Below are 72,089 nucleotides of genomic sequence, written 5' to 3' on the forward strand. Positions count from 1 at the left end.
CAACCCATCCACCCATCAAGTTCATGTTTATTAAGCATGACTCTGCATCAGGGCCTGAGCTAAGTTAAATTATAGGAGTAGAAAAACCTTTTGACTTGGGCCTCCAGCCTAATGTGGGCCACAGATTTACTTAGTTTGGGGTCTTTAAATTTCCTCCATGAGTTTAATATCAACTGTAACTTTGTATGAAAGCTAGATTTTTTTGGTGCATTACATAGATAAAGTACTTTTAGTGTCTTTTTTTGCTTTCATGTAGTTTTAAGTAATCAAATTATGACCAGAGATTTAAATGCTGAAGATGACCCTAGGTTTCTCTGACTTCCTTGAATACTTGAAATGAGGTTCTCAGGGAGAAATATCATTGAATTAGTGGGTAAAGGATAGAAAGATACTCTAGCCCTGTGCTCAGGAAGCTGCTGTCTCCTAGACGTGTGGGACAAAGAACAATAAGCCAATTATTAATCCTTGTGATTAGAGCACTGTAACCACAGACCAGGGACATTTTGAGGAGAGAGGGGTCTCCTCCTTTCGGGGGTGATGGAGATGTTTTCAGGAGGTTCTTGAGTTGCGGCGTGGGAATGGGTTTCACAAAGAAGGTGGTGAAGACAGCTTTGGAAGAGGGATGCTCCAAAGCTTTCAATCTTGGCTCAACAGTTATGACTGAGGTGTTAATGATTAGCCTCATCTGTAAAATGGGGATAGGGACACCAACCTCAAAGATTTTGTTTGCCAAGTGCTTATTAAGTTATATTAAGCAGGGAATCCTAGTAGAGGTGATGGTCTAGGGCAAAGAAGGAACAGAAGCAGGAGGAAGAAAAATATTTGGAGACTGGTGGTAAGGCCAGTTTGCCTAAAACTTGGGGTTCTTCTATAGAGAACAAGAGGCGGTAACTGCAAATTTGCCGTTTGTTTAGTGACCTTGAATTGGTGACTTAACTGTCTGGATTTTTAATTGCTTATCTCTAAAACGGGTCAAGAAACATGCTGCCCCCAGTGGTGGGAGGGAAGACGCAGAAATGTTGTCTGTGCAAGGAAGGCCTTTGTGTTTCTCTTCTGACTGATGTTCTCTATTCATCTGACTGTTTCTTACCAGTTGCTGCCCAGGGGTGAATTCCTGGTAAAGATAAACACTTCTTTGGCCATATGTCCTAAGTCAGCTACGTTGTTTCTCATAATGAACACACTTCTGATCCAGAAGATGGGTTCCAAATATCCTCATTGTTTATTATAAGCCAGTATAGCATTCTAATTTGTTGGTTTTTTTTTTTTTAAGAGCAACATTGAAACTATACCTTCAGCTAAATTGAAACTATTCCTTCAGTCAATCTCATCATTGACTCATTTGGTGGAAACAATTTTCTCATCCTAATTGGTGAGATCTGGGTTCTTATCAGACAATTTATTGCTGTGTTTTCCTACATTTTGGAGTGCTGGTTAGTTTTTCTTCTCTGGTCTCCTATGACTACATCTGCGATCCTACAAATGGCACACTGATTACAGAAGTCAAAGCAGGTAGAATGGTAGAGACTTCTTGTGAGAAACACAGAGAGCGAGGACAGCATCTTTCTCATTTCCCAGTTATTCATTCAACAATCACCAAGTACCTGCTAGGTGGCTGCTGCTGTGTAGGAGCCAAAAGAAAGCTCAGAGAGATATCATCTGTACCTTCAAGGGACTTGCCAGTTGTGGGGACGGTGGTTAATAACACCAATAGCCAATTTTTTAATGAAGAAGTTCAGTTGCTCCAGAAGCATTGGGGCGGAATGACCAATTCAGCCTGCTGGGAGAGCTGGGAAGGCCTCACAGAGGAGGTGATGTTAGACTGAACCACAAACACGAGAAAGAAAAGAGATGAAGGGCCTTCCAGGCAGATGAATTATTACTTCAGAGGAAGGTCAGGCCATAGAAAGGTATAAAGCTATAAGGGGTTCAGAGAAGGGAAACAGCATTTCATAAAGGGGACAAAAGAGACACTTCAAGGAAGAAGCGGTATTTAAAATGGGCCGTGACGTTTCAGAAGGCACGGAGGGGGCTACCGGGAGCATTTCCAGTAGCAGGAATAGCATGAACAATGGTGTGGAAGTGGGAAAGTTCACGGGGGCGTTTAGGGAACATGGAGAGCTCAAGTATGCTTAGAATGTAGGCTGGGTGTAGTTAAGACTGGAAAGGTCAGGTGCAGTTGGATGATGGAGAGCGCACAGTGGTTTGTTTTTTTTTTTTTTTTTTTCCCCAGTACTTGGGCCTCTCCCGTTGCGGAGCACAGGCTCCGGACGTGCAGGCTCAGCGGCCATGGCTCACGGGCCCAGCCGCTTCGCGGCATGTGGGATCTTCCCGGACCGGGGCACGAACCCGTGTCCCCTGCATCGGCAGGTGGACTCTCAACCGCTGTGCCACCAGGGAAGCCCGAGAGCTCCCAGTGTTGATGAGAGGGCTGGGGCCTAATTCTGTTATATGGTAGGAGTCACCAAAAGTTTGATTTGGGGAGATGAAAGCCCATTCAGTTTAATTCCACCAATATTTTCTGAGCTTTTGCTCTGAACCAGGTATTTTGATAGGACCTAAAGACACGACATGAATCAGGCATGTTTCCTGACCTCTTGAATCTCCCATTAAACTATATCTATATATGTCTATACCTGCTCTTACACCTGTGACTATATCTCCATCCATCTCAGTCTGCGTCTGTAACCAGATCTATAGCTATGGAGAGATTAACCCGATGGTGGTGTGTAGAATGGTTTGAAGCAGAGGAGGTGAGATGGGGGTGGTGAGTAAGCATCAGACATTCAAGTGAGAAGGCCCTGCATAGTCCGGATGGGAAGGCATGAACATGAGGGCCGTGCAGCGTAGCAAGAAGAGCTCTGTCTTTGGAGCCCAAGGAACTTGGAGTTGAATCCTGGCTCTATTGTGAACTCTCATTCAGAATTTCTCCAAGTAACTTCCTCAGCCTCATTCTTTTCATCTATAAAACAAGATCATGACATTTACCTTTGAGGAGGGATGAGAAGATTAAAGATGATGTAGTGAGCACGTGGCACCGGCTAGCATCAGGGGTTGGCAGTGATGGTATCTGTGGTAGAGAGGCTGCAGTGGCTTTGGAGCGTGACTTCTACTCAGAAAGAAGTGGATATGTTATCCCAGGAATAGAGGCAGATTTGGTGGCTCCCGGCAGGGAATAACGATGTGGCTTTGACTCAGCCCACCCTTGGACCTCTATGTTCACCTTCCCAGGTAAGGAGCACAGATACTCCTTGCTTGGCTGGCAGAGCCAGGCTTGGCTGGGGAGGCCCTTTCGCGGGCTGCTCTTCCCATGTCCCCAATGAACCCACTGACTCCAGAGCCTCTGTGAGGCTCTGGCAGTGAACGGGGCTGCAGGTCGCTCCATCTCCGGCAAACATTTACAGTGGCTCAGTGCCTCTTGCTTCTGCTCTGACACACAGGAAACTGAGAGCCGGGCCTGCGAGTGGTAGCCAAGAGCATGTGCTGCCAGCGTGGCAGGAAGGAGCTGCAGAGGCCCCGAGCAAGGGTGAGGGTTGCTTCTAGCTGCGGGGAGTCTCCTCCGCTGTCAGCCTCTCACCTGCAGCTGCAGCTTCTCCCGGGAGTTCAACTGAAGTCTTGAAGGAGCGGGACTGTCTCTCGGTTCCTGGCTGATGTCAGGTGGCTTCCGGGGTGACAGTGCCCCTGTGAACCAGGGGGAAGCTGCGACAGAGTGAGGAAACATGGTAGAATATTTCCAAAGTCAGATCCTCCTGGGGGTTCTTGTGTGTCCGGGACTGAGGCTCACCTCTGTGATCATTAGCATTTGTTAGCAGTTGGGTGCTAGTAGAGGTTGAACAGTCAGCTCTCTGGAGGTAGAAAGGAGAGAGGCAGGGAGGGAGGAAGGAAGGAAGGAAGGGGGAGAGGGGGCGAGAGAGAGGGAAGGAGGGAGGGAGGGAAGAAAAGGAAAGCTCTTTTCCAAGGTATAAAACCTTCCACCACAGGAAGTGTTAAGGTATCAACAGGATCCCGCTGAAGGTAAAGTTGAAAAAAGATGCTCGGTAGCTCATCATTATGTGGTATTTTCACCATTGATACATGAGATACAAATAACCTCAAAAGCAGAGAGAAATAGTAATCAGGAAGTGAGGAATTTTGAGTACTTACTATCTTTGTTCTTAATATAATTTATTTCCTTATAATTTTATATAATTTAATTTTTAATAATGGCTCAGTTTAACAACTGGCTCACAAAATTCCTGATTTTTTTTTTTTTTTAAAGAGCTTCTCTGTTCTACCTTCTCTGGGGAATAACTCTCCAGTCTCATGCTTTCATTTGAGAAGAAACATTGCCTGACTGATGGGTGTATTGTAGGGGATCTGGGTATCGCATTTTTTTTTTTTAATTTATTGAGGTAAAATCCACGTAACGTAAAATGAGCCATTTTAAAGTGAACGATTCAGTGACATTTAGTACGTTCACAAGGTTGCGCGACCACGACCTCTATCTAGTCCCAAAACATTTCAGTCACGCCAAAGTAAAACCCTCGGATTTGTTTCCTTGGGCTGCCGTCACAAAGTATCAGGAGTCTTAAACCACAAAAAGTTACTTTCTCAAGGTTCTGGAAGCTAGAAGTCTGAGATGAAGGTGTCAGCAGGCTTGGTTTCTGCTGAGGACTGTGAGGGAAGAGTCCGCTCCAGGCCTCTCTCCTTAGCTGTAAACGGCCGTGTTCTTCCTGTGTCTTCTCATATGCTCTTTCCCTCTGTCCGTATCTGTGTCCAAATTTCCTTTTCCCATAATGACACCTGGCATATCGGATTAGGGTCCGCCTTAATAACCTCATTTTAACTTAATTACCTCTTTATAGACCCTTTCTCCAAATACAGTTACATTCTGCCCTACTGGAGGCTCGGACTTCAATATATGAATTTGAGGGGGGGTCACAATTCACCCCGTAACAACTCTATGCCCATTATGCAGTTTCTGTCTGTACCATGCCCTGCCGCTCCCAACCCCCAGGCCCTGGCAACCAATAATCTGCATTCTGTCTCTCAAATTTAACGTATTCTGAATATTTCATATAAATGAAATCATATAATATGTGACCTTTTATGTCTGGCTTCTTTCACTCAGTGTAACGTTCTCATTTCCATGGGAGTGTGGGGCTCACAGGAACATCATTACTCATATGTATTCTGGTTTTAAAAAAATGAGAACCAGTGGTCTAAAAAGCTACCAAGAACAACTGCTCCAAAGTTCAGGGATTCTCTTGGCGTCCACAAAACTAACCGATATTTGGCAGATAATCTTGCCTCCTTTTTATGAAACTAGAGGCAAGAAGACTGGTCAAGAGATCACCGAAATAGCTGAGGCAAGACAGTTTGAAGGCATGGACTAGGGAAAGGACAGTGCGAACGAAGAGAAGATTGATCAAAGTGACCAGAAGATGCAAATCATTCCCCGAAGCTTAAGTATTACATATTTGAAGGTATAGGAAAGTATAAAGACAATTAAGTATCACTTGTGATGTTACAACTCAGTGATAAATACTGTAAACATTTTGACATACCTATGTTTTTTTTAACATACCTATGTTTTTATCAAAGAAAAACAAATACAAACAAAAGTGCACAAGTGATGTAATTTTAGAAAGTGAACATACTCATGTATCCACCATCCAAATCGTGATGTGTAACATTGCCAGTACCCTAGAACCCTCTCCCATGCCTCTCCTACCAAAGGTAATAATTACTAGGTGTGGCCTATTTTTGAGCTTTCTATAAAGAGAATCATTTTATGTTGTTTTTCCTTTTTTGGCATTTTTTCCTTACATTCCGTGAAGTTGATCTATGTAGTTATGTGAAATACTTGTGCTTTCATTTTCCTCCTGTTGTATAAATACACCACAGATCAATTAACCGATCTTATGATTGATGGGCATTTGGGATATTATAGGATTCTTGCCAGAAACATTCTTGTTTTTGTCTTTTGTGCTCGTGTGTACACCACATACTGACACATCTGTACCTGGTAGGATAAGTCCACCTGAGTTTTTCTCCTTGTGTTGAGTACACATCTAGGGGTGGCATTGCTGGTCATAAAGTTTGTATGTTCAGGGTTGGGAAATCCCTGTCAAAGAGTTTTCCACAGCCGTTGTACCACTTTACACTCTTACCGACAGTATATGAGGGTTCAGGTTATTCTACATCCTCACTAATAGTTGGTAATGTCAGTTAACTTCACCATGCTGGTTGATCAGTGGTACAGAATTGGACTTTTAGTTTCCATTTCCCTTATGATTTATGATGGTGAGTTTTTCATATGCTTTTTCACCATTTGAGATCTTCTTTTGAGAAGTTCCTGATTGTCTTTTTATTTTTAAATAGGGTCCTTTCTTATTTGGTAAAAATTCTTTATATATTCTAGATATGAGTCCTTTATCATAGGTATATGACAAGATTTACATATCATATATATTGAGATTGATGTAAATATGTTTCCCATTCTGAAACTTATCTTTTCATGAGCAGAAGTTACAAATTGTACTATAGTCCAATTTATCAATTTTTTCTTTTATGTGTCCAGTTTTAAAAATTTACCTATCCCATGAAAATAGTCTACATTATTGTCTAAAAGGTTTATTGCTTCAGCTTTCATATTAAGCCTGTGATCTGTCTAGAATTGATCATTATGGTACAAGGTGGAAGTCAAGTTTCGTTATCCTTATGAATGTCCAGTTGATCCAGCACCATTTATGGAGCAGACCGTATTTTTTCCTTGACTGTGGTACCTTTGTGTCATAGATCAAGAGACTGTATATGTGTGATACTGTTTCTAAACTTTTTACTCTATTCCCTTCATCTATCTTTCTACCCTTAATACTAATAATATATTGTCTTATAGCTCTATAAAGAAGTCTTGATATCTAGTAGAATAAATCCTTTAAAGTTTTTCTTCAAGATTATTTTTGCTAGTCCCAGCTATCTCCATTTCCAATGAAACTTTAGACTGATTTTGTCAATTTCTTCAAGACTTGCTGGGACTTCACTAAAAACTAGTTTGTTTTTGTTTTTTTTTCTTTAAAACTCATGAGCACGTTTTGAATTTTAGCAAATGTTTCTTATGCATTATATTGAGATAATGATATGGTTATTATCCTGACAGTGAACTGTACATATTGGTGTTTGAAAATTATACCGGGGGCTTCCCTGGTGGCGCAGTGGTTGAGAGTCCGCCTGCCGATGCAGGGAACACGCGTTCATGCCCCGGTCCGGGAAGATCCCACATGCCTCGGAGTGGCTGGGCCCGTGAGCCGTGGCCGCTGAGCCTGCGCGTCCGGAGCCTGTGCTCCGCAAGGGGAGAGGCCACAACAGTAAGAGGCCCGCATAACACACACAAAAAAAAAAGAAAAAAAAGAAAATTATACTGACCTTCCATTACTGAAACAAACCCAGTTTGATCATGATGCACTAGTCTTTATATATAAATTTGCTAATCTTTTGTTCGGTGTTTTTGCATATATGCTCATAAGAGAAATAGGCCTGTAATTTTACTTTCTTAAAGTGTTTTTATCAGATTTTGTGTCAGAATTATGCTGGACTCATAATGACTTGGAAGTATTTCCTCTATTTTCTAGTCTCTGAATTTTTAAAATATAAGATTGTGTTCTTCCTTAAATATTTGTAAAAATACACAAATGAAGTCACTTGGGTCTGGAGAAGTCCCTATAGGAAGGACTTTTTTACACATTCAATTTTTTAATAGACGTATAGGCTATTCAGTTTTTTAAAAAATTGTATCGGAATATAGTTGATTTACAATGTTGTGTTAGTTTCAGGTGTACGGCAAAGTGAATCAGCTATACATATACATATATCCACTCTCTTTTTTTTTTTTAGATACATTTCCCATATAGGCCATTAAAAGGTTTTGAGTAGAGTTCCCTGTGCTATACAGCAGGTTCTTATTAGTTACCTATTTTACATATAGCAGTGTGTATATGTCAATCCCAATCTCCCAATTTATCTCCTCCCTCTCCCCAACTGGTTAAAAAACACTTTTCTTTATGCATATCCAATGGTTTTAGTTGGAATTGATTTCCCTGCCCATGTTGAAGAGTTTTCTCTTGCTAAGGAAATTATCCCATTTACAGTTATATTCATAATTGTCCTGTTTTGTCTTACTTCTGTTATCTTGATTTATATTTTATATTCTAATAATTTTTTTCTATACTATGCATATATGTAGAATATCTTTTACTCTATTTTTATCTAATAATTTAGAAGTTTTAGAGCAAAATTCACATGACACTTCTGAAATTTCTGTCTGGGATTGGGCCATTCTGGGTTATGTTCGCAGATTGCTGGGGTGTAAGTTCACTTCTCTAATGTTAGGGATACTTACATAGAAACACTTGAACATCTGTGTCCATTTTTAAAAATTACTTTTGATGACTGAAGCTATATTATCTAATTTTCAAAGTCAAAAATAAAATAGTATTTCTTAAATTTCTACTCTCTCAAATAAGGAAATTAACACACTTTAACTTCTCCCTCCCCCCTGCCATATTTTTTCAGTTTAATTGATATAACCTAGAATTTTGGACCCAGATTATTATTCTAATTCAGATATGATTTTTAACAATTATTCAAAGTTTCTAATTCTTATTTACTATGCAAACACTTTATGGTACCTTTATGTTTCAAGTTAGACAATACAGATAAACATCCTTAATTTCTATTTTTTAAAAATATAAAGAAGGGGTAATAATTTTGTCATACTGGTGTGAGATAGGAATCAAGTTTAAATGTTTTCCCATTCAGTTAGTTTATAGAACATTGATCAATTTGGGCCATCACCTTTATCATGTATATTTTATATGTGCTTTCCTTTGCCTAAATATTATATTGCACTATATCACAGTAAAGTTAACTAAATAATACTAAATTATACTAAAACTAGGTTCCTGTGAGCCTCTGGTCACAACATTTTCATCAGCTGATCAATACATAACCTTGCTTTATGTGTATTTCTGTTTAAAGGCATACACACACACACTTTTCACACACACACACACACACACACACACACACACACACACACACTTACCTTGTGCTGGGGAACACCAGACAGCACCTCAACACTACACTTGGGGGCCATTTTAAACAGTGAACTCACCAACAAAAAGCACACAGAAAAATGAAAATGTGGCACTAAATGTACTGCAAAAGGACACGTTTACAGTATGAGAACTGAAAAAAGAAGGCAGAGCGTTGCCTTGTTTGACCTCAGCTGGGGACATGCAAGTCAGACGACTCAAATTTTTTGCCACCCTCTGAGTGACTGTGAAAAGCACTGTGAGTATTAATTTGGGGGTTACTAATAATTTTAGTGAGCAGGGGAATTTGTAGATAGAGGATCTGCAAATAATGAGGGTTGACTGTGTGTGTCTGTATATATATGATATATATATATACACACATACATAAACTATTGGTAGGCTTGTCATGCTAAAATAATTCTTGGCTATTTTTGAGGGTTTATTTACAGAAATATTCTTCTCTGACTCATCTCAGTTTTTTTACTCAGCGTTTGTTTTTTTTTTATGTTTCTCTTCTTTCACTTTACATGTACACTCAGACTAATCATCTCACTTTGGTTTGTGTCCATCTCTTCCCTAGGGTATATGTTTACTTTTCCCAGCTATTAGGAATCTTTGGCATGGATGGGTCTAGAGATCAGGAATAATGGCTTGCCTTTGGTTCCCCTTCTGCCTTTTTGTATGGGTACAGTCCTTCCCCATGTATCACTGGTGGGCAAGTTGATGGGCATGATTCCCTATCTGTTTCTCAGTTATTAACAGTTTTTCACCTATTGCAATGATTCCCAACTATAGCCATTAGACCAATGCACACTTGAGATGAAGTGTTCACTGGCCTACTGTGAATGGAGAAAAATGCCAGCATTGTATTGAGAATAAATTTACTTAAGGGACAATTCTTTATTTGAAATTATTTTTCCATGCTTTGGGAATTAAACTCCTTTTGTTCTTATTTTTTTAATGTTTTTACTTATAAAATAAAGCAAATTGCAACCCAATATGATTCAAAAAATTTTATTTGAAATTTTATTAATGTATGAAATCCAGAAGTCCAAACACAGTACACTCTGTTCTAGCAGTGTTATCTTTTCCTTCCCCAACCATCTTCCTCCTTGCAAAGATAGATGGATTGGTAGATATAATAGGTCCTGGCATATTATTATTGTTACTATCTAAACACTTGATGTATATGAACTTATTTAATCTAAGTAATACCTCTGCTAAGTAGGTAGGTACTATTATTATCCCCATTTTACAGATGGAAGAATTAAGGCACAGAGGGACTCAGTTTGTGGCGGATTCAGGATTTGAACATGGGTGGTTTAGTTTGAGGCCACTCTCCTAAGCACCACACTGAGTTCCCTCTCTACCTGCTTCACACCTAGACCATGGTTCCCACCTGCATTGTTGGGCTCTTCCTGTTCCCACTTCTGACTTTAGTGCTTTACTTGTAGGGATTGCATTTCCCGGCACGCAGTGTTGCTATCACTCCTGCCCACCTCTCCTTTCCTGCCCTGTTCCTGCCACATTCCTGCTTCCTTGGATGAACAGAGATGGCCAAGACTGGAGGTTGAAGGAACACAGAGGAAGAAATATAACGTGCCTGATTCTTAGTACAGAGGAAAGAGAAGCTATTTCCTGTTTTGCTGGAGATTCTGACTTTCTCATTCCAGATAAGACTATTTGGAGACACAAAGTATCTTCCTACTTTTAGACTTTTTTTTCCTTTTTTTTGCTAAAAGCAATCTGGTCTGTGCCATACACTTAAACCTGGATATGTTTTCCTTACTCCATCTCTTTGTGTCTTACACATTCAATATCTTTCGTATTTTGAGACATTATTCCTCAGCTTCAGCTTTTAAGGCTGTTTGGAGTTTCGTTTTTTGTCTTTACGAGTATATTGGCAGAAGCTATGTTAGTCACCATTTTAAATTCCAAGCAGGTTCTCCCTAACTAACTTTTTTTCTGTTTGCTTTAGTAATGTTTTTCCAAAAGTAAGTTCTTCTGAAGCTTGACTGGTATGTTTTCCTCCTTTTATTTTGCAGCATCTTTTCACTGCTTTCATTTTGGTTCTCTCTCTGTTCAGTCAAGTAGAAAGAGGACACATTGTACACAAGACTTATGTTTTCTCATAAACAGGATGGGTGGGTCCTTCCTGATTTTCCCTCATCTATTTTTCCCTTCATCGCTTGACTTTTCGAAACCCTGTCTCAGATCCTTGACTAGAGGGCTGGCTATTTTTCTAGTTCTCTGTATGGCTTCCTGAGCAGGGGAGGTGGGGATGTTGGCCTGGGCCGCCCCTTAGGGGACTCGTCTCTGTGTTTGATGCTTCTTCCACACCCACGACTCAATGTTTGTCTCCCTCTTTCCCTCTCTTAGCCGTTACAGAGGCACATGTGCTGGTCCTGCCTCCTGCTTTGTGCCATTGCGCATGACCATGAGGAAGCCTCACTATCTTACTGTTCTCCTTGGTAGCACCTCTGCAAACCCACTGTGGAATGCAGTCAGTCTGCAGCTGTAGACGGGGCTCCTGGTGCAGTGTTTCCTCGCTATGCTATCGCCTGACTGTGCCCTCAAGCCTCCTCCCTCTAATCCAGAGAGCTTCGGCCAGAGTTTCCCATTGAGCCTTGGAACTTCCCTTGCTCTGGCCCAGCTCTACTCTTCCTATGAGAAATCCCTCGAAGGTTGAGGAATATAGCCAATAACGTCACTAAGTTCTCCGTGCCAGTGCAGAATTGTTGGTATTTTTATATTCCTTTGGTCATGTCAATTGGATTTGGAAAGGGCCTTTCAGAGACCTGTGCCCAAATCACCATCTTCCATTGACATCTTTAATATTTATTTTCTGGGGGGCGGGATTGTGCCAGGTACTTTCTCACTTACGTGGTCTTATTTAGTCCACCAGATATCCCTTTAAGGTGTTTTATCATCAACCCCATTTTGCAGACAATTAAAGTGAGGTTCAGAAGGGCATGTTAATCTGTTTGTACAGCTATTTAGAACTGAACCCAGTAGGAAGTAGAGCCCACTTTGTCTGATACAGTGGGATGCTTTATTACCACCCTGCTTTGCCTCCAGTTAATTACCATGCTTAGGAGAGGCACGCAGAGGCACAAGTACAGTCTTTGACCGCATGTGGTCTTGTTACTTTCTTGCTGTGTGACCTTGGGCCAGTTATTCAAGTTTCTGCTTCAGTAAAATGGGAATAATAACATATGCCCTTTTAGAATTTGGAGAGACAGTGCATGTTAGGGCCTTCAAACTCAGATGCCTTTATGAACATGGCAGGTGGCATAAATATGTGAGGTGGCCTCATGTAAGATGATCAGGATTGATGCGGGACTGTGAACCCTGAAGAGGGCCTATTCTGAAGACATCAGAGTCTATTTGTTAAAAGTCATTAGGCTGACTGTATGGCCACCAGAGAGGTTAAAATGAAAGAGAGAAAAATGTCAAAGATGGGGGGAAATTGAAATTCTCATAGATGGCTGGTGGGAATGTAAATTGTATAAACTCTTTGGAAAACCACTTTGGAAAACACACGCATTCTTTGACCCAGCATTTCAACTCGTTGAGTGCACACACAAACCAAATGAGTACAGATGCCCACCAAAATTCTCTATGTTCCAGAATGTGCAAAATAGCTCTATTAATAATAGCCCCAAAGTGGAAACTACTGTCACTATGACAGTGGATCAATACATTCTGGAATGTTAGCACAATGGAATAATACAGAGCAATGAGAATGAAGAAACTACAACTATAGGCGACAGTACGGACACATCTTATGATCATAAGGTTAAGCAACAGAAGCTACACAAGGAAGAATACATATTGTATGATTTCAAAGTTTGAAAAGTAGGAAAAATGAATCCATGCTGTCGGAACCAGGATAGTATTTAGTGACTGGAAAGGAGGTTTTTGTTTATTTGTTTTGCAGTACGCGGGCCTCTCACTGTTGTGGCCTCTCCCGTTGCGGAGCACAGGCTCTGGACGCACAGGCTCAGCGGCCATGGTTCACGGGCCCAGACGCTCCGCGGCATGTGGGATCTTCCCAGACTGGGGCACGAACCCATGTCCCCTGCATCGGCAGACGGACTCTCAACGACTGCGCCACCAGGGAAGCCCTGGAAAGGAGTTTGAGAGGGGTTTCTGGGGTACTTCTGCTGTTCTGCTTCCTGATCTTTTTACTGCTGTTCATCTTATGAAAATCACTGAGCTCCACTCTCTGGATCTATTGTTTGTGTGAAAATATATATATTCTTTAAGCCACTTCTATTCCGAAAGAAGCTTTACTGATATAAGATCTATTGAAGGGTTTCAATCAAAAGGTGAATATGACCAGGCTAAGGTATAAAGTGTGTTTTGAGTGTGAGAGTGAGAGGCAGGGGACAGGGAGACCAGTAAGGAAGCTTGTAAGAATCAGAGTGAAAGTAACAGAGAGCTGAACCCACACACTGAAAACCTACTAAACCAGTGATCTGAAAGCATCAGTTATTCTCATATCATCTGTAACATTTTTACTCAATACTATTTTCTTTAAATAGCTTCCTTTTCAAATAAAGGGGATTGTCCATCAGAATTTTTAGGTGCTAGTTATTTTTTCAAATACACATTAAATAAGTAAGAGATTGTCTCCATTTTAGATTATGACAAACTAGCTTTTATGGACTGATTCTCCCGTTGAAAATAACTAGTAACCTGGATAAAAATATTTCAAATCAGCCCTTGAAGGTCCAGGATCCTAAAGAAAAGAGGAACATGGAGACATTCTCTGATGATTTTCCCCTTGAGGGACATACCAATCCACAGGTGGCAGGTGTGAGAGTGAGAAGCCGATCAGAACTTTCCACAGTCTCTCAGGCTGAGGAGACAGACAGTGTAAGTTTGGGGCCTCACAAACAATGTGGATTTTCAGCTGGGACTGCTGAAGGGCTAGAGGCATAAGAGTAAACCAGAAATAAATCCACCCTCTCAATGACTGAAACCATCAAATCAGCTTAATGTCTGATTGCAGTAAAGTGCATTCCCCGTAGCCTACCTAATATTAGTTTAGACACTTATTATTCCTTTTCCTGGATCCCTGCAGCTCTGCTTTCTCCAGAGGCAGAAGTGTGGTGAGAAAAATAACCACAGTGATACCTACCGTTTATTAAGCATTTGCTATGTATCATTCTTACTCCTACACTGTGAAAGAGGGAACATTATAATCCCAATTATCTATTAAGAAAACTGAGTCTCAGAGTTAAGTAACTTGCCCAAGGTCACAGAACTAGTAAATGATAGAAATCAGATGTGACTCATTTGTGTCTGTAGAGCCTGTGTGCATTCATTGTGCCCGCAATCCTTTGGTAGTTTCTAGCTGGCCTTATGTATACCACGGGCAGTGCTGCCTTAGTGACAGTGCAGTGGTACCTGGGTCTCATGGACATTGCATGTGCCCAGCTGGCAGGTCCAAGAGGTTCCTCTTTTAGGCAACAAAAGTCAAACGTAAGTTCCTGGGACTGGGTCACAATTCCAAGCTCCCCCACCCTCCGACTATTGGTCCAGGTTCTTTATGAAGTTTCTTGGTACCTGGAGCTTTACCTCATCCCACTTCCATCAGTTGTTTCCTCCTACTGTGGGGCTATGTTGCCAGCAATCTTTACATACAACCTGACCTTTCCCTGCTTTTCAATAGACTGCTATCTTTCCTGAGTCCGTCCTGTTAATTTTTATGACATTTATTTCAATAAAATGTAGTTCATCTGATTCCATTATTCAGACTAAGCTCTAGGCCAATGATAGCAAACTGTTTTTACTTCTGATGTTCTCTCCAGTCAGTTGATAGCGGCTGCCTGGAGCACGATGGCAGCAGGACTGTGGGGCACACTCACATGGAGAGGTAGAGCGTGCCTGGCTTGATGAATGATGTCTGCTGTGAGCACTGGTTGTGAGGGAGGGAGAGTGTTCGCTTTACACCACGTGTTGGTCTCTATTACTGTATGCTCTGGCCACTGTTCACCTTCCCAATGACCCCGATTTTGTTTCTAGAAGAATGAGCTGAGTTTTTATTTTGAAATTCCCTTCTAGTGCAGTTCCATAAGGAAGGATGCCCCACTGGTCACGTTGAGTTCCTTTTAAACTCATTTCAGGTGATGTGTATAAAGGTTCAGCTGCTTGCTAGGAAATATCAGAGCAGAGACATAAACCTAGGCTCCTAGGAGCAAATTCTCCAATCTTTCTGCTGTCCTCAGATGTCTCTCCATAGGCCTTTCTACAGCTGATTATGGTTTATGAACCAAGAATTTATACACTCGAGCTGATAAGATTTTTTTTTTCTGAGCTGTGACTATTTTTACATGAGAAGCCTAGCAAGGTTATAAAAAAGAAATCACATTTAGTTACACATTTAATGAATCACCTTCTTTATTGAAAAGAATCAGGTTACATGGAATCAGGATGGTCCCTAAACACCAAGACCATATCTTTTGCATAAAAAAGAAATGTGTGAAAGAGGAGAACTGACTTACGTCACTCACTGGGCAGTGGTTGTGGGCACCTTGGAGCAGGTTTTTCTTCTTTTTTACCTTCGAGGTGCTTCTATACCTGTCTCCCTTTTTGCCTTTAAGTCCCTCTCTAACAAATTCCCCCATCCCTTTGGTTTTACTTTCTCTGCAACATCTATTATTTGCTGTCTCTCAGTGAACAGTTTCAGTCAAATTAACCAGTTCTAGTCCCAGAATTTCCAGAAGAGTAGCTTCGTGTCTATAAACTGATTTCTACCTTTGAGCCAGGAAAATGTAGCTGTTCACTTACCTATATACTACGTGGTTTTATATATGTTAATCCATGGGAAAATGAAGAGGTTTGTGCACAGAGGGTATTATAAGCCAGCTGAAAATGCTGAAACCTTGGAAAGATGGAACTTGAAAGGAAGCAGAGAGGTCATGTAACCTACCCACTCACTTTATTTTTTATTTATTTATTTTTTTACATCTTTATTGGAGTATAATTGCTTTACAATGCTGTGTTAGTTTCTGCTTTATAACAAAGTGAATCAGTTATACATATGTTCCCATATCTCTTCTCTCTTGCATCTCCCTCCCTCCCACCCTCCCTATCCCACTCCTCTAGGTGGTCACAAAGGAACGAGCTGATCTCCCTGTGCTATGCGGCTGCTTTCCACTAGCTATCTATTTTACGTTTGGTAGTGTATATATGTCCATGCCTCTCTCTCGCTTTGTCACAGATTACCCTTCCCCCTCCCCATTTCCTCAAGTCCATTCTCTACTAGGTCTATGTCTTTATTCTTGTCTTACCCCTAGGTTATTCATGACATTTTTTTTCTTAAATTCCATATATATGTGTTAGCGTACGGAATTTGTCTTTCTCTTTCTGACATACTTCACTCTGTATGACAGACTCTAGGTCCATCCACCTCATTACAAATAGCTCAATTTCGTTTCTTTTTATGTCTGAGTAATACTCCATTGTATATATGTGCCACATCTTCTTTATCCATTCATCCGATGATGGACACTTAGATTGTTTCCATGTCCTGGCTATTGTAAATAGAGCTCCAATGAATATTTTGGTACATGACTCGTTTTGAATTATGGTTTTCTCAGGGTATATGCCCAGTAGTGGGATTGCTGGGTTATATGGTAGTTCTATTTGTAGGTTTTTAAGGAACCTCCATATTGTTCTCCATAGTGGCTGTTCCAATTCACATTCCCACCAGCAGTGCAAGAGTGTTCCCTTTTCTCCACACCCTCTCCAGCATTTATTGTTTCTAGATTTTTTGATGATGGCCATTCTAACAGGTGTGAGATGATGTCTCATTGCAGTTTTGATTTGCATTTCTTTAATGATTAATGATGTTGAACACTCTTTCATGTGTTTGTTGGCAGTCTGTGTATCTTCTTTGGAGAAATGTTTGTTTATGTCTTCTGCCCATTTTCGGATTGGGTTGTTTGTTTTTTTGATATTGAGCTGCATGATCTGCTTGTAAATTTTGGAATTAATCCTTTGTCAGTTTCTTCATTTGCAAATATTTTCTCCCATTCTGAGGGTTGTCTTTTAGTCTTGTTTATGGTTTCCTTTGCTGTGCAAAAGCTTTGAAGTTTCACTAGGTCCCATTTGTTTATTTTTGTTTTTATTTCCATTTCTCTAGGAGGTGGGTCAAAAATGATCTTGCTGTGATTTATGTCATAGAGTGTTCTGTGTATGTTATCCTCTAAGAGTTTGATAGTTTCTGACCTTACATTTAGGTCTTTAATCCATTTTGAGCTTATTTTTGTGTATGGTATTAGGGAGTGTTCTAATCTTATACTTTTACATGTAGCTGTCCAGTTTTCCCAGCACCACTTATTGAAGAGGCTGTCCTTTCTCCACTGTACATTCCTGACTCCTTTATCAAAGATAAGGTGACAATATGTGTGTGGGTTTATCTCTGGGCTTTCTATCCTGTTCCATTGATCTATATTTCTGTTTTTGTGCCAGTACGATACTGTCTTGATTATTGTAGCTTTGTAGTATAGTCTGAAGTCAGGGAGCCTGATTCCTCCAGCTCCATTTTTCGTTCTCAAGATTGCTTTGGCTATTCGGGGTCTTTTGTGTTTCCATACAAATTGTGAAATTTTTTGTTCTAGTTCAGTGAAAAATGCCAGTGGTAGTTTGATAGGGATTTCATTGAATCTGTAGATTGCTTTGGGTAGTAGAGTCATTTTCACCATGTTGATTCTTCCAATCCAAGAACATGGTATATCTCTCCATCTATTTGTATCATCTTTAATTTCATTCATCAGTGTCTTATAATTTTCTGCATAAAGGTCTTTTGTCTCCTTAGTAGGTTTATTCCTAGATATTTTATTCTTTTTGTTGCAGTGGTAAATGGGAGTGTTTTCTTGATTTCACTTTCAGATTTTTCATCATTAATGTGTAGGAATGCAGGAGATTTCTGTGCATTAATTTTGTATCCTGCTACTTAACCAAATTCATTGATTAACTCTAGTAGTTTTCTGGTAGCATCTTTAGGATTCTCTATGTATAGTATCATGTCATCTGGAAACAGTGACTGCTTGACTTCTTCTTCTCCGATTTGGATTCCTTTATTTCCTTTTCTTCTCTGATTGTTGTGGCTAAAACATCCAAAACTGTGTTGAATAAGAGTGGTGAGAGTGGGCAACCTTGTCTTGTTCCTGATCTTAGTGGAAATGGTTTCAGTTTCTCCATTGAGGACGATGTTGGCTTGGGTTTGTCATATATGGCCTTTATTATGTTGAGGAAAGTTACCTCTATGCCTCCTTTCTGCAGGGCTTTTATCATAAATGGGTGTTGAATTTTGTCAAAAGCTTTCTCTGCATCTATTGAGATGATCATATGGTTTTTCTCCTTCAATTTGTTAATATGGTGTGTCATACTGATTGATTTGCGTATATTGAAGAATCATTGCATTCCTAGAATAAACCCCACTTGATCACAGTGTATGATCCTTTTAATGTGCTGTTGGATTCTGTGTGCTAGTATTTTGTTGAGGATTTTTGCATTTATGTTCATCAGTGATATTGGCCTGTAGTTTTCTTTCTTTGTGACATCCTTGTCTGGTTTTGGTATCAGGGTGATGGTGGCCTCGTAGAGTGAGTTTGGGAATGTTCCTCCCTCTGCTATATTTTGGAAGAGTCTGAGAAGGATACGTGTTAGCTCTTCTCTAAATGTTTGATAGAATTCGCCTGTGCAGCCATCTGGTTCTGGGCTTTTGTTTGTTGGAAGATTTTTAATCACAGTTTCAATTTCAGTGGTTGTGATTGGTCTGTTCATATTTTCTATTTCTTCCCGATTCAGTCTTTGCAGGTTGTGCGTTTCTATGAATTTGTCCATTTCTTCCAGGTTGTCCATTTTATTGGCATAGAGTTGCTTGTAGTAATCTCTCATGATCTTTTGTATTTCTGCAGTGTCAGTTGTTACTTCTCCTTTTTCTTTTCTAATTCTGTTGATTTGAGTCTTCTCCCTTATTTTCTTGATGAGTCGGGCTAATGGTTTATCAATTATGTTTATCTTCTCAAAGAACCAGCTTTTAGTTTTATTGACCTTTGCTATTGTTTCCTTCATTTCTTTTTCATTTATTTCTGATCTGATTTTTATGATTTCTTTCCTTCTGCTAACTTTGGGGGTTTTTTGTTCTTCTTTCTCTAATTTCTTTAGGTGCAAGGTTAGGTTGTTTATTCGAGATGTTTCCTGTTTCTTAAGGTAGGATTTTATTGCTATAAACTTCCCTCTTAGAACTGCTTTTGCTGCATCCCATAGGTCTTGAGTCATCGTGTCTCCATTGTCATTTGTTTCTAGGTATTTTTTGATTTCCTCTTTGATTTCTTCAGTGATCACTTCGTTATTAAGTAGTGTATTGTTTAGCCTCCATGTGTTTGTATTTTTTACAGATCTTTTCCTGTAATTGATATCGAGTCTCATAGCATTGTGGTTGGAAAAGATACTTGATACAATTTCAATTTTCTGAAATTTACCAAGTCTTGATTTGTGACCCAAGATATGATCTATCCTGGAGAATGTTCCATGAGCACTTGAGAAAAATGTGTATTCTGTTGTTTTTAGATGGAATGTCCTATAAATATCAATTAAGTCCCTCTTGTTTAATGTATCATTTAAAGCTTGTGTTTCCTTTTTTATTTTCATTTTGGATGATCTGTCCATTGGTGAAAGTGGGGTGTTAAAGTCCCCTACTATGAATGTGTGACTGTTGATTTCCCCTTTTATGGCTGTTAGTATTTGCCTTATGTATTGAGGTGCTCCTATGTTGGGTGCATAAATATTTACAATTGTTATATCCTCTTCTTGAATCGATCCTTTGATCATTATGTAGTGTCCTTCTTTGTCTCTTCTAATAGTCCTTATTTTAAAGTCTATTTTGTCTGATATGAGAATTGCTACTCCAGCTTTCTTTTGGTTTCCATTTGCATGGAATATCTTTTTCCATCCCCTTACTTTCAGTCTGTATGTGTCTCTAGGTCTGAAGTGGGTCTCTTGTAGACAGCATATATATGGGTCTTGTTTTTGCATCCATTTAGCCAATCTGTGCCTTTTGGGGGGAGCATTTAGTCCATTTACATTTAAGGTAATTATCGATATGTATGTTCCTATTCCCATTTTCTTAATTGTTTTGGGTTCGTTATTGTATGTCTTCTCCTTCTCTTGTGTTTCTTGCCTAGAGAATTTCCTTTAGCATTTGTTGTAAAGCTGGTTTTGTGGTGCTGAACTCCCTCAGCTTTTGCTTGTCTGTAAAGATTTTAATTTCTCCATCAAATCTGAATGAGATCCTTGCTGGGCAGAGTAATCTTGGTTGCAGGTTTTTCTCCTTCATCACTTTTAATATGTCCTGCCAGTCCCTTCTGGCTTGCAGATTCTGCTGAAAGACCAGCTGTTACCCTTATGGGGATTCCCTTGTGTGTTATTTGTTGTTTTTCCCTTGCTGCTTTTAATATGTTTTCTTTGTATTTAATTTTTGCCAGTTTGATTAATAGGTGTCTTGGCATGTTTCTCCTTGGATTTATCCTGTATGGGACTCTCTGTGCTTCCTGGACTTGATTAACTATTTCCTTTCCCTATTAGGGAAGTTTTCACCTATAATCTCTTCAAATATTTTCTCAGTCCCTTTCTTTTTCTCTTCTTCTTCTGGAACCCCTATAATTCGAATGTTGGTGTGTTTAATGTTTTCCCAGAGGTCTCTGAGACTGTCCTCAATTCTTTTCATTCTTTTTTCTTTATTCTGCTCTGCAGTAGTTATTTCCACTATTTTATCTTCCAGGTCACTTATCCGTTCTTCTGCCTCAGTTATCCTATTAATCCCATCTAGAGTATTTTAATTTCATTTATTGTGTTGTTCATCGTTGCTTGTTTGCTCTTTAGTTCTTCTAGGTCCTTGTTAAATGTTTCTTGCATTTTCTCTATTGTATTTCCAAGATTTTGGATCATCTTTACTATCATTATTCTGAATTCTTTTTCAGGTAGACTGCCTATTTCATCTTCATTTGTTACGTCTGGTGGGTTTTTATCTTGCTCCTTCATCTGCTGTGTGTTTTTGTGTCTTCTCATTTTGCTTATCTTACTGTGTTTGGGGTCACCTTTTTGCAGGCTGCATGTTCGTAGTTCCCGTTGTTTTTGGTGTCTGTCCCCAGTGACTAATGTTGGTTCAGTGGCTTGTGTTGGCTTCCTGGTGGAGGGGACTAGTGCCTGTGTTCTGGTGGATGAGACTGGATCTTGTTTTTCTTGTGGGCAGGTCCACGTCTGGTGGTGTGTTCTGGGGCGTCTGTGGACTTACTATGATTTTAGGCAGCCTCTCTGCTACTGGGTGGGGTTGTGTTCCTGTCTTGCTAGGTGTTTGGCATAGGATGTCCAGCACTGTAGCTTGCTGGTCATTGAGTGAAGCTGGGTGCTGGTGTTGAGATGGAGATCTCTGGGAGATTTTCGCCATTTGATATTATGTGGAGCTGGGAGGTCTCTTGTGGACCAGTGTCCTGAAGTTGGCTCTCGCACCTCAGAGGCACAGCACTGACTCCTGGCTGCAGCATCAAGAGCCTTTCATCCACATGGCACAGAATAAAAGGGAGAAAAAATAGAAAGAAGGAAAGAAAGAAAGAATGAATGAAAGAAAGGAGGGAGGGGGTAGGGAGGGAGTGGGGAGGGAGGGAGGGAGGAAGGAAGGAAAGAAGATAAAATAAAATAAGATAAAATAAAGTTATTAAAATAAAAAATAATTATTAAGAAAAAAATTTTTTCAAAAGAAAAAATAATACAGACGGATGGAACCCTAGGACAAATGGTGAAAGCAAAGCTATACAGACAAAATCTAATACAGAAGCATACACATACACACTCACAAAAAGAGGAAAAGGAGAAAAAATGATAAATCTTGCTCTCAAAGTCCACCTTCTCAATTTGGGATGATTCGTTGTCTATTCAGGTATTCCACAGGTGCAGGGTACATCAAGTTGATTGTGGAGCTTCAATCCACTGCTTCTGATGCTGCTGGGAGGGATTTCCCTTTCTCTTCTTTGTTCGCACAGCTCCCGGGTCTCAGCCTTGGATTTGGCCCCGCCTCAGCATGTAGGTCGCCAGAGGGCATCTGTTCTTCGCTCAGACAGGACGGGGTTAAAGGAGCAGCTGATTTGGGGAGTCTGGCTCACTCAGGCCAGGGGGAGGGAGGGGCACGGAGTGCCAGGCGAACCTGCGGCAGCAGAGGCCGGCGTGACGTTGCACCAGCCTGAGGCGCGCCGTGCGTTCTCCCGGGGAAGTTGTCCCTGGATCCTGGGACCCTGGCAGTGGCGGGCTGCACAGGCTCCCGGGAGGGGAGGTGGGGTTAGTGACCTGTGCTCGCACACAGGCTTCTTGGCGCGGCAGCAGCAGGCTCAGCATCTCCTACCCGTCTCTGGGGTCCGTGTTTTTAGCCGCGGCTCGCGCCCGTCTCTGGAGCTCCTTTAAGCAGTGCTCTTAATCCCCTCTTCTCGCGCACCAGGAAACAAAGAGGGAAGAAAAAGTCTCTTGCCTCTTCGGCAGCTCCAGACTTTTCCCCGGACTCCCTCCCGGCTAGCTGTGGTGCGCTAGCCCCCTTCAGTCTGTGTTCACACCGCCAACCCCAGTCCTCTCCCTGTGCTCCGACCGAAGTCTGAGCCTCAGCTCCCAGCCCCACCCGTCCTGGCGGGTGAGCAGACAAGCCTCTCGGGCTGATGAGTGCCGGTCGGCACGGATCATCCGTGTGGGAATCTCCCCGCTTTGCCCTCCGCACCCCTGTTGCTGTGCTCTCCTCCGAAGCTTCCCCCCTCCACCACCCGCAGTCTCCACCCGCGAAGGGGCTTCCTAGTGTGTGGAAACCTTTCCTCCCTCACAGCTCCCTCCCACTGGTGCAGGTCCCGTCCCTATCCTTTTGTCTCTGTTTATTCTTTTTTCTTTTGCCCTACCCAGGTTCGTGGGGAGTTTCTTGCCTTTTGGGAGGTCTGAGGTCTTCTGCCAGCGTTCAGTAGGTGTTCTGTAGGAGTTGTTCCACATGTAGATGTATTTCTGGTGTATCTGGCACAAGTTGGCCATCCCTGGTTTCACATCAACATGATCTCAGGCACAAACCTCCTTGTTTTAACATTTTGTCTTTTAGTTACTTGTTGAAACAACTGGCCCGCCATCCGCACGACTGTCGTGGCTTGGGCTGCCGGCGCCCCTCCAGAGCCGGCAGCCTCAGTGAGGCCGCCCTCCCCTCAGGCTCTGGGGCAGTTCCGTGAAGGCGGAGGGAAGAGACCCCGAGGCGGGCTACCCACTCACTTTAAATGAGCGCACAGAGGGACCCAGAGAGCTGGGCTGAATGTTCGATCCCCCAGTGTTATGGGCTGAATAGTGTCCTCCCACAATTCATGTGTTCACGAACTAAGAGCAAGACCTTACCTCCAGACACAGCCAGAATATGGTTATATTTGGAGATAAGGTCTTTCAAGAGGTAATTAAGTTAAAATGCAGTCTTGAGGATGGGCCCTAATCCAATCTGACTGGTGGTCCTTTCGAAGGAAAGACCATGTGAGGACACTGCAAGAAGAGAGGCTTCAGGAGAAACCAAACTTGTTGACATCTTGACTTCGGACTCTCTAGCCTCCAGAACTGTGGGAAAATAAATTTCTGTTGTGTGTCACCTAGTCTGTGGTATTTTGTTATGGCAGCCCTAGCAAATGAATACACCCATTTAGTAAGTGGCAGGAACGGGATTCAAACCCAGGTCCCTGAATCAAATTCTAGGTCTTTTCCCTGTCTATTCTGTCTGTAATGAACTCTAGCACTGTTCATGACAGAATATAAAACACAAATCTGTCTTTCCTATTAGATTTATGGATTGAAGACTGCTATGTCAGGATTAGATTGAACTATGAGTAACATAAAACAAGGAGAGGGAGAAGAACACAAAATGTTCATTACTTGAAAATGATATTCTCATCTTTAGAAAATACAAGGAATCTACATATAAATTTTTAGAACTAATAAAAGATTTAGCAAATGTATCTGGATAAAAGATCAACATAAAAAAATCTCATTCTGATCCACCAGAAATAATCAAATATAAAAAATAATATAAAATAGCAATTAGGTATCAAGGAAACATTTATATTGCTGAATTCTAATTACTAATACTTTCTAAAGATTTTTACATCTACATTCAGGAGGGATATTGGTCTGTAGTTTTCTTTTTTGGTATGATTGCTGTCTGATTTTTGTCTCAGGGTAATACTAGCTTCATAAAATGCATTGGGAAGTATTCCTTCTACTTTCTGGAAGAGATTGTGTAGAACTCATAATTCTTCTCTAAAACTTTGGTAGAATTCCCCAGTGAAACCAACTATCAAATTTTTTGATAGCTACTGAGCTATTCAAATTATTTATTTCCTATTGAGTGAGTTGTGGTAGTTTATGTATTTTGAGGAATTGGTCCATTTCATCTCAGATGTCAAATGTATAAATGTAGCTTTTTCCTGGTAGTCCCTTATTCTTGGATAGGTGCAGGGCCTATAGTGATGTACACTGTTTCATTTCCTATATTGGTAATTTGTGTCTTCTTTTTTCCTTTGTTTAATCTTGCTAGAGGTTTGTCGATTTTATTGATCTTTTTTAAAAAAAATCAGCTATTTGTTTCACTGTTTTTTCTATTTTTCTGTTTTTGTTTTCATTCATATCTGCTCTTACCTTTATTATTCCCTTCCTTCTGCTTGCTCTGTGTTTATTTTGTTCTTCTTTTCCTTGGTTATTGAAGTAGGAGCTTAAATAATTGGTTTAAGACATTTTTTTCTTTCCTAATGTAAGTGTTTAGTGCTATAAATTTTCCTCTCAGCACTGCTTTATCTGTGTTACATAAATTTTAATATGTCATAGTTTCATTTTCATGCAGTTCAATGTATTTTATTTTCCTTGAGACTTCCTCTTTGACCCATGGGTTATTTAGAAGTGTGTTGTTTAGTTTTCAAGTGCTTGGATATTTTCTCTTAAGTTTCTATTGATTTCTTATTTGATTCCAATGTATTCAGGGAACACACTCTGTATAATTTCAATTCTTTAAAATTTGTTGGGGTTTGTTTTATGCCCCAGGACATGGGATATCTTGGTGAATGGTCCATGTGTGCTTGAAGAAAATATGGTCTGTACTGTTGTCAGTTGAATGTTTTATGTATGTCAGTTAGACCCTGTTGTTGATGTGTTGTTCAGTTCTATATCCTTGCTGATTTACTGTTAGTTCTATCAACTTCTGAGAGTGGAGTTGAAGTCCCCAACTTTAACTGAGGATTTGTTCTTTGGCTCCATCAGTTTTTGCTTCACGTATTTGAGGCTCAGTTGCTTGACGTGCACAGGTTTAGGATTGTTTTCTTCCTAGTGAACTGACTCTTTTATCACGATGTAATGTCCCTATTTGTCTCTAGCAATGTTATTGTTCTGAAGTGTACTCTGATGTTAATATGGCACTTCATGTGTTTTTTAAAATTAATGTTTGCATGATATAATGTTTTCTACCCTTCTATTTTCATTCAACTTATGTCATTGTATTTGAAGTGAGTTTCTTTTAGAAACCACATGGTTGGATCATGGTTCTTTTTCTTTTTTTTGGTTTGTTTTAATTTACTGCACCAATTTTGGTATTTTAATTTGTGTATTTAGACCATTTATATTTAAGGTAACTATTGGTATATTAGGGCTTAAGTATGCCATTTTATTGTGTATTTTCTGTTTGTTTCTTCTTTCTGTTTCCCTTGTTTCTGTGGGTTACTTAAACATTTTTTTATGATTCTATCTTGATTTATTCGTATAATTTGAATATATCATTTTGTAACATTTTCTCATGCAGGTATTGGAATTGGAATTTACATAAGTTATCAAAAACTGCTGGTATCATTTTATCACTTTGAAGTGTAGAAAACTTATTTCCATTTGTAATACTTTTTATACATTAAGGATATTAGTTGCTAAATAGATGGGATTTATTTTTCTTATTTGTGAGTTTGAACTTGAGGTGTTATATACAGAAAAAAAATTTAAGTTCTTTGGTATCACTTCTCTTCCTTTATAGTTTTTCTGGTTGTTTAATGATCAAAATGTCCCCTTATAACTTTCTCTCTGTTAAATATTTCCCTAAGTTTAGAATTTTCTTGTCAATCTTGATATAACACACACACACACACACACATATACATTTACACTCATCATCTTTGGGATTTTGAGAAGGATGGTATTAACCTTATAACTTAATGTGCAAGAATTAAAATCTTAACAGTATTGGGAAACACGTACCCTCTTCCCTGGATAGATAGATAGTTAGGTAGATGATATTGATATAGATACTATCTCTTGGTAATATTTTGTCATTTTTCATTATGGAGACCCTACAAATTCCTCCTTAAGATAACTTCTAAGCATTTTATATTTTATGATGTTCTTATGCATATCATCTTTTTATCTCTTATAACTTTTCATTGGCTGTCAGGAAAAAAAGCTGTTGATTTTGAATAATTATCTTGATTCTAAACTCTTTTTCACTTAGTGTTTCAGGATATATTCTTGAGGTTTCTAGATTTATAATTTGATACATTCTTAATAGTATGGAAATAGTTTAAATATAACTAGTTTATGAATTCGATGCTTTCAAAGAGAAGCAGCATATAAACGAAAAAACATACATTTTTTTTTTCTTTTTTTTTTTTCTGTGCAGGGAGCCCAGGGAAGGGAGGCTCGCCTGGGGGGGTGGAGGGCTGGGGTGCTCGGCCAGCGCCTGGGCTCGGAGGAGGTGGGGTTGCATATTTGGCTTGAAAGAGTGCAGGGAGCCTTGGGGGTGTAGCTTGTAAACAGGGTAGGAGGAAATCGGCTGTATACGAAGGGTTGGAGGGGAAGGGAGGACGCGCTTAGTTCGGGGGTAGAGGAGGACACGCGGTCCGTCAGGGGCGGGAGGAGGAGTGGAAGGCGCTCGGAGCAGGGAGGAGAAATGAGAGACGGGAGCACTGAGGGTGCGGCGGGAAGAGAAAAGGGCTTGCCTGCTCGACGTGGGGTGTGCCCCCAGGGCGAGGGAGGGGGTGGTGCCTACCCGGGGCGGGGGAGGGGTGGCGGGAAGGAGGAATGCCCGCCGAGGGGATGACCGCCGGCCACCTGCAGGTTGTGGGGCGCGGCGTGCTGCGAGTGGCTACATTTTTCAATTCATGCAGATCTTGATCTGAATTGCTTTTCTGCCGTGGACTGTCTTTATGGCACTTCTCTGAACTTCTCAGTGTCCTTAGCTGTTGAAAATAGTTTACATCATAGGGTAGTAGTTGTGACAATTAAATAAGGTAATGAATGTAAAGTACCTAACATAGTATTGATAAAGAGTGAATATGCAATAAACTTTTATTATTTCTCTATTATTCAACGTTTACCTTCATACCTTTTGCGTGCGCTCTATTATAAAGAATTCTGGAATTGAAAGGTAGGAACATTGTGTATTTGTCCCTTTTCCTGGACCATAGGCTCCTAGAAGGTGGGATTATGTCAGGAACGGCAAATAATATCACCTGACACAACAACGCTGACCAATTTTAATTTTCTGCTTAGGGATCAAGGTTGAGAAGGATGAGGACTGATTAGTGTTGTCTGCCACTAGTGTGTATTGGGAAGGTGATAGGACATGTACCATATACATCATGGCTCTAGGCTTTGTCTGATTCACCTCTAGCAAATGAAAAGCACAGAGACAGTCCCTAAGAATGAATGAATGAATCTTCTACACTTTGTCATGAAACAAATAATAAAAATAAACTCATATGATCAGTGTTAAAATGAGAGGCTAACCTTCAAATTTATCAAAGACTATTTTCACATATGGACTTTATGAAAAACAGTGTATTAAAAAGAATGTGAATTCTGATATCAAAGAAGTTTGGGTTCAAACTTCACTGCTTTCTAGCTGTGTTTCCTTCATAAAAAATAACTCTTTGAACTTTAGTTTCTTCTTATTAAGAGAATAACGTTCAAATTCCCTTAGTTTTCCTTTATCTGAGAATGTGTTGATTTCTCTTCATTCCTGGAAGATACTTTCTTTAGGTATAGGATCCTGGATTGAAAGTCCCTATCTCTCAGTCCACGTACCATTTCCTCTGGCCACCATGATTTCTGATCATAAATCTGCCCTTATGCAATTTTTTTTTTTTTTACTTAAAGTTAAGGCGCTATTTTTCTCTTGTTGCTTGAAAGATTTTTTTCTTCGACTTTAGTTTTCAGAAATTTGATGATGGTGATGAATGTTGGGATGCATTTCTTTGGTTTTATCTTGTTTGGGGCTCACTCGTCTTGCAACTATAGATTTTTGACAGACATTTAAAGCTCTCTCTCTTTAATCCTTTTCTCCCTTCTGCTACTCTCTACTTTTCCAGCTTCTTGATTGTCCCGTCTGCTAGTTCAAGGCCAAAGTAAGCCCGAAGAGTTTATTCTAGTCCCTTCCTGTTCCTTCCACTTCCCTTCTGGTTAGTTCTTGAGATTGATGAGCTACTGTTTGAGAAGCTACAACCGCTATTTTTAGATTTTTGAAATTGTGTTTATGGTTACCACCCATATAGAGACACAGAGACCTGAGTGGATCTGTGCTAGTAGTGTAGAGGCTCTAGAAAACTCTTAGCTTATCCAGAAAGTCTTTGGCGAGCTGACATGCATGACGTGTAGAATCCATCACATCCTGTGGTTGCTGTGCTTCTAAAGAGCTTGCACAGACCTTCTTCTCTACAGAAATCTGGTATTTCTGGCTGCTGCAGTGCAGTGCAGTTGGACTGTTGAATACCAAGCTCCAAGGCTGCATCAAGGACTGAGAATCAAAGAAGGAAGGGTTTTCTACCAGGATTGCCACACATCCATGCCACTTGGCTTGCCAATCAGTGCAGAAATCATCTCCGTATTCTACACTTATGAGACGTTCCAGGAACCTCTATATCTAACCCAACCATCTCTTTTCACAAGCAGGATAATGAGTCTCAAACGAGGGGAAAGGACATACTTCAGGTCACCTGATATGAAAATGGAAGGGGGACAGCACCCTGGGCTCCAAACTCCACCTCTGGAACTCTTCCATTGCACCATGACATGTACCTAACACCCTCACCCTGATGAGTTCTTATCCCCGAAATGTGAAACATATATGGCAAAGCTAAGACGCCCCAAGAAGGAGGTTGGCAGATCTGGTCAGTGCTAGCTAAGACCAGCCAGCACAGAACTGGTGCCTACTTCACGTGTATGAGCCATATCACAGCCACCCTGGCCAACGAATGGGGATCAACACATCCCTTAGGCACCATACAGTGGAGAGGACATAGGCAAGTTCCATCCATTCGGTCACATGCTTGACAGCGTGTGATGATAACATCTATGCATGGTCCTGTTGCACCAGGAGTTGGAATCTGCCCAGGACTGAGGCTCAAGAGTCCTGAGTCCTCATCTCAACTCTGCTACTTACATGCTTTGAGGCCTCAGGCAATACACTTCTCTTTTCGGGTTCTCAGAGTCTCCATCTGACGTAGGCAGAATAATGCCCACTGCCCGCTCCCCGCCCCTCCCCCCCCGCAAGGTGTCCACATCCTAATCACCAGAATCTGTGAATAGTTACCTGATCCAACAAAAGGAATTTTGCAGATGTGATTAAGTGATTGGAGATATACAGCTGGACCTGATATAAGCATATTGACCCTTGAAAACGGAAAACCTTCAGAATGACCATCATCAAAATGTCTACAAATAATAAATGCTGGAGAGGGTGTGGAGGAAAGGGAACCCACATACACTGTTGCTGGGAATGTCAATTGGTGCAGCCACTATGAAAAGCAGTATGGAGTTTCCTTAAACTAAAAATAGAGGTACCGTATTATCCTGCAATCCCACTCCTGGGCATATATCCTGAAAAGATGAAAACTCTAAGTCAAAAAGATATATGCACCCCAATGTTCATAGCAGCACTATTTACAATAGCCAAGACATGGAAACAACCCAAGTGCCCATTAACAGATAATTGGCTTAAGAAGATGTGGTGTATATATGATGGAATATTACTCAGCCATAAAAATGAATGAAATAATGCCATTTGCAGCAACATGGATGAACCTAGAGAATATCATACTAAGTGAAGTAAGTCAGAGAAAGACAAATATCATATGATATCACTTACATGTGGAACCTAAAAAATGACACAAATGAATCTATATACAAAACAGAAATAGACTCAAAGACATAGAAAACAAACTTATAGTTACCAAAGGGGAAAGTGGGGAAGGGATAAATTAGGAGCATGGGATTAACAGATACAAACTACCATACATAAAATAGATAAGCAACAAGGATTTACTGTATAACACAGGGAACTATACCCAATATCTTGTATTAACCAATAATGGAAAATAATCTGAAAAATATATATATAACTGAATCACTGTGTTGTACACCTGAAACTAACACAATATTGTAAATCAACTATACTTCAATTTTAAAAAACAAAACAAAAATAAGCAAGCAAAAAACCAGAGAACCTTTCCTGGCTGTGGTCAGAGGGATCTGTGACTATGGAAGAACGGTCGAAGAGATGTGGTATTGCTGGCTTTGAAAGAGGAAGGGAACCACAGGCCAGGAAAGGTGAATGGCCTCTAAAAGCTGGAAAACACAAGTAGATAATTCTCTAGAGCATCTGGTAAGGAATGCAGCCCCGTCAACATCTTTATATTAGCCCATTGACACTCATGTTGGACTTCTGAATACATTTGTATTGTTTTAAACCACTAAGTTTGTGATAATGTGTTACAGCCGCAATAGAAAACTCATGTACCATCTTCAAGCCTGGAAGTCATAATGAATCAGCTATTTTAAAAGTCAGTTCTTTTGGGGGCCTGTCCTCCAGCTCACTGGCACTGTCATAGTTGTGGCTTCACTCTCTCTCACCTGGACGATTACAGGAGTCTCCTCCCCAGCCCCCATCTCCTTTCTCCAGCCTCACCCCCGTGTGTACTGTCCACACCGGTACCAGAAAGATCAGCCTTGAACATGTTTCTGATCTCACCACAACCTTCTTAAAATCCTTCACTAATTTATCATCTTCTGGACTGCTGGTTTTTAATGTTGTCTGTATTTAGGGAGGGCGTGGTGTCAGGGATGCACCGAAGAATATGTAAAAATGAAGATACCTGTCTCAGTAACATTTGTATATGCATAGACGCACAGAAACTTACATGTAATTAACAGACTTGTGGATGCCTTGAAGCTCGTCCCTGGACTCTAGTGTAAGACATTTTGGTCACAAGGGTAAATATAAATTCCTTCATCTGAAATGATAAGGATTTTGCCTACCTCTTCATAGTATCCTTCTTAACACCCATCATGCCCTCTGCCACATCAAACTCTTTTTAGTTGCCCAAATGTGCCAAGCCGACTTTGGCTTCCATGTTGTTCATCTGCTAGAATAGTTCTCTCCCTCCACTCTCACGGCTTGACAGGCAAACAGCTTTTCATTTTTGCAGACCCCTCTTAAAAGTCTGTTCTTTTCCTGACCAACTTCTTACTCTCTCCCCACGCACCCCGCAGGTATGACCAGGCACATTCCTCCATATCCTTCACAGCCTTCTGCCCACAGTCTATCGGCCAGCCAACCCCTTCGGTGTGCTCTTCTCTTCAAGCATCTTACCTCTTCTTAACCAGGTGGTGCATCCTGGGTTGGGGAGGGCAGGGTACAGGAGCCGCACCTTACCCCCTGGACAGTCTAGCACCAATCAGGGCTCAGAGTAAGAGCCTGAGTGGATGACTGGTTATGGAATCAACATCTACATCAGGGCATTTCTTTAATTCATTCAACCCCTTCTCTTTGCAATGCCATGCGTTACAGGCCACCCAGCTTTGCTAAGTTTCCTAAGTGTTTGTCTTGCTGAGCAAAGCCATTTAATTTCAGTGTGAGGCTGGGGCACATGGGAATCCATTGGTTGTTATTTGCGTTTGATGCATTCAGAGTAACGAATCTCCATCTTGACCAATACTGTGTAGTTTTGTTCTCGATTCATGGCTCCTTCTCACCAAGGATTATCTCCCCATTGACCACAGTGTCTATTTTCTGCCAGGAGCAGATCTATTATCTGGAACACCACAGTGTGCTCTAGATGATAAAATCATCCTGTGTTAACTGTGTCAATTTCTTTTGAGGATCTGAAAATGTGGCATAAAGAACACTGAACTGGAGGTCAAAAGATCTGGATTCTGGTTCAGATGGCCACCCACATCCCCTCAGGCACGTCACACATATTTTCTTAGACTTAATCTCATCTGTACAGGGGAAGAATTTGGACTCAAACAGTATAGGGACTCTCTGGGTTGAAATTACATCATGTGTAAAGTCATATATCTAACCCTCACTGTATGTTTACTACTCTAATGTGTTATTCCTACTAGTGATTAGGAAAACAAGAGTTCTGAAAGTGGTGTGACTTTTCCAAAATTATTCAGAACACTGGAGGGAGGATAATTTAAATTTCTGCGCGCAATTCATTCGTTCATGTGATCAGTCCGCATGTATTTTGGGAGTGTCTGTTATATGACTGGCACCATGCCAGGGGCAGATAATCCAAAAAAGAATAGGAAGAGCCCCTTGCCTTCTAGTGGCTGACAGTATAATGTGGGAATTGGTCATATGAACAAATACCCCGCAGTGTGATAAATGTTATATTAGAGGGAAGCTCCAAGTGCTTTGGGAGGGGAGGAGGAGGAACTGACTGGCTGGGTGAGAAGCAGGTGGGAGTCCACTGTTTACAAAACCCTTTCACATTCATCATCTCCTGATCAGGTAGAGAAGAGGTTTTGTGAGTTTCCTCTCGTAAGTTTCCTTGCCCATGAAAAGAAAAGTGACTTCCTGAAGTCCATGAGGCTGGTGAGGAGCAGATCCAAGGAATGCAGAAGGGATGCCTGGTGTGATTGCACTGAAAACTGCCTCTTTTTGGTCAGCAGCCCCAACCCTTAGCCAAATTGTGACAAGACAGAAATTCATCTAGAAATGCATGCCTTGAGAGATGGGACCAGGTCTTATTTATCTTTGTATTGTGGAATTCTAGTGGAACCCCAGTGGTCTCTACCAGAAGAATTTGGGTGGGTCGAGGCATTTGTAATGGGCTGGTAACAATTTGCACAAGCACTTGGAAGGAAGGACAGAGAAAAATAAATGTGGATGAGAAAGGCTGTTAGGAGAGCATAAATTCTGTCCCAGAGGTTGGTCCTCCAACACTTCCTCATGGACGATTGCTAGAGCCCACCACAAGCAGGAGATGGAGCTATTTTCAGTTAGAACTTCATGGGACTCCTGTTGGTCCTAGGTTACAAGGTATGGCCAAAGATGACTGTGAAGTGGGGGCCTTGTCCTCACTTTTATGTGGAAAGCAGTGGCTCTGACATGCTGAAGGCTGCAGAGGACACTGGCCCCTTATGTAATTCAAGAGACATCGCACATCACAAAGGAGATGGCGCTATTCAGGAGTGGTTATGTCCAAGTCTTGTGGGGTCACTCAGTGGTTGCCACTAGAAGAAAAGATACTTCTTTCACAAGGTAGCAGGTGGAGGAGGCCTTGTCAAGGCATTTCACTGATCTGGGCCAAAATAAGACACATTCATGAGCCCCTGTGAGACCCTATCTGAGTTGTCCAGAAGGAATCATGGCAGAATCTTTGGCAACTAGAGGTGAGTGAAACATGGGTTTCATTTGCATCTTCAGCATCTACCATTGACCTGCCACATAGCAGGAACTCAATGTCTGCCCATCTGAATGGAGCTATTATATCTTTTCACCATGGCTCCTTAATTAATAGGCAACCACACTAGCCTCCCAGGGGCCTTGCCCTTTCATATGTGGTTCTGCACTTCATTCTCTTCTCCTCTAATCAGGTATTAGGACTCCCACCTCTCTTTATATTTCAGTTTAGAACTTTGAATTCAAAAGGCATTGGAGGCTCAGTAGTTAATTTTGAATAAAGTAAATGCATGATGATAAGTCAGTCTGACTTGCTACGGAGTTGAAATATGCTGAGCGCCACCGGCACAGACTGACTTTATCATCTTCCTGTCTTCATTTTTCTTTGCTTCCTAAATCCGCAAACATAGAATACATGTACAGTTGTCTGAAGCAGAAGCCCTTTGAACTTTTGAACGATCACCTAGAGAAGGTCACTGAACATAAGGGTACCCAAGGGGCTTGATGACGTAGTGTCATTCATTCAACCAGCATTTCTCAAGCCGCGGTAGAACCCCTGCTGCTGAGAGTTCTTCAGGGGCTTTGTACCTGCGGTGTCTTCTCCTGGCACTAGTAGATGCTTAGGTTCCTGACTTCCCTGATTCACAAGTCGCCAAGCTTTTGGAAAGTTCTTCAGATCTTTTCTGAGCCCTAAACTTTCCCTTTGTACTAAACCTGTGCCTACGAAGAATCACCTTTTATATTAGGCACTGACCTTCAGAAAGTGTTTCAGTTCCACTTTTGATTTTGGTTCAAGAATTGTTTTACTTTTCCCCTCCCCCATTTGAGGTTCTAGGGATTAAAGAGGAAAGAACAACTGCTTAAAGAAAGTTGGACTTTTTTCATCAACCAACTGTTCCTAGTTGGTTCTTATCTAATAAATCTAATAGCTCATATAAATAATTATTGATTAAATTGGCTCTGAGCAATGACTGTGAGAGCAACCATGACCCGAGACAGGCATCAAAATCTGGAGTCAGGAAACCGGGGCTTGAATTCTGGTTCTGTCACTTAACAGCTTAGTGACTTTGAGCAATTTACGTGAACTTTTCCTGCCTTGTTTTCCTCAGCTGAAAACCAAAGGAGACAAAGTCTACTCCTCACAAGGAGGTTTTGAGGATTAAGAGAGTTCATACATGGAAAGTTATTAGTAAAGTACCTGGATGGTAGTAACTCCTATATCTGCTAGCTATAGTAGTATAGTAGTACTAGTAAAAGAAGATGTAGAGATAGGAGTGAAAATAAAATATTTGTACACTGATAATATGGAAAAAATTATATAGCTCATATCAGATACAGACTAAACTTTCTTCTGCCTAAGAGAATCCATTGTGGCGTGGCAATTTCTCCACAGATGAAAATGTCAAAACTAGCCATCTCCCTTCACTGAGTTTCTATATCCTCCAAGCCATCTTCCGGGGACTAATTCAAATTTCCACGTACCTTAGTATTGAGAGAGTGGTATGATGGAGAACAGGACTCTGGCCACTGGAAAGTGGTAAATTGGCATTTTAAAATCAATTTTGTGTAAAATTAGTATCAGCATGCCACTGAAAATCTCTCCTCTCTAGGTTCTGATAAGATCATTTTCTGGACTTCCAAGACCCTAGACCATGATGAATTTGTCAAAATGACGCTCCTCTGGGGGTTCATTGCCAGCCTTGCCTTGGGCCCATTGCTTCTGCTTCATCACATGCTATGCCTCTCGTTGCATTTAGACTTCAATAGGCCATGCTTTAATCCTAGTGGAATCTCTAAGCTCTCCAATCCACAATGAAACAATACTTTTCTGTGGTAAGCATGCTGCAGAAAGGAGGACTGGAAGCTCCAGAAGATAGAGGCTGCGTATGTCTTACAGACCTAGCACAATGCCAGACAAGTAGTGGGTACTCAATATCTGTCATATAATTTCATGCACTCCCAATGATTTTAACACGGCCTCCCGGGAAGAATTGGCTTATCCTCCTTTTATAACTAATATGAGCAAAATGTACTTAAACAATCTACACATTCTAATACACTGCACATAACTCTATTCTGAAAACCCATTTAAACTCCCAGTATGCTTTAAAAAGGGGAGGGGCCGCTTCTTTGAACATATCCCATTTCTAACACTTTCAAATCATTTTCATCTATCACTAGTGGTGGAGAAAGTCATGAAATATCTCATTCCACAAAGGCAATTTAAACGAAAGAAAAGCCAGATAGTACATTCCAAATGAGAGAGATTCTGATGTCTATTGTGAGGAGAAGGTCATCTCAAGGTCAGAAGACAGTCTACAGAATTGCCAAAAATGAGAGACACTTCCTGTGCTTTAGGGATTATGGCCAAAGTCTGACCTGTTTGAGATCCCCTTAGAAGTCTGGGGCCTCTGGTTGAGCTGATCAAGGGCAGTGTTCATGTAAAAGATGCCATTTTTCCAACATGAAACCACAAAGGTACCCAGATTCCTCTGAGCCCCAGACTCCACTTGGGAAAACCAGCCAGAGAAACTACCAGTGGCATTAAACGAGTTTTCTATTTTATTAATTTCTGCTTTTATCCTTTTTAATTCATGTATTACACATATTTGAAAACTTGTTTATTTGAATGTGTTTTATTGTTCTTTCCACACTGCTTAAATTAAAAAGTTTCCATTTTGGTTTCTCTTTAAACAAAAATTATATAGAAATATGAGTGTGCACATGTATATTTATATTTGGACACTTTCGTTTTTGTTTTTGTACATCTACCTCTTAGTTAACTTCTAATTTTATTGCATAATAGTGAATTTTTCTTATAAAGTTAACTTTTCGGAATTCATTGAAATTTCATTTACGGCTTTGTTGATGGACGAATTTTATGACTGTAGCACGTGTGTTTCAAAATAATGCAGAGTATCTCTTTATAAGTTACAATGTTTTCTAAATATTATATCAAGCCTATTGATGTATTACTACTAAAGTTCATCATATCTGTAGATTTTTGTCTACTTGATTTAGTTTCTGGAGGGGTTTGTTCAAGTTTTCAATAGCAATTTTTTATCTTTCAGTTGCCTCATAATTCTTCCAATTTGGGCCTCAACTGTTTTGTAGCTACATTTTAGGTGCATAACAGTTATTTTTTCTTGGCTGAATTTATCTGTATGAAGTGAACATCTGTTTCTTTCAATGATTTTTACCTTGAGTTTTATTTTATATGATATGAATGCAATTATATCTGCTTTATGTTTGGTAACCATTTCTAAACGAGTATTTTCCACCACTTTATTTTCAGGGGAAATTTTGTCTGTTTCTTGAAAACAAGTGGCTAGATTTTTCAAATACAACGTAAGAGTCTGTCTCTTATAGATGAGTTCCACCCATTCGTATCCGTGGTGCTTATTAAGTATGGATTTGTTTCTGTTTCGTACTTTATGCTCTCAATTCACCATTATTTCTAACTGCTTTTCCCTCTCTCCAATTCTTGCCTTCCTTTGTCTTTATCAAGTGTTCTTTACGCCTGTTTTTTAAAAAATATGTTCTATTTGTTTGAATATGTTCATTTACTTGTCTTCTGGTAGTTAACATTAGATTCCTAATAGCATTATTGATATATAATTTATATACCCTAAATTTTATCCATTTAATGTGTACAATTCAATGGCTTTTACTCTATTTGTAAAGTCATGCAACCATCACCTGATAATTTAATTGTAGAATATTTTTACTACCACAGAAAGAAACCTTGTTCCCAAGAGCAATCATTCTCTCCCCTTTCCTAGCCCTAGGCAACCATTAATCTACCTTCTTTCTCTGTAGATTTGCCTATTCTGAGTATTTAATATAATAAATAGCCAGTATAATGTTGAATAGAAATGGCAAGAGCGGCCACCCTTGTCTCATTCCTGATCTTAGGGATAAAGGATGGAGTCTCTTACCATTAAGTATGGCGTTAGCTGCTGGCTTTTCACAGATACTCTGTTAGATTGAGGAGGTTCTTTTCTATTCTTAGTTTTTTGAGCATTTTCATCATGAAAGGGTGTTAGATTTTTTACAAATGCTTTTTTTCTGCACTTTTGGATATTATTACATAATGTGTGTCCTTTATTTTATTAATATAGTGTATTCCATTGATTGATTTGGGCGTGTTAAACCAGTCTTGCATTGTTGGGATAAATCTCACTTGGTCGAGGTGTATAATCCTTTTTAAATGGTGCTGTAGTAAGTGTGCTAGTGTGTGTGTGTGTGTGTGTGTGTGTGTGTGTGTGTGTGTATAGAGAGAGAGAGAGAGGGAAATTTTGCATGTATATTCATGAGGGATATTGGTCTGTAGATTTTTGGTGATGTCTCTAGCTAGTTTTAGTGTTAGGCATTAAAATATTTTAAGATATTTTTACACATATTTCAATCTATTTTCTATAAACTACTATATGAACATTTATATCCCGCCCTTTTGAAAACAAGAGTATTAATGTGATTTTTCTTCCTGTGCTCTCTTAACCCATGTGCCAGTCTACAATCTACATTGAAATAATCAACACACTAGGTTTAGCAGGAGGTTTTATTTCTTTCTTTTACTCATCATTGCTTCATGAAGCTCACCTCTCCCTCCTGAATTAGTTTTTCTCCTTCCTGTAAAATAGCCTCTAGTAACCCTTTTTTTTTTTTTTTTGAGAATGTGGACCATAAGTTTTTCTGAGGCCATCTATCAATGAAAGTATCATTTTGCCTTGGCTCTAGAGTGAAATTTTGGCTGGCCAAGAATTCTAGACTTGAAGTAATTTTCAACTAGAACTTCTAATTTTTTACTTTTTTGTAGCTAAAGCAATGGCAATTTGACTTCTTTTCCTTTACAGGTGAATTTCCTGTCCTTTTTTCTGGATTTTTTTTCTGGCTTTCTTTCCCCCTTGATGTCCTACAATTTGTATGGATGGTGTTATTTGGTTCTTACTGAGCATTTTAAATCTATGGAGTCTTACCTTTAGTTCTGGGGTCTTCTGTAATTTCTTTAAATATTCATTTCTTCTGGAACACTTTTAAAAGGATGTTAAAAATTTTTTTTAATTTATTTCTCATGATTCTTAATCTTTCTCTATCCTAAACTCTGTATTCCTGTTTTTGCATTTTTTCCAGTTTTATTAAGATATAATTGATATATAAGATTCTGTTAGTTTTAAGGCATACAACATAATGATTTGGTATATGTATATATTGCAAACTGATCACCACAATAAGTTTCATTAACATCCATCATCTCTATCCAACAAGGACCTACTGTATAGCACAGGAAACTATACTCAACATCTTGTAATAACCTATAATGGAAGGGAATGTAAAAAAAGAGATCGTGTGTGTGTGTGTGTGTGTGTGTGTGTATCTGAATCACTTTGCTGTACACCTGAAACTAATACAACATTGTAAATCAACTGTATTTCAATAAAAATTTTTTAAAAATCCATCATCTCACATAGTGACACAAATTTTTTTTCTTGTGATGAAAACTTTTAAGATCTACTCTCTTAGCAACTTTCAAATATACAATACCCTATGGTTAACTAGTCACCATGCTGTAAATTACATCCCCAGAACTTAATTTATCTTATAACTGGAAATAAGTACCGGTTATAAGTACCGGTTATAATAAATGAAGTACCACCTTCACCCATTTCCCCCACCTTTTACCCCCTGCTCTGGCAATCACCAATCTGACCTCTGTTTTTAATTCCACGTTATCAATGAGATCATACATCATTTGTCTTTCTCTGTCTCACCTATTTCACTTCCTTATTCCTTTCTGCTGCATTCTAAGAGAATTCCTGGGCTCAGTCTTCCAGCTCACTACTTCCCTTTTCAAATGTGTCCATTTTACCATTCATCTGATATGCTGGTTTCTTCCTTTTTGTTCACTGTCTAAATTTCTAATATTCATAATCTCTAGGTAGCTGGTGTTTTATGGATATAAGTCCTTTCACTTCTGACTGTGATTTTAATTTTCCTTATTCTGTAGTACCATTTAGCTTACTCCTATCCCTCCGAGTTGCTGGGTATAGGCTCTGGATTTAAATTTGCTGTTTTTTTTAAAAATTGATGTATAGTTGATTTACAATGTTGTCCCAATATTTGCTGTACAGCAAAGTGACTCAGTTATCCACATGTGTACACTCTTTTTTGTATTCTTTTCCATTATGGTTTATCACAGGATAGCGAATATAGTTTCCTGTGCTATACATTAGGACCTTGTTGTTTATCCATTCTACATGTAATAGTTTGCATCTACCAACCCCAAACTCCCAGTCCCTCCCCGCCCTTGGCAAACAAATGTCTGTTCTCTATGGCTATGAGTCTATTTCTGTTTAGTAGATAGCTTCATTTGTGCCATATTTTAGATTCCACATATAAGTGATATCATACGGTATTTGCCTTTCCCTTTTTGACTTACTTCACTTAGTATGATAATCTCTAGCTCCACCCATGTTGCTGCAAATGGCACTCTCTCATTCTTTTTATGGCTGAGTAGTATTCCATCGTATATATGTACCACATCTTCTTTATCCATTCATCTGTTGATAGACATTTAGGTTGTTTCCATGTTTTGGCTATTGTGAATAGTGCTGCTATGAACATAGGGGTGCATGTATCTTTTTGAATTATAGTTTTGTCCAGGTAATACTCCCAGGAGTGGTTTTGCTGGATCATATGGTAATTCTATTTTTAGTTTTCTGAGGAACCTCCATACAGTTTTCCATAGTGTCTGTACCATAAGTTTGCTGTTTTTCTATCATGGTGATGACGTTCCTCGATTATTGGTGAGAGTGGATCGTGCATCCCTCTTTGCAGCTGAGTTTCTCTGTTTGGCTCTGCTCTGTGTGTTCACACAGACTGTCTGAGAGGAGGAGTAGGACACGCTTCCTGGATTGATCTTGCCCTTTGCAGTAAGGTTTGGGGAGTGGTGAGACCCGTCTCTGGAACACTTTGTGTGATTGTCTTCTGGGCGTGGAAACTCTCCTTCCTCCCGCGTGCTGTCAGCCACCTGTGGTCCTGCCTAATCTTCCAATCCAAATTCCCACAACATCACTTCTTCATGGAGGCAGACAACCCTGTAGTGGCCAGCTGCCCTGGGGGAGGGAATGGGCGTCAGAATGATGTGCCGGACACACCAGGTCCGTCAGTCACCCTGGTCTTCTCCTCTCCTCTGTTTCTACCCCTTCTGCACAAGTAGAAAACTGTCAATAGGACTTCACCTGTGCCTTTTGGATTATAGTGTCCATTTTTACACCAGTCCCACCTACTTCCTGCTTTCAAAGTATCCTTCATTGCTTCTGGACCCACTGAGGGCTTCACCTCTTGCTTTGGGGCCTCATTTTGAATTGATTTTTTTCTTTTATATTTCTTCTATAATTTTTAGGGATCTGTTATGGGAGGGGAGGTGGTAGCAAAGTTGAGACTGTCATCTTGTAACCAAAATGAGTGACACTTTATTAGAACACAGACTTCTGTGGCCATCACCATCCTCCTTGTTCAGTTGAATTCTCCGATTGAGAGAAAGAGACAGAGGGAGAGAGAGAGAGAGAAAGATAACTTGGAGAGTTGTTTGCAACTCATTTGAGGAAGGGGCATCACTTAAGGAGCTCAGGGCTGTTTATCCTATTTCCACGTCCTGTAATGACAGGTGCCACCTGCAGCAAAGGAACAAAGAGGGTATTCTTCAGAAGGATGGGATAGAATCAGAAGCTCAGCTATAGACAAACCCCAGCTGGCTTCTTTTTACCCTGTCAATAAAAGGCCCTGTGCTTGCACTGTGGCTCCATTATCCCTCCAGCATCAAAGCCAGGACAGGCTCCTCCTATCTCAGATGCTGACTGCAGCTCTTCAGCTGAGCTCTGCTTCCTGGTGTAGATGCAGCTGCACACACTCCACATGTTCTCTGAGTGTCTTCTTATTCTTCCTTCAGACTCACCAAGGGCAGCAAGACATTTCTTCCAAATGAGTTGTTTCAAAGCTGACACGGTGTCAGAACTTCAGCTTGCCACGTTATGAATCTCTTCCTCTAATCTCTGTCTTGATTTTTTATTTTCCTTTCTTTGATATGCCAAAATAGCCACCAGTAAACGTTCATTGAGTAGATGTTATGTACAAATCCCCCGAGATAAAGAGGCCAGGAAATCCCTGGTATTCCCAGAGAGTCACCACAGTATCCCTGGAGGAGGGGAATCCACAAATGAAGCGGAATCTTTAGCGTTATCTGTTGAAAAGCCTCTCCCCCTCTTCTGGTTACAGCAACCCTTCTCCCTTCGGGGAACTGCTCCTCCCTGACTCTGTGTGATTTTGGAGAGACCAGCAATCCTAACGTTTGCCATAGTTATGCTACCCAGGCTTGCTCAAATATATCCTCCAGAGTGGGGACCGGGGATTGGTCCTGGAGGTGATCACGTGACTCATACTGGTCAGTCTGAGTTCTTCCTGGGGATTAACAAAGCAGTGAGAAAGAAGATCTGCCTTCAGAGTTCCTTCAGCTGGGATGATGGAAGCCTGAAGCTGCCTCAATACACACCACCTTCCTTCCCATTATGCTCCTCCACATTTAAAACAAAAAATGAGGCCAGTGTCAGGGAAGAAGAGATGAGAGAGGGGCGATAGATAGGGATGGAAAGGGGAAGGGGCAGTGGGAGGGGGAGAGAGAGAGGTCTGATGACACTATGTGAGGTCCTATATCCACTCAAATCTCTTACCTGGACCCCTCCCTCCCCACCCACTCTCTATTTAATTATACCTTACTTCCCAAACATTCCACAGCTGCCTTCTGTGAGTCTTTGAACCATATGGTTTATAATATGGGGAAAGCCTTTTCAGCTCCTTCTCTTCTTTTGTTCCTGGGAAATATCTAATCCTCCACAAAGCCCAAATATTCCCAATTTCTCCTCATAGAGTTGGTCTCTGGCCCCCTTCCCCCTCCCCCTCCAGACCACTTTGAACAGACTTCTAGAATAGCAGTTAATTCCTTGTCATAATTATTTGTTTCTACTACTTTTTCCTCCACCAGACTTTGAGTTCCTTGAAGGTGGGAACTGTATCCGGTCATGTCTAAGTTCCCGGAGCCTCACAAGAGTCTGGGCAGAGAGCACAGTGCCTCAGTCACTGAGTGGTCCCTGGAACTGACTTTCCCTTGAGAGGAATGGGAGGTGCATGTGTAGGTTAGGAAGGAAGGTGGTTCTTCTAGAAGGAGGGCTCACTCCTGCCAGCAAAGTGTCCACCTTTGTCTCCTGAAGCTTTTCTTTGCCAGAGGTTCTCTGACCCACAGGATGGGTGAAAACAGAACCCCTCTTCTGGGGGAAATGGCTACCTTTGGGCATCAGGAAGGGGTTTAGGGAGGTCTTGTATGCCATTTGAGAAACAGGGGCCCACTGAAGGATTTCAATCAAGGGTATCTAAATTATAGTCAGGTAATTTAGAAAGACCACCAGATGGCCGTGTGGGGACCAGGCTGGGGACAGATTGAGGCTGAAGACAGCAAAGCCAGGAAGGAACCAGCAGGGAGGCTTGAGTCCAGGAGAGAGCTGGTAAGGGCTTGGATGGTGCCGTGGGGATAGAGAGGAGGGGATGCTGGCCTTCCTAATCGTTGCTTCTCTCTTGATCCCCTCAGCTGAGCAGCTGAGACCTCCTCCCTGGTGGCCTTCATCCCTGGCATCTCTCATTCTTCTCTGTCTTGTCTGCAAGCCCCAGAATGCCTCTAAATAAGGAGAGAACAATGCTTTCTCCTTGCCCCATATAATCCTTGGGATTTACATCTTTGTCAGCACTTCTGCTTCCAGCTCCCATCGGCTCGGTTAATGTTTCTTTTATGAAGCGAGGACACCTGATTTCTGTCAGTGCAGGGCTTAAGACTGCCTCGTCAGCACTGTCTTCCTGGCCGCCCATATCAAATAGACAGAGGAAGAAAGCAACCAAACCGGTGATCATATTCCAAGGCAACGATGCCAGGGCTGCATGCTGCTTGTGAGAGTGGAGCTAGACAGAACTAAGGGGTCCCACAGAGGGAGGATGATAGAGTTACAGCCAGCTGGGCTGCCAGTTCATCTGGTGTGGGAAAAGCAGAGGACCAGCTGCTGGTCATTTGGCCATCTAGACAAGCGCCTTCCTAGGTCTGGTCTCATTTTCTCATCTGTAAGGGGTCAGTGATCAAGGAAGGTCTCTTCCAAGCTCTCCTAATCTGGACTAAGGGATGCAAGGGGTCTCTTCATTGTTACAACCTGTGGCAGTCCCAAGAGCTAAAGCAATCCTCACTCGGAACATTCTCTGTCTCTCTCTCTCTCATTCACTTATTAAATAAATCATTCATGCAGCAAATACCACTAAGCCCCTACTCTGTGCCAGGCCGTGAGCTCAGAGCTATGGATACAGAGGTAAGTAAGAGACACTTTGATTCTTAAGGAGATTATAATTTAGAGAGAGATCCGGAAGTATAAGCAGATAATCACCATAAAGTGACAGAGTCAGGAGCAAAGGGAAGAGGGTTACAAAGACCAGAGTTATTACCAAAGGATTCTGTTTTGTTCATCCTTCAAGTATCTGGCATTTTTCCTGGAATACAGATTAGGTCCTCAATAAATGAATGAAGTGACATGTTACCTGGGCCTATAGGATGAGTAAACGTTTCCCAGGTAGAGAAGGTAAGGGAAGAACGTTCCAAACAGAGGGAACTATATGGGTTGAGACCTGAATGCATGAAAGAGACTGGCCATCCTTGGAAATAAACAAGCAGTTCTATGTGCCTGGCCTGCAGGGCTCTGTAAAGACCGGTTAGGAGAAGAGGTTGGCGAATCAGATAGAAGGAGCATTGTAGACAGTCTTCAAGACTGAGAACTTGGGCTTGGTTTGTGGCAACGAGGAACCATTAAATGTGCATGATAACAACTTCTGAAAGATTCTTCTGGGCTTGCTGTGGGTGGGTTGGGGCATCTGCCCTGGGTAGGGAGGCTGGTGAGATGGCCTTCTCCAAGCTGGTGCTACTCTTGGCTCAAAGCCCACAGGAATGAACAGGGTATCTCCAAATGTGGGTTCTTCTCCACCTTAACAGACTAGGTTGAGTCATTGACTCATGGAGACCCTGATGAGGGAGAAGTAGATTATTTGGGGGGGCACATTGACTAAGCAATAACCCTGCAGATTGAATATATCAATAGCAGTAACTCAACTGACATCCGGTCAGAGACCAAAGGAAACAAGAAAGCACTAACCATTTGAAATTCCCTGACTCACCCTTCCCCAACCTCTCCTAACCTAGACCTGATTGATCAACAGGAACCATGATCTCTCCTTCATTGCCATGTTAAATGTAAAAATTCATGTAGCATTTCGGCTAAAGACAAATCCAAGTGACCAGATACTGCCAACCTCATAGGGAAGCACTGACTTGTTTAATCTCCTCGGCGTTTGGTGTGGGGAGCTGAGGACCAGAGAGAGGGGAGGCTCTGGCTGAGGTTCCTCAGTAAGTTAGTATTGTACCTGCAGCGGGATCAGAACCTGGGCCTGGCTGTCAGGCAACTGGTTTCCCCAGAGTGATGCAGGACTTCTGGTCACGTGCACCAAAGGAAGAGTTAAACCAATGGTATCTTCCTAAGCACAGGTTGTCAGTCTTTCAGAGACGATGAAGCCAGAATTTCCCCGGAGACTCAGCCTACCAAGGCTTCACCATTATGCTGACTCATTTCCTATAAGTAGGGTCACTTCCCTGTTTGAAAACCTTGCATGCCCACAGGGGAAGTTCCGATTGCTTAGAGTGGCATCCGAGGCCTTTCATCTTTGTGTCCTTCCTTACTCTCCAGCCTTATCTCTCACTCTAGCCCAGATGCACTCTGGGCAGCACACCAATGGTCCTGGGGTGCTGGGGAGATGTTTTAAAAAATACTGTGGTTCAGACCATATGTACCTCCAGAGATTTGGGGAGTGGGCCCCAAGGCATCTGTATGATTTCAATCAACCCATGAGCAGCCAGAATGGAGAACCACTGTTCACCCAAGCTAGTTACTTTCTGTTGTCCAAATCTGCCTTGCCATCTCTGAGGCTTCAGGCAAGGATTCCTTACTCTGCCTTGTCCCCACTTCTTCACCTGGCTCTCCCACTAAACCACCAAGGTAGATCTCTCCTTTTGCTGTGGACCTTTGCACACACTGTGCACATCACCACCACAGCACTTATATTCCTTTTGTGTCTTTCATGCACCCTAAGGATACTGTGGACTCCACAAGGAAGATGCTGTTCTATTTATCTGTTTCTTCCTTATCAAAATTACAGCACCTGACATATAGTAGGTGCTTAGTAAACAATTGTGGTCTGAATAAGAGTTTCTGAACCCCAGAATGACCTCTGTTCAGAAAGCCACCCACATTCCTAGGGTGTTGAGTCTCATGGAGCAGAGTTTCTGAAGATCTCCAGGGTGCTGTGTCCCAGCAATTGGTCTTTTACATCTTCTGTCTCCAAGGAAGGGAAATAATCAAAGAACTTCTACTCACTTGCTACTAAAAATGGAAGGGTTCTCTCACCTTTATGTGGCTGGGCAACCCTAAAACTAAAAAAAAAGGAAGATGAGATATTTAGACACAGAGAGACCTTGGTTGGAAATGTATTCCCCTTACTAACTGTATGACAAGCTACAGAAAGTGTCTAAGCCTCTATGAAATAATATATAAAGAGCTCAGTACACTGCCTGCTGTTTTAGGGTTCTCTAGAGAAACAGAAGATAGACTGGTTAATAGATAGATTGATAGATATAGATTTTTAAAAAGGAATTGGCTCACGTGATTACAGAGGCTGAAAAGTCTCAAGATCTGCAGTTGGCAAACTGGACACCCAGAAAAGCCAGTGGTGTCAGTTCCAGTCTGAAAGCAAGCAGGCTTGAGACTCAAGAAGCACTGATGTTTCAGTTTGGGTTCAAAGGTAGGAAAAGAATTATGTCCCAGCTCAAACAGTCACGTGGAAGGAGATCCTACTTACTCAGCCTTTTCTTTTTTTCTTCTTTTTAAAAATTTTTATTGGAGTGTAGTTGATTTACAATGTTGTGTTAGTTTCAGGTGTACAGGAAAGTGAATCAGTTATACATATACATATATCCACTCTTTTTTAGATTCTTTTCCCAGATAGGCCACTACAGAGGACTGAAAAGAGTTTCCTGTGCTAAGCCTTTTTTGTTCTGTTCAGGTCTTCAGTTGATTGGATGAGGCTCACCCACATTAGGGAGGGCAATCTGCTTTACTCAGTCTTTGACTCAAATGTTAATCTCATTCAAAACACCCTCACAGACACACAGAATTGTTTGACCAAATGTCTAGGCACCTTGTGCACCAGTCCAATTGACACATAAAATTAACCATCATACCTGTCATATAGTAAATTCTCCATATGTGTGAATTCCTTTTTTTTTTCCAGAAGATGTGGTTTCAGGTATGTTCCATCCTACTGTCCCTTCTTAAGTTCAGTCTCTGCTATCTTTCTCACCATCCCTCCCATCTTCCCTCTCTCTTTCCCTCCCTCTTTGTCTCTCCCCTGACACTTTTCCTTTTTTCTGTCTCCTTCTCACTTTCTTACTCTGTCTGGTTCGCTCAGGATTTCTCCCGGGGAAAAGGTGTGAGTTCCTCTGGCACTCTGTCTTTCCATCTGTGTCTTTTGAGAACACGATGAGCACGTCCAGCAGGATTAAAGCAAGTTGGGAGAAGAGTCTGATACCCACTTTGGCCACAATCTAGCACCTGAGCAGCAAGGGCAGGCTCTCTCTGTGCTGGAGTGAAAGGCAGGGAAGGAGAGAAGTGAGGCCTCTGACATACATACTGCACAGTGTGTTTTTATTACCGCATAATCCATGCTTGTGCCACTTGTTCGCATACCGCCAGTTAATGGAAACCTCATGTTCTCCTGCTCTGGCCCGCCTGGTGGTTAACTCTTGCAGGACCAGGTATGCACCCAGGCCAAAGGAAATCCTTTCCAGAAGGAAGCCGGGTTATCAGACAGGCAGGCGCTGCCTCACATGTTGAAGGAAGTCACCATGGAGTGCGGTTAATGATAAAGGCAGGAATGTGGCAGGCGGGCACTCGTCTGGACCTGTCTGAGGAGCTGCTGGTGAAATTCCACAGGGCATTCAGTGCGCTCATTGCTGGAAGCCTAGGCTACCTCTGGACTCATGCAACTGGCTGCTCCCCACTTGCTGCTCACTCTCTTGGAGCTTTGATTCATCTGGGAGAAAGGACTAAGGAGTCTGCACACACCAGGCACAAAACGAATGCATGGGAGGATGGCTCTGTGTTGCAATACAGCGTGTGCTGTGAGTTTGTGCAAGGGGTGTGGTGGTTCTCTTTCCAAGGAGAGAGCCTCTAACTCCGCCTGGGGTGCCGGGAGCGGCATTCAGAGAAGGGGATATATGATCTTGAAGGTCTTGATGAACAAAAGGGATGTTTTCAAAATCAGGCAAATAAAGAGAGAGGCCAATTCTATGCCTCTGATGCTGAGAAAGAAATGTGTGTAGGGTCTGGAGGTCTTTCCTCATGCAGAAAAGGAGGCAGGGATGCTGAAGTGGTTAAAAGCTGGCCCTGGAGTCACATTGCCTTCCAATCCCTACCTTCTTGACAGCTTTTGACCCAGTTTTATAACCTCTGCTTTTGTTTCCTCATCTTTAAACTGGGGACCCTAATAGTGTCTTCCTCAGAGACTGCTCTGAAGAGTAAACGATGAAATTCTTCCAGCACTTAGCCTAGTTCCTGGCATTTTAGATGCCTGGTTACATGTTGGCTATCATTAGCATCAGGAAACAAAGGACAGTTTGGAATGGTCAGAACACATGTTGTTTGGGGACAATGGAAAGACCCAAGGTTAGTCCAGGACCAGATGGTGGAGGAACTGGAGGCTGTAGTAAGAATTTAGACTTGATCTTGTGGGTCATGGGAAATCTCTGAAGGTTAATTCATTCAAATACTGTCCTCCAGTTGGCTTCCCTTCCTGGAAGATCCTTTCCAGGAAGTCGTCTTTATTTTCTCGCCAGGGATACAAACAGTTCTGGGTAACTAATACCCATCACTCTGTAAAGAGAAGCATCAGTCCCTGTAGCTCAGCCTATACTCGCCACACTGTCATCAGACCTCGTTCTGACACTTTAGCTCCAGGGCATCAGATTCAAGGCCTGCACCTGAGTTCTCCTCCTCATCATTGCCGGAGAAGGATCCAGGTCTGGCTCTCCCCAAAGTTCTAGGCCCCAAAGCAAAGTTTGTGAAACAGTGTCTCCTTGTCTTAGTTGGGACGAGTTGCTTGGCAGGTGAAAAACCCTGGAAATTTGCCACGAAGTGGAGATGTGACCTGCAAGTAACGCTGATGGGATTTGAGTAGCAGTTCACCAGTGGAGGCTGCCGGCCTTTATGGGGGGTTATCAGGGTAATGGATCCTGGCATTCTGCTCGCACCATCTTTACAAACGTCACTTTCACTTTATTGTACATTGACCCCAATCTATTCACAAGCTCCAAAATAAAACTTTTTTGCAAACAACCGAGGTCCATCTGCTGCACTGGTAAAAATACCCTAGCATGGAAATACTCAAGCATTAGATAAATCCATGCTCAGAGCTATTACGGTGGAATCACCTGAAAATGCCTGCCTTTGATTGGGAGAAATCAGTCTCCCTTTCTCCCTTAGGTGGGAGATGGATTCCCCCCACCCTGACTCCCATGGTAACAAAAGAACCCCAAATTCCCAAGATTGATCAGATTTCAAACATTGCATGCTATTGTCATTATGATCCCATGTGTAGCCGTTACTGTGTACCCTAAAAGGAACTCAGCCTATCAGCTGCTGATAGGTTGATTCTCTAGTTGGGAATGAATGAATGAACCAATGAGTGATTAGCAGATAAAGGTTCTGTATCCCCATTTAGTGCACATACATTTTATTCATGTCTGTTTCTATTCCTTTTTTTTTTTTTTTTTTTTGCGGTACGCGCGCCTCTCACTGTTGTGGCCTCTCCCGTTGCGGAACACAGGCTCCGGACGCACAGGCTCAGCGGCCATGGCTCACGGGCCTAGCTGCTCCATGGCATGTGGGATCTTCCTGGACCGGGGCACGAACCCGCGTCCCCTGCATTGGCAGGCGGACTCTCAACCACTGCGCCACCTGGGAAGCCCTGTTTCTATTCCTTGATCAATTACTCTCTGTTGAGAGAAATAACATTTTGCCAGGTTGTCGCTAACAGTCTCTACGTTGGGTCTTACTTCCTCCTCTAAAAGAGCAACCCCCAACAGCGAGTATTTAAATGAATCCACTTCTGCCGCCATCCTGCACAGCCCATCTATCACAGCAATTTGTGCAAATGCCACTCTAGCATCCAGCTCTATGTATCAGGTATTTTGAGATTGCACAGTTCCTGAGGCCTCTGTAAAGCAAACCTTTCATGAATAAATCAGGAAATACCCTGATGCATGCTTTATGCAGAGGAAGATATTCTATTTAGGTCACGCAGGGAAGTTCTGCCAAGGTTGCTAAAATGAACAAATCCCCTGAGTGCAGTCTACCTCTACGCCATTCCACAATTCCGAAACACAAGCAAGTATCTTCCAGGGCCCCGTGGCTGTGCTCTGTAGACACTGAGGACGCCGGGTCTATAAAGTATTAGTTTGATCACCTGAGGCTCCAAACACTTTCAAGTCAGGAGCCAGGCAAGAAGTTCCGCTAGTCCAGGGGAAGAACTTTGCAAATGCAAAATTTGTCTCCTGTGGTGCCTGGGGCAATGGGACTTCTGCAAGCAAAGGAGGAAGGAACTAGAAAAATTACAGTGAGCCTGTTGTCCTGGCTTGTTTTTTGAATCCACTTAAGAAAGTCCCCGACTTTGTTTGAGTCCAAAGCATTGCAACTGACTCTTGTGAGCCTCTCCCAGAACACAGGATGTGGCCTAGTGCACCCTCCCCTTTAGCAATGGAAATTCTCCTGATAAGAATAAGGATTTCCAGATTGCCAGCCAACATCGAATTAGAGAGGGTTATCTGGGTTAGAAGAATGCGGAACAAAATGTTGAGTGATTCCCTTCCTTTTAATTAGGGCAGGCAGGCCCACCCCCTTTGCCCAGAAAAAGCTGTATGAGATTAGAAGACCAAGTTTGAAGGAGAGATGGAGCATTGACTTGGATTCTGGGTGGTTAGAACGTGGAGAGACGTCACGATGTCATTTAGAAGGTGGGCAGGATGTCTGGACAGGGTCTAAGCTCATAGGACCTTGTTTGGATAGGGTCTGATGTTTGCTTTCTGGGTTCCCAAATCTGTCTTGGACAGTACAGTTAACCCCAGTCAGACACTTAGGGACTGATTCCTTCTAAGAAAAGTCAAAGGAAACAAAACAAAATTTTGCATGTTAAGAATGTTGCTAGCAGCATATCAGCCCATACCCCGATTCTTTCGGAAGTCAAAAGATATTCCAAAGGTTACCTGTGAGTAGATTCTGAACAAAGGAACTTTGTTCCTATTGATGTCCCTAATCTGAGAAGTTGCATTTTCTGCAGCACTGCCCCTTTGATTGTGTTGAATATAGAAAGACCATATCCTCTTTCGTACTTTCTCTTTCCAGTACTGTCTTCCAAACATCTGTCTTTGGTTGTAGCTTTTTTCCTTAGATTCGATGATGCCCAGCTTTAGAAAGTTGGATTATCTTGAGGACAATCTTTAAGGATCTCATGTAGTGCCCCCAAATCTCTTTAGCTTCCATTGCCATTTGTTGCCAAGGTAGAGATTGTACATATAGTTGATCACGGTCGTTTACAGCTTGATGTCCTAATATTTACCTCTGAAAGTGTCACTGATTTCCAAGGTCTTAGGAATGCTGCTTTCATCTTGTTAAACCACTCACATGATTCCGAAGTTTGAGTCTAACCTCATTCCTAATAAGCTGAGTGAACTTGGGCAAGTTTCTTCATAAAATGTCGACTGAAATATACACTTTCCCTCATGTAGGGAGAGGGACCATTTGAGAGAATTTGTATCAATGCACCGTGTGAACTATAAATTGCTATACAAATAGGAAGTGATTTTGCTGAAGCGTTTTCAGATAATGTGTCTGGGTTCTCCTTTTGTTTCCTACCACTTTCTGCAGTCTGGCATATAGTTGGAAATCAGTAAAAGTTTGTTGCTTAGTGGTTACCTTATAAATGGGAGCCTGAGTATGGGAACCAGTTTCTAAGGAAGAGGAAACGGGAGAGAGCTTAGAAGACAATGTACTTGCTTTACTCATTATAAAAGTCAGGTAAGCTCAAAAGATAACATTTAGAAAATGCATGAAAATAGCAAGAAGAAAATTAAAATACTTCATATTTGCAACCTGTTAGCATTTTGCTGGGCCTGAAGCCTTTCTCTCTGACTTGCACATATGCTTGTGTGTCCTCAAAATAGTACTGTCCCTTTAAGTGCGGACTACAGCTCAGACCTGGAAATATATTTTCTCAATAGGCAGAGGGATAGGAGATTAGTTCCCCAGCAAATCTATTAGTTCATTAATTAATAGAAATCTGAGAAATGTCAGTGAGGACCTGTGAAGCCTCATTCTCTCTTGGTTTTACTCTTTAAGGTAATAAAAGTAATAATAGCTAATATTTATTCGGTGCTTACTATATGCCAGGCATTGGTCTAAGCCCTTTATACACATTAACTTACTTTGTCTTCATGACTACCCTAAATGGCAGGTACTACAGGTCCATAATCCCTTACCTACAATTCCACAGTCCGAAAAGCAATGAAAATGGGAATTTCGGGCAAGTTTGATACAAACTCCTTTGGCAGCAAAACCGTATCTGACCTAACATGAGGCTTTTCATGGCCTTTATTTATCCCACTTATGAGCAGTCAAGTTTCACTGAAACAACATGAATGTGTTTGATGATAAAGTGTTGTTCCAGAACCTTCTGAGGGTTTCATGAAGTAGACAGTATACACATTTTGTTACTGTTATAAGATATGAAAAATTCTACATTCTAAATCATATTCCAATGCAAAGATTTCAAGTCTGTGATTATGAATTGTTCATTATCATCTTCATGTCACAGATGAAAAAACTGAATCAGAGCGGGATTAAGGAACTTGCCCAAGCTAGGTCAGGATTCCAACCCAGATGGACTGGCTTTAGAGTCTGCATTAAAACTCTTCACACTTGTATACTTCTCAAAAGCTTTACAGTCCTTTCCAGCACACTAACTTTATAAGTTAAACTTAAGAGATCTTATTCTATTTTATAGTCAAGACAAGTGCGATTTAGGGAAGTTACATGACTTGCCCAAGGTCCCACCACTAATGCAGCAGAATTAGAACTCAAGTGCAAGTCTGCTGGTTCTAATCGGAGTGCCCTCATTGCTGCCCTGGGAATTACCTGGATAGCCACCAAACTCATGCCATAACACAGCCTTGCTTTCTCACTTACGCCAGCATGGCTACTCAGGCAGGCTGCACAAAGACCCTTCTACCTCATTCAAGCCACCCATGATCAGAAAATGTGTGAGAAAGCTTGGAGCCATCAAAGGTAACTATCCACACATCACCCCAGGTCAGAAGCCTGAGTCGCTGCCCCAGACCCTGTGGGCTCCCAAAAGCCAGAGTTCACTCTCTGCTTCTGGCTTCCAGTGGTGCATCCCATGCACAGCACCTGGGCCAGAGTGAATGCCCCGACATCTGGCCAGGCGTCTGGGATGAGGCACCTGCACTGTGACTCTGACTGTGGAGGGATGGAGGGGTCCTCAGACACTGGGGATTGCATGATCCATGGTGTAAACCAAACTCCTTACAGATGAGTCTGGAAGGAGGGGCCTTTGCCACCAGGGCACCTGGGTGTTTCTCATCCCAGGGCTCCCCTGTTGCCCCATAGATCTCCTGAGATCCCTCCAGGTCGGGCTTCCTATGGGAAGTGTGGTCCCGGCTGCAGCATCTCTGGCTAGATTCCACCATTGTCTGAGTGTTCCCTGGTACTCAGCACATTACAGCCCATCGCATCTCTGCTCCTCCATCAGGATCCACTCTTACTCCCCTACACACCCAAGTCACATAGTGCACCCTGTGGGCTTCAAATGCACCCTGTTTGCCCTCGTGGGAAACTCCACACCCCACCCACCTGGACCAGCCACTCCAGAAATCAAAGAATGGATTCTAGAGCTAACAGGCTATCTCTCTAGAACAAGGTCAACACAGTAATGAAAAGGGCACTAGAACATAAGTCCAGAGATCTGAGACCTAGTTCTGGCTTTGTGGCTTTGGACAAGTCATGACCTCTCTGAGCCTCTCTGGGGACATACACCTGTCCTATAAATTACACATGAATGTCGTGAGGATCCAGAAGAAGTTGCATGTAAAGAAGTCCAGAGACACAATGGTATTTTTGCGAAATATAACAACATGAAAATTAGCTGGGGCTCAGGACTTACCTGGCCATAGGATAGTCTAATCTTGTAAATGCCGCTGAACGGTAATTGATGAAAGGGCATCGTCTGGGTGCTAAGTCTAGAATGTGGAAGGAAGGGACAGTCCTGCACATCTGTGCTTGACTCAGACACACCTGGGATGTGGTTACCAGTTTGGGGCCTCATGTTCTAAGACAGAGATAGAGCTGATGAAGCCCAGATCCTTGACAGTGAAATACCTTGACACCTTATTGACACTTTGATAGTAAATCCTAGACTGAGTTCATGCTGTTCCTTCTGCTTGGATTGCTCCACTCAGGACAGAGACAGTGACCGCCCCCCAGATGAGCTTAGACATTGCAGTCTGCCCTTTGGCAAAAGCTCTTCGTTGCTGCTTTGCTCCTAGCACCTGGTTCCATTTCTCCTTGGTCCTGGCTCCTAACCTTGGCTTCACCTCTACCCCAGGCCATATTTGCAGCCAGTGAGGGACGCAGCATCTCTGGTTTTGACCTCTATGCCATCTTCTTGTGCCATGGCTTTCCCTAGCCCTCTGTCCATTCATTCACGTTTGCCTTTTCAAGGTAACGAAAGGCATTCCAGCCCTGGGCTGCAGAACAGCATTCCAGCCCTGGGCTGCTGAAGCCCCCCCCACCAGGCCCAGGAGACAGTGACCATCCCAAAGTGTTTACCCATAAGCCTCCAGTGCTCCAGAAGGTTATTTCCCTTCCTCCCATCCCCAATCCCCCAGTGGGGTTAGGAGCTGCATCCCTGTGGCTTCCTTCATGGTGGGACCCTAGAAAGGGACTCAGGCCCACAACCAGCTCTGCTCCTTCTGTGGAATATCTGGGATACCTGCTCCTCTGAGGCAATAATGACTAGCTACAAACTCTTTGTGGGCAGGATTTATGGTACCAGGGTAAGAGAGGAGATGAGGATAGTGAGGGAGCTTTTAGGAGTGCCTTATAGATTTCTGCAGCTACCATATCTCCCTCCCGATACTAACTATATTGAACCCTCGTCCTTTGCTTTCGTGCCTCCCTCTTTCATTAGATTTTGAGCACCTTGGAGGTCAGCACTGCTCCTCTGAATTACCTGCTTGTAATTCCCCCTTGCTCTTGATGGCAGCTCAGAGGCCTTGCTGATTGAAAGAATGGCCAACTAAATGAATGAATGAGAGTTAGGCATGGAAATAAATGGTGTATCAGAAGTACCCAACCCAGACCTGCTGGGGAGGGTTGACAGAATTACCTTATCAGAGCAATTTCATGAAGTTGGGATGTTCTGTCCCCAAATCTGGGCAAGATAAACCTGGAACACATGAGCTATGTTAAGATATAAAATTCTACCTGCACTGCCACATTGCCTGAAGTCAGGAGTTCTCGTCCCTGGTTGCACATGGCATCACTTGAGGCTTTTAAAAACAACCACTGGGGGCTTCCCTGGTGGTGCAGTGGTGGCGCAGTGGTTGAGAGTCCGCCTGCCAATGCAGGGGACACGGGTTCGTGCCCCGGGCTGGGAAGATCCCACATGCCGCGGAGTGGCTGGGCCCGTGAGCCATGGCCGCTGAACCTGCGCGCCCGGAGCCTGTGCTCCGCAACGGGAGAGGCCACAACAGTGAGAGGCCCACGTAAAAACAAAAACAAACAAACAAACAAAAAAACAGCCACTGGGTCCCACTTCAGACTGAGCCTAAATCTGAGGGTGGGGTCCGGGCATTGGCATTTTTACAAGCTCCACAGGTGGTACTCCTGTGCAGCCATAGTTGAGAACCACTGTCTGAGTGACAGCGAAGCACTAGGGTTATGTCTGAAATCTTATTCGCTCACCGCCAGCTGTGTACCTCAATTTCCTCATCTGCAAAAGGGGATAATTGTACCTACCTTCAGGGCTTTTAATGAAGATAAAACAATACATGCCTTTGGGATAAGATAAAGCCTCTGTGTACTAGCGCTTGCTACTGTTTCCCTTAGCATTATTAATTTTATTATTTGATATCAATGCCTTAGAATGACGAAGTAGAAAATATGTTCTATTTACTTTAGTTAATTAAGATTCATCTCATGCCCAAAATGGGTGAGCAGTTGTACAAAATACAGTACAAAGAGGAATCAGACTCAGGTTCTGGGCCAAGGAAGCCCTATGAACTGAATTACCTACTATGTGCGAGGCCCTTTACACACATTATCTCATTAAATACTCCCATTCGTCTCATGAAGGGGTTATTACATGTTTACAGATGAGAAAACTGAGGCTTGGGGAAGCTACCTCCAAAGTCTCACAGCGCCAGTGTGGGAGAGCCTGATTTGGACTCAGGCCCCGCTGCTTCCCGGTTGGTGGTCCTTCTGCTGTATCATCATTGAGCACCTGGCATATATGTCTAGGCGGGCATAGCCTCCCTTCTCTCAAAAAACTTACAGGTCAGAGGACGGAATGACTTGTGCTCAGTGGGGAAAAATCCTAGAAGGATTTTTGAAGGAAGTGAAAATTCAGTTGGGACTGGGAAAATGAAAAGGATTTCACCAGAAATGTGAAATGGGAGGGTAAGGACATTCCTGGTGGGGGGAGCCACCAGGAGCAAAACCAAAAGGATGAGGGCGCGCACAGACGATTCGGGGTGGGTGCATTTTTACACTTGGCTGCATTAGCTCTCTTCCTCATCTCTTGCGTGACTTTCTTTTTTTTTTTGCTTGACTTTTCAAAGAGGGACTTCCCTTCTCTGAAGGGCTCCTGGAGGGATTGGAAAGTAGTCTCAGTAACATTTTCCTCTCTGTCTTCTTATCAACAGCAAAAATCTCATGCATTCTGAGCTACTGTCCTATGGATGTCTGTGGGAGTTTTACATGTCAGTCAAATGCCAAATATGCGACAGGGCACGAACAAGGGCACTCCAGGGCATGTCAGACACAGCATGTGTGCGTGTATATGCACATGCAAAAGCATGCGTGCATACACACACACACACACACACACACACACACACACACACACACACACACACACACACACACACACACACACACACACACACACACACAGCAGTGAGGAAGGAGACTGAAGAATTCTGCTGGGTCCAGCTCTTGTTCTTCAAACACTACCGAGGAGGCTTGATTCATTTTTCTTTGCTAACCAGACTCCAGGTCCCATCTGCTCCTTGCAAAGCAACAAGGTCAATGCCAATTTCCATTTCATCACCCATGTCTGTGACCGAGCCGTCTCTGGTGGCAGAAATGAACGTTCTCCATAGCTTGCAGCTCCGGGGTGGCCACTTCCAGCCTGCCGACAAAATGCAATTGTTCTACATCACAGCCAAGTAAAATACACACTGCTGGTGTCAGTGTCCTTTGCATGGCAAGGCCGCAGAAGGGGAGAGCTTCCTTTGGAGGAAGCTATTCCATCACCCAAGGTCTGCTTCAGCCTGTTGAGAATTGAAGCTCGGGAAGGAAAAAAAGCCTAATATATGTAATGTGAACTCCATGGTTTCCACTGGTGCTTGGCATAGTTGAAGCTGTCACATTTTAGGTCTCCAGTTCTACAGAAACAAAAGGACCATGTGTGTTAAAACCGTGCAGTCCCAGAGATTAGATCAAAATTCTGATTGGAGAACAGGGTTAATCATGGGTTCATCATACTGTGACCTTTGCAGTCAGGGCTGCAACCCAATGAGGTTGCTATTATGCAAAGACCAGATTCAGAAGGCGCCCTATAGGCTTCTGAAGCTCCCAGGGCCCGGATTCCAAGGGGAGGGGGCTTCAAGCTCCAAGCTGATGCCTGCGAGGGAATGGGGGAGGGGTGGGGAATGTCGCAGGAAGTGAGGTTTATAAACTCCGTCTCCATAGACCGTCTGGTCAGTCAAATTTAGCAATGGGATGGAGAAAAGATCTCTTAGGAAGTTGGCCTGGGGGCTTGCTGTTGCAGAAAAGAAACCTGGTTGTCTCCTCTTTGGCTGAAAGGCTCCAGCTCCTCTTGGAAGGGCACAGAGAAACACGACCTTATAATGCAGGGTTAAGAGGCTCACCATCGGAGATCGAGGTAGAAAAATACTTCCGGAAGCTGGCCTGGTGGAGGTGAAAATGAGCTCTGCTGCTTTGTTTACAATTATCTGAGGGTCCCATGACTCTCACTACGTACTGAAGCACAGCCCTAGTTTGACCTGGTCCTTTCTGGAGCGTCAGCGTCTGTAATTCTAGAGCCAGGTATGAATCCCAGGCTCCTCAATTTATTAGTGCTGTGATCTTGGGCTAGTCATTTAACCTCAGGTGACCTGTTTCTTCATCTGTAAAAGGAGCTAATAATAAAAGGGACCATGTTTTGTGAGACAATGCAGGGAAAAGCCTGTTACATAGTAAATACTCATTATGTATGAGCTAGTAATATTTTTCCCAACCTCTCAGCCAAACTCTCCTTACCCCTCCTGCCCATCTACCTCTCTTGCCCTTACTTTCTTCTTGAACCACAGAGAACTGCTCAGGGTTGCCTGCCCCGTTCTCTGGTCAACACATACAGGGACAGGGACACGGACACACACACACACACACAGAAGATGCTGGTCCAAGTTTGCAGGGACTCTATGCCTTCACGTATACTCTTTCCTCTGCCTGGCAAGCCCTCTCCTATTCCAGCATGCCTTTGAAACACCGAAACGCCTCTCAGACTTCCTCCCCATGAGTTTTCCTTGAGGCAAGCAGTACCTTCCCCTGACACAACAGAGTTCATCCGTCCTGTTCCGTGCTCTTTCTTCTGGACACTGACAATGTCTGTCTATTACTGTATGAACCACACTCTGTGTACTTACCTGTGCGCGTGTCTGTCTCTCCCGCTGGATGGTGAAGAGCCTGAGGGTGGGGTCTATATCTATTCTGTATCCCAGGTTCTTTGCATATTGTCTGAAACGTAGGAAGTGCTCATGGAACATTTATTAAATTGAAGTGAATTCAGCTCAGTGGAGCAACTGAGAAGAGAATGGTTTCGATGAAAACATTCATAGAATATTTTCAGCTGAACAAAATCTTCATCGACTGCTTCATTTAATTCTCACAACAAGCCTCTGAGATCAGGAAGGCTTGAGGTATTATTGTCATTTTTGGAGTTGAAGGGGCTGAGGTTCCTGGTGCAAAAGCTGTGTGCAGAGTCATACCACTAGTAAATTGCACGGGCAAGACTAGAATTAAGGTCTATTTCTAAGGCGTTTTCCTCCACCGAGATTCATTGACCCAAATAGCAATCAGGTCACGCTACTGCCTCTTCCATAGCTCTTGGTCCATTCCTCTACCAGGTCATGCACCATGTTGTGCATCTTCGTGTTTCTCCCCCAGTAGGCCATAAGTTCTTTTTTTTTTTTTTTTTTAAATTTTTATTGGAGTATGGTTGCTTTACAATGTTGTGTTAGCCTCCACTGCACAACAAAGTGAATCAGCCATACACATACTGTTATCCCCTCCCTTTTGGACTTCCTTCCCATTTAGGTTACCACAGTGCATTAGGTAGAGTTCCCTGTGCTATACAGTATGTTCCAATCAGTAGTCTATTTTATACATAGTATCAATAGTGTATATGTGTCAGTCCCAGTCGCCCAGTTCCTCTCACCCCACCCCTTTCCCCCTTGGTATCCGTACATTTGTTCTCGACATCTGTGTCTCTATTTCTGCTTTGCAGATAAGATCATCTATACCATTTTTCTAGATTCCACATACGTGTGTTATTATACGATATTTGCTTTTTCTTTCTGACTACTTTGTGTGAACTCTCTAGGTCCATCCACATGTCTACAAATGACCCAATTTCATTCTTTTTTATGGCTGAGTAATATTGTATATATATACCACAGCTTCTTTATCCATTCCTCTGTCGACGGACATTTAGGTTTTTTCCATGTCTTGGCTATTGTAAATAGTGCTGCTATGAACATTGGGGTGCATGTGTCTTTTTGAATTATGGTTTTCTCTGGGTATATGCCCAGTAGTGGGATTGCTGTGTCAGGCCATCAGTTCTTAACCTGCAGTGTCCCATGATGTGCAGGAAAGATGAAGTTCATGTTGATGAGTAAGGACAAGATGGGACATACACAAGCTAAGTTGTAGATTATGCACAATTCTCCCGGCACCAGGTGAAATTTCACCTATTTTACTCCATTTTAAAAATTATAAGGGAATTCCCTGGAGGTCAAGTGGTTAGGACTCTGTGCTTTCACTGCCAAGGCCCTGTGTTCAATCCCTGGTCGGGGAACTAAGATCCCGCAAGCTGCGCAGCGTGCCCCCCAAAATAAATAAATAAAAAATAAAATAAAAATTATAAATGAATACAACCCAAAGGATTATTTGTTATAAGGATACACTTAGTTCCTCTTAATTTAAATTCAAAGCCATATAAATAAAATATTCATTTTAATTTATTAATAACAAATGATTTGCCACTCACCTTACAGTTACTCACGTCAAGGTAGCATAAAATTGAAGTTGAGAATTGCTGAACTTTCATACATATTTGCAGAGCCCAGAGCTGTATAGATGGCTGGGGACAAATGTTGAAACAAGATGGATAAGGGTTTCCGTCATTGTGGAGGCTTTAAACAAAACCCAAATTAACATATTAATAAATAATTGGAAATGCATAAATAATTATAAATATATAATATTTATACAATATGTATGTATAACTTTCATAGCAATTATAAAGGAAGCTTGTGGGGCAGGCAGGGGTAATGTGACCTTCTTTAGGTAGGTGATCGAGGAAGGCACTTAGAAGAGATGATAAAGTAGTGGTCTCTAGGATGAGGACCACAGCCAAACTGCTGTGCCAGAGATCTATTCAGATATAGAAAAAATATTAACCTCTATTGATATTTTTAAAATCTAAAGACAAGAAGTTATATTCTATTTATATCTACTGGTTCCCTCACCCTCTCCACCCCTCCAGCTCTCTCTGCCCACCCCCCCAATTTGTCAGATAACCACATGTCACACACAGTAGGTTTGATTTCTTGAGAGGGAAAATGGAATCCTACAATGTTGAGGGGCAGACAGTGGCACCTCACTTGCTCTTTCCCTTCCCATGGGTAGTAGTGCATTACAGTCCACCAGTGCCGGCTTAAGTGGATTTTCAGGTTATATTATCTAGTTTTAAATAAATGAACACTGACACAATTGACAAGTGGCTTTAGAAGCTTTCTGCCAAGAAACCATGGATAGAAAATAATAGTAATAAAGTAAATGCAGGCAACATTAAGAAAACAGCAACTGATCCATCTATTCCTTGTGCAGAACCTTTGCGTCATTATGGAGTTAAATATAATCATAATGAAGAAGCAAACATAACAAAAATTCTCCCCAAAGTAGAAATTATTAAGATGACTTGAAATATAGAGTTATATCAATTATCTTTTAAAATGCCCTATTCAGTAGTTGGGAGGTGGGGAGATACTGGTCACAGTGTACAAACTTCCAGTTGTAAGATCACCAAGTTCTAAGGATCAATTGTACAACATGGTGATTATAGCTAATAATACTGTGTTGTATGCTTGAATATTGCTTAGAGTGTAAACGTTCTCACCACAAAAAAGAAATGGTAATTATTTGCTGGGATGGAGGTGTTAGCTAATGCTATGGTCGTAATCATTTTGCAATATATACGTGTATCAAATCAATATGTTTCACACTTTAAACTTACATAATATTATATGTCAATTATATCTCAGTAAGGTTGGGGGGGAGAGAAAATGCCATATTCATAAAATGACATGATTGTTTACTTAAAATATCTTTTATCTTTAACATTTCCCTTATAGATCTATATTTGTATATATTTCATAATGTACATAATAGAGTATAAATTATATACAGGTATATATAGTATAAGTACTACTTGTATATAATTTTTAAATAAATAAATATACCTATATTGGGAGTTTAGTGTTTTTCCCCCATGATAGAGTAACAGAAACATTTGAAGACCATGGATATAAGGGATGAGAAGTAATTAGCCATGTAGGGAAATAAACAATTCAGGCAGTTGGAGTAGTGTCTGCAAAGTCCTGTTTGGAGAACTGAGGAAAGGCCAGTGTAGCTGGAGTGTAAACTGTGGAGACGAAAAAGCAATGTGAGAAAGAGGCAAGGACAAGGTCATGGAGGACCCTGGAGACCACGGTAAAGAGTTTATATTTTATTCTAGTGAAATTACCATGACCTGTAAGTGTTTAAAGCCGTGGAATGATGAAATACGGTATAAGTTTTAAGAAAATTGCTTTAGCTGTTTTTGGATGCTGGAATCATGCTGGGCAGGCACGGAAGTGAAGCAGCCAGTTAGGAGGCTGTCATAGTAATACAAGCAAGAGCTTGTGGTGGCCTGAACTAATGTGGTAACCATATAGATAGAGAGAGGTAAACGGATTTTAAAGGCATGTTGGATATAAACTCAATGGTACTTGCAGACGGATGGGATAAGAGAGATTTGTGAGTGGGATGGAAAAAATCAACAATTTCCAGGTTTCTTGCTTGAGTAACATAGTGAAAGTTGGTGGCATTGGTTAAGATGGGCAGTGGTTGGATGAGAGAATCAAGATGTCTATTTCAGGCTTATAAAATTTGATATTTCAGTGAGAAATCCGAGAGAAGATGCTGATCAGATGGTTGAATGGATATGCTGTATGGAGCTCGTAGGAGAAATATCATTGGTTGTCCTTAGATGTTAGTATCTTCAAGGCAGGATCCACCATTTATAAAGCCTCGGGATTTACCCCTTTATAGGTGTAGGGGCTTAGAAAATGTGTTTTACATCTAGAAGTTTAGGAGAAAGGGAGTAAAGGGAAGAGCACTTGACTAGAATTTGTCGGTCAGGACAGCAGCCATAGTCCTAGCACACACTAGACCTTCCATGACTGGTGGTCCAGTCATTCTCAATTGAGAAAGACCAGTAAGGCCGGTCAAGGTCAGTAGTAGAAAAGAAAAGGAATTTAGTCAGCTCTGGGGCCAGCTCTGAGGAATACCAAGACAAAATTACCTCTCCTCCATGGACAAGATATATTTCATCAGCCAGAATTTCCACATGACATGAAACAGAACAATGAGGGAGGGAAATTATGTTTTATTTCTGCTACAGTCTGAGTATTAACTGAAAATAATTAAGATACATTAGAAAGTTTAACAAAGTTGCTGAATATAAGATTTTTTAAAAATGCGATTGCCTTCTTACATACCAAAACAACATCAATTAAAAATATAAATACACAAAGTACTCAATTCATCATAAGCCAAAGCAAAAAAGAATTATCTGAATCAGAAATGTTTAGGATAAAAATAAAGAAAAACTGTAAAACTATACTGAGAAATACAAATTAATATTTGAATAAATGGGGAGGCAGATTGTGTTCCTCTATGAGAAAGTCAAGTATTTTAAGACTATAAATTCTTCCAAGTTAGTGCATGGGACTAAGACGATGTCAATCAAAATTACAGTGGAGGGCTTCCCTGGTGGTGCAGTGTTTGAGAGTCCGCCTGCCAATGCAGGGGACACGGGTTCGTGCCCCGGTCTGGGAAGATCCCACATGCCGCGGAGCGGCTGGGCCCGTGAGCCATGGCCACTGAGCCTGCGCGTCCGGAGCCTGTGCTCCGCAATGGGAGAGGCCACAACAGTGAGAGGCCCGCGTACTGCAAAAAAAAAAAAAAAAAAAATTACAGTGGAATTTTCTTTTGGAACTTGATGGAATCATTCAAAAGTTTATTTTGAAGAATATATGTGTGAGCCCAGCAAAGGAAACCATCGACAAAATGAAAAGACAACTTACTGAATGGGAGAAAATGTTTGCTAATGATATGACCAATAAGGGATTAATATCCAAAATATATAAACAGTTCATACAACTCAACATCAAAAAAACAACCTTATTGAAAAATGGACAGAAGACCTGAACAGACATTTTTCCAGAGAGGATACGCAGATGGCCACAGGCACATGAAAAGATGCTCAGCATCACTAATGACGAGGGAAATGCAAATCAAAACTACAATGAGGTACCGCCTCACACCTGTCAGAGTGGCTATCATCAAAAAGAACACAAATAATAAATGTTGGCGAGCATGTGGAGAAAAGGGAACCCTTGTACACTGCTGATGGAAATGTAAATTGGTGCAGCCACTACGAAAAACATAGTTTCTCAAAAAACTGAAACTAGAACTACCATATGAGCCAGCAATTCCACTCCGGGGTATATATCTGAAAAAAACAAAAACACTAATTTGAAAAGATACACGCATTCCAATGTCCTGAGCAGCATTATTTACAGTTACCACGATATGGAAGCAACCTAACTGTCCATCAACAGATGAATGGATAAAGAAGATGTGGTATATATATATACAATGGAATACTTCTCAGTCATAAAAAAGAATGAAAATTTTGCCATTTGGAACAACATGGATGGACTTGGAAGGTATTATGCTAAGTGAAGTAAGTCAGAGAAAGACAAATATTGTATGATATCACTTATATGTGGAATCTAAAAAATACAACAAACTAGTGAATTTTAAAAAAAGAAACAGATTTCATGAATATAGAGAACCAAACTAGTGATTACCAGTGAGGAGAGGGAAGGGAGGAGGGGCAATATAATTGTAGGGGATTAAGAGGTACAAACTTATTTTATACATTATTTTATTATGTATAAATAAGCTATAAGGGACACAGGGAATATAGCCAATATTTTCTAATAACTATAAATGGAGTGTATCCTTTAAAAATTGTGAATCACTATATTGTACACCTGTAACTTATATAATATTGTATAGCAACTATACTTCAATTAAAAATATATATATGAGAATAACTAGTAAGTGGGTAAGGAAGGATGAGAGGGTAGGAGCAGAGTCTGTGGCCCAAGGCGAACTCAGAGAGGTTAGGTTAAGATAAGCTCTCTTTATACAACGCGGGTATCTACTCTTTCCATCAGTGATCAATACTGCCCATCTTGAAAAGTACCCAAAGCCAATTCCAGAACCTCCGTTTAATTGTACCTCCACACTCTCTATTATAATGGATTGTTTCATTCCAGCACCTTTCCCATTGTTTTAACAATTTAAAAAAAATGGTTGATTTCCTCACTAAATTGTTCTCATGTTTATTTTCCCACTATCTAACACAGGGTCAAATATATTTATATATTATATATATTGTTTGATGATATTTTTGTGAACAAATAAATATTCTGCGATCCTAGTGCCTTTCTGCTCTATTATCGGATCAGGATTTTATTCACTCAATATTTATTATGCACTGACTGTGGCAGATACTAGAGAAGCCAGCAACCATTCCATTGATAAGAATCATCAAGTCTAGTAGGAGGATAATTTCTAGTACCTCTCAGTATAGATTATCTATTACCAAACACCTGAATACCTGTTTCTCAACCTTCTGACGTTTTACAGAGGCCACTTAAGAACAGCCACACATGGTATCCAACCTAATCCCTCTGGAGATCAAAGATACTCAATGTTTAATGTCACAGACATGCCAAAACTTAAAAGAGACTTTCAAGTTTGCTATCTCCCATGTTTTCCAGATTTAAAACAGAAAAGCTTCCTTGTTTTAGTTCACAAAAGTGCTTAATGTCATGAGAGTTTGAAAATTTGAAATAACAAAACATGTTCTAGTATTTCTTAGCTAGAAATTGGATCAGGGTTTTACTACCAACCGTGGTCTTCTTGCTTAGACACAAGGATGAAGAAACTGTGGCTGTGTATTGCAGTTGGTTCTCCAGGCAGTCAATTTTAAGGCCATAATGGATGGATATTGATTGATGCTCTTTTTTCAAAATCGTTTGAAAATCCTGACACTGCACTGTCTACCTGTGAACTCAAAATACTTTTGAATGAGACTAGATTAACTGTAAAAGTAGTTTGTCTCTGCTTTGTGCTATACTGATTGGTGAATTCATAATTCCAAAGCAGACATTTTGAGACTGTTGCACATTCCCTAATCCAAATGTTCTTTTTTTTTTTTTAAATGACAATTGTTCGCAATTATGCACCAGACAGTGTGTTGAGTATAGGGGATTTAAGATAAAGACTGCAATAGCCCTTGTTTCCACACTGGTCCCTATTGACTACTCTCCATACAGAAGCCAAAATGAATGTTTGAATGAAAAAATATAATCACATGTCCCCCTGATCAAACTCTCCAATGGTTTTCCATCAATCATGGTCAGGATGGCCCTACTTGAATTGGCTCCTGCCTACCTCTGTGTCCTCACTCCTGACATTCTCATTCATTCCATTCCCATCACACTGACTTTCTACATGCTTAATAAACTCATTGAGCTCCTCCAATCTAGACATTTGCACTACTGTTTTCTCTATCTGAAAATCTTATCCCGACATTTCCAAATATCTTGCTTTTCTCATTTCATACATTTGAGCTCAACATTATCTACTTACAGAGAATTTTCCTGCAAGCATTTCAAATTAACACCATCATAACCATGCCTTTCTAGCTTTTATCCTTCTTTACTTTTCTTCACAGTACTAGTAACTACCCAAAAGTAGTTATTTACTTATTGTCAGTCTCAACCCCTGTACAATGTAAACTTCATGTGAGCATAGATTTATTTGACTTGTCCACAGTTGTAGCCCCATTGCCCCATGCCATAAATGCTCAGTAAATATTTTTGAATGAGTGAATAAAATGAGGGTCTAAACCTTGTTCTTGAGGGAGCTTCTGGTGTATATATACACATACATAGATAACTATTTCTTTTAAAAAATTACAACTGTCTGGTGGATAATATTATCTGTCTTCAAAAAGTGAGGAAACAGACTCAGCAAGGCTAAATAAGTTTGCCCAGGATGATCTAGCTAGTTAAGTGATAAAACTCAGATTTAAACCCATAACTGTTTCACTCATAGTGAATTCACTAATTTTTTCTGAATAAGAGATTAATCTTTCAAGTAAGATCATGTAAAATTTGCTTATCTCACATAGCCTTCCTATTTATTTCCTTGTCACACAATTTTTAGCAGTTGCTCATGTATACACATTATATCATATACCAGAAGCAATCTTATACACGGAGAACATTAACATCATGTCTAGGGAAACATATCAAAAGTCTCCCTAGTAAAAACCTGAAATAGTGAGAAATTGCAAGTAGCCTGAAGGTGTGTAATATCAGAGAACTGGTGTAGTCAACAGTGATACATGCATTATAGTGGCATATCATGTAGCCCCTGAAAGTTATATTTAAAAAATTTTCAATAACATAGAAAAATGTTCCTGACACATACTTTGGTGGTAAGTGTATATTATAAAATTAAATACAAGATTTGTTCTTCTGGCTATGAAGGAGTAGCTTGTATCAGACTAACCCTCCCATGGTGAACAACTATAAATGCTATATAACATACAAAAAGCAGCTGTTTGAAGGAGAGCAACAAAAGCACCCAGCACTTGAGAGACCAAGATTCCAAAGAGGAAGGAAAAGAATTGAGGTAAACTATATGTACTACATGTCACTACTTTTCCACCTTGGACCATTTGCCAATTTGCAGTGAGGACGTAGCATTAAAAAAGAAACTGGAAGAGTAAGTATTATGGCAGTATTAATGAGTTAGAGAAATAAAACTGAAGTTCGAGCCTACCAATGCAGACAGCAGTTGATGGGACAAGATTCTAGTGGAAAGAGAAAACTGAATACAACATTCTGAGCACAATTTCTTCTAGAGGTATTTGCCAATGCCAAAGTAGTGTATACACGTTTGAAACAGCTTCTAAGGAGCTGGAAAGCTAAGTGGAGATTTTATGAGTCTCATGAGCCTGGTGAAATAAAAATTAACTTCAAGGAGAAGGGGTCTTTGTAGACCAGCCATATCCTCAAGTCATCATATTCCCTGATTGGACTGAGATAACCTGTCAATGGTCAAAGAAGAAAAATAATTTCTGGAGGAAAATAAAATCATCCAATGCCTCCTTAATATTTCAAATAAAATGTCTAACATTCAATCTAAAATTTTGAGGTGTGCCAGGAAACAGAATCAAATGACTCAAAGAAAAAAATAGACAATAATAAGAAATTTACAGGTAATCTAGCTATAGATTAGATATATAGCTGACTTTTCAGTAGAAATGATGGAAGGCCGAAGGCAATGGAACAAAAATTTTAATAGACTGAAAAATAACTTCCTAAAATTTTATGTCCAATAAAAATATCTCTCAAAAATTAAGGTGAAATGAAGATGGTTTCAGATGAAAATATTGGAAGAATTCATTGCCAGCCAAACTGTACTAAAAGAAATACCAGAAAGAGTTCCTCAGGAAAAAGAAATGTTATTCCAGATAGAAGCAGGTAACTCAGGAAAAATGAAAATAAACATACATATATGAGTATAGTACAAGGATCAGAATGGAATAAATGGAGTTAAAATTTTGTACAATTTTTCCATTGTTCAGGAAGTTACAAAAGTTAATCAATGATGCATATTGAAATCTGGAGTTAACCAGTAAAAATGAATAAAAGAAAGTATATGTATGCAAAAATAAGAGAAATAAAATAATTTTTAAAATAATTAGTACATAGGAATTTTTTTTAATAAATTTATTTGTTTTTATTTATATATTTTTGGCTGCATTGGGTCTTTGTTGCTACGTGTGGGATTTCTCTAGTTGCGGCGAGAAAGGGCTACTCTTCGTTGCGGTGCACAGGCTTCTCATTGCAGTGGCTTCTCTTGTTGTGGAGCATGGGCTCTAGGTGCACGGGCTTCAGTAATTGTGGCTCGCGGGCTCTAGAGCGCAGGCTCAGTAGTTGTGGCACACAGGCTCAGTTGCTCTGCAGCATGTGGGATCTTCCTGGACCAGGGCTCGAACCCATGTCCCCTGCATTGGCAGGTGGATTCTTAACCACTGTGCTACTAGGGAAGCCCCATAGGAAATTATTTTAAAGGAAACTAAAGGAACACAAACTAAAGGGAACAAATAGAAGATAGTATATTTAAACTCAAATATATCAGTAGTTATGCTACATATAAGTGTACTAAATATTACAATTAAACACCAAGATTTGTCTTACTACATAGAGAAAATAAGTCAACTAGATGCAATTTATGAGACAAGCCTTAAATATAAACACACAGAAATTTAATATACCTATACTAACAGCAAATAAAGTACTTTTGAAAGCAAGAAGTGTTATAGAGATAAAGTTGGATATTTCACTAAAAATTTTTGATTCAAATGGAAGATATAACAATTCTAAATTTATATGCATCTAATAACATTAGGTCAAAAGATATAAAGTGATAAGTAACATACTTCTTAGTAACTGTGATAGAAAAAAAACAGAAAAACAGAGAAGGAAAAAACTCTAGGTCCATATGGCTTTCCACACGAATTTTTCTAATCCATTAAGTAAAAATAACACAAAATTATAAAGTCTTCCAGAGAACAGAAAAAGAAAAACTTATTTTATTAAGTCAGTATATTCTTGATACCAAATCCTGACAAGTACATTATAATAAAATAAGATTATTGGCCACTTTCTCCCATGAGCATAATTACAAAAACCTTAACTAAAATATTTGTAAATCAAATTCAGTGATGTATAAAAAACGTAATACATCACGACCAAACTGAGTTCATTTCAGGAATTAAAGATTGGTTTAACCTTAAAAAAAAAATCAGAGTAATTAACCTCATTAGCTGCATAAATAAGGGAAAAATTTTCAACTAAAAAGATAAGAAGCATTTGATAAAATTCAATACAATTTCATGATAAGCAATGGATTTGTATCCATAAATATCAAGACATCAATAGGAAAAAGAGAGACAGTTCAATTTTTTAAATGACTCAAAATTTGAAATGGGTACTCCACAAAAGGAGATGTCCAAATGGTCAATAATTATAGCATAAATCACTCCACATAATTAGTGTTGTGAATTGAATTGTGTCCTTTGGAAAGATATGCTGAAGTCTTAAACCCTGGAACCTGTGAATGTGATCTTATTTGAAAACAGGGTGTTAGTGAAATAGAGCTTTATTCCTCAAAGTTTACTCTCTTGAGATAGGCTGGATATTGCACCAGGGCTCTGTCAAGAACCTGCCACTCAGGAGTGGCCAGATCTCTGCTTCTTTTATCTGAGAGTAATTTGTCCACGCTTCCCTGACTTTTAAAACGGTCTCTCGGGGCTTCCCTGGTGGCGCAGTGGTTGAGAGTCTGCCTGCTAATGCAGGGGACACGGGTTCGAGCCCTGGTCTGGGAGGATCCCACATGCCACGGAGCAACTAGGCCCGTGAGCCACAACTACTGAGCCTGCGCATCTGGAGCCTGTGCTCCGCAACAAGAGAGGCCACGACAATGAGAGGCCCGTGCACCGCGATGAAGAGTGGCCCCCGCTTGCCACAACTAGAGAAAGCCCTCGCACAGAAACGAAGACGCAACACAGCAAAAATAAATAAATTAATTAATAAACTCCTACCCCCAACATCTAAAAAAAAAAAACAAGGTCTCTCACCCAGAGGGAACACTGCTAGGACTTGACCAATACCCTTGAGATGAGATGTCTATCCCCTTACTATCAACAGTTACATACAGAAAAGGCACAGGCTTTGGAGTGAGTCCTGAGTTTAACTATGAGATTGACCACTCGGCAGCTATGCAAGCCTGGGCTTCCTCCAAGCCCCTCTTGACCTTCTGTCCATTCAGTTCAACTTAATTTAATCCATCAAACATTAACTGAGGATCTTGAGGGCATTAAAAAAAATTGCGCTTAATCCTGGAGATAAAAAGTATGAAAAAATAGTCTCAATCCTCAAGGTGCTATAAAATGGAAATACCACACTCTTCTCACAGTTATTTTTTTGTTTTGAGAATTAATGTGCTACTATTTAAATGAGTATAGTGCAATTTGTCCATATGTTAAGTGTCAGTGTTATTTCCCTTTTCCTATCTCTTCTACACTGCCAATCTTTCCTTGGCTGTGTGCTTTGAACCAGTTATCTTACCTCACTGCAATTCTGTTTCTCCACTTACAAAATGGGGAAAACAATAAGACTTTTACTGCATCCATTAGAATGTATAACTTATGCTGGCAATAACAACTTCAAAACTTAAATAGAGTTGTTCCAGTTATCTATTGCCTTGTGATGAACCCACCCACCCCCATCAAAGAACAGAACAAAACAAAGTAAAAAAACACTTAGTGGCTTAAAACAACTACATTTATTTTGCCCACAAATCTGTACTTTGGGCAGAGCTTGGTGGAAACAACTTATCTCTGCACCAGCCAGCATCCAGTGGGGACTGGATCATATGAAGGTTCATACACTCATGTGTCTGGTGGTTCAGGCTGGCTGTTGGTTGGGACCTCAGCTGGGAATGTGGCCGTTTCATGTGTCTGCTTAGTTTTCTCACAGCATGGAGCTGTATTCCATGGGCAAGTATCTCAAGAGGAACAGACAAAAGCTGTACTGCAATTTATGACTTAGAAGTTGTAATAGTGTCACTTCTGCCATGTTCTCAGGCCGACCCAGGTTGAGGGGAACATAGACCCTACTTGTCAGTGGAAGAGTGTCAATGTCACAATGTAAGAAGAGCATGGGTAGTGGAATATTTGATGTCGCCATCTATAGAACAACCTGCCTCAGGTTTGAAACAACAGAAGTTGAATTTTTACCCTCACTATATTGCCACTGAAAGTCAGCATGGGAACCCTAGTCACCTTAGTCACTTGGGGATCCAGACTGATGGAGATTCCATTTTGATGTATGTTACCACAATTGGTGAGACAGGAAATAGGAATGTAGTTTGTCTCATAAAGCTTCTATCCCAAAGTGATACTTGTCAATTCATCTCACAGTATATTGACAAAAAAGTCACAAGGCTGAGCCTCAACTTCAAAGAAGATAAGGAAGGGCA

The sequence above is a fragment of the Grampus griseus genome (assembly GCF_964374135.1).
Source record: "Grampus griseus genome assembly, chromosome: 6".
NCBI lineage: Eukaryota > Metazoa > Chordata > Mammalia > Artiodactyla > Delphinidae > Grampus > Grampus griseus.